Source organism: Neoarius graeffei, chromosome 16, assembly GCF_027579695.1.
Source record: "Neoarius graeffei isolate fNeoGra1 chromosome 16, fNeoGra1.pri, whole genome shotgun sequence".
NCBI lineage: Eukaryota > Metazoa > Chordata > Actinopteri > Siluriformes > Ariidae > Neoarius > Neoarius graeffei.
The window spans coordinates 38,208,727-38,269,674 of record NC_083584.1 but is presented as its reverse complement, the minus strand read 5'-3'; the positions used below and the strand labels follow the sequence as shown (position 1 = coordinate 38,269,674).

The following is a 60,948-nucleotide window of genomic DNA, read 5'->3' as shown; positions in this document are numbered from 1 at the left end:
TCATAACAACAACCAAAAAGGTGAGAATTTACATTGAAATGCACAAGATTCTTTTTTTCCCCATTTTGTTTTTTTCGTTCTCATACCAAAAAGGGCTGTAGAAGCGAGTCCACATTTACATTAGCCAAGGTTTACAAATGTACAATTATACAATTAGAAGTATGTATTCACTACTAGGGTAATTATAGGTACAGATTGGACATCAAAAACCAGAAAAAACTACAAAGTTTTTTATATATATATATATTTATATATATGCAAAGTTCTACACCAAGTATGCACTAAATATTTATAGAAGCAAGACCAAAAACGTCTCCCATGCTAAATGTCTGCACCATGTTAGCAATAGAGTGTGTTAGCATGTAATGTTTGTGTTATGAAGGTGTGTTAGAAATGGGTGTAATAGCAATAAAGTTTAAATGTGGAAGCCTCCATGATTCAAACTGGGATCAAATCAAATATTGTCATCTCATACATACATTAACAGAAGAAGAGGAACAAAGTTTTTAGTAGTAGTGGGAAAGGGACTAGGTGAATAAAGATAACAAGAACAAGCTCACAAGGACCTGGAGAGAGAGAGAGAGAGAGAGAGAGAGAGAGAGAGAGAGAGAGAGAAGAGCATTCAGCAAAACTAGAGTAGGATTTACAAATGATCCCAGACCAACAGCTCAAAACTGGGTATGGACACACTCCTCAATTCAACAAGAGGAAGGATTTACATGATGCCGTTGGGCGGAGCACAAAGTGGACCCAGGTCTACTCCATTCTTCATGTAGTACTTCTCCAGCTTGGCCAGAATGTGCTTCCCGTATGTGTACTTCCGCAGGGTTCCAATATGAGGCCGGATCTAAACAGAGACAAGCAAGCAAACATCCATACTTTAAAGCACTTCAGGCACAAAAAAAATAGAAGCTGCAAAGACAGGACATGAAACAAAGGAAGGAAATACAGCGAAAATAAATGCATATGCAAAGAAAAGTAGGTGTGTTAGACAGGGATGAGAATGAAAAATATATAAAAAGTCTGAAAAAAACCAGGGCGGGGCCCATGGCCCAGGGGGGCGGGGCCCATAGCCCAAGGGGGCAGGGCCCATGGCCCGGGGGCGGGGCTAATGATTTTTGGCTATTTTTTTTTTTTTTTTAAATCCCAAAACCATTAATTTTATCAGCAAAAAGTTGCAATGTATTTGGAAATAAATTCCCCTTCTTGGTGGACGACCAGGTGAAAATGATTAATATGGTACAAGAGACTTGTTTTTAATCAATTCACATTTGATGATTTCAAAAAAATCAATGCATCTTTTAATACAAACGAGCTCTACAGTATTATATTTCTGCATTTTTGCTATTCATGTCTTTGAATACTCTAATCCTTTACAATGAAGTGCAAACCAGAAAAAAGTTCTATCATATAATTCTCTGAAGCTTTCTTCTGATGTTATCATGGTAGCAGGAGGTCTTGCATATTAAGCAGGCAACATTCAACATCACTCATCACTTCCCTTTCAACTGTTGTGTGTACTAACTAGGTTTTATCTAGACAGGATGTTGTGTAATGTAATGCATATACCATATGGTCAATTTGAAGATCGAGATGGTGATTTTGAATTAAAGAACAGGCATGTACAATTGGCATTACATATTGGAAAATTTTTTTTAAATAAACTATAAGTTCATCTTGGCCTAAAAAAATGTGGGCAGACGCTCCCGCGCGGCACATGCCAGCAATTCCCCCCCCATGAAATGAGCAATAAGTAGGAGAGTTATACATGGTATCATACCTAAAATTATCAGAAATATAGATATGATACTATGATTCTCCCCAACATGCTACATTAGACAAGCTAACCTCATTTATAAAAAGATACACACTTATATATGACGTGTATTTGATATATATGATGTATATTCATACATTGTTACTTTACGGAAATCTTCAATAAGTTTTTTTCATGACAGCCTGTTGTAGACCTATAATGCACATGAAATGACACTCCTCACCTCAACATGTCCTTTACAATCATTTAAGCCACCATGGGCAATGCTGAAACCACTGCCACAAACAGTACATCGCGCGAAACTGTCATTATTTTCTACCCTTATTAGACAGGGAGATTCTTTTGTGTAATCTGAGCTGAAGTGGGTTTTGTACTTTCGCTTTTTGGGGCGCGCGCTCTCTCTCTGCTATGCCGGTCGGTCCTCGAGAAAAGGGATAAAAGCCCGCCCACACTGAAAGCTGATTGGCTTATTTTGCTGAGTAACCCAATCAGGATGCTCTTTGTCTGGCATACGCTACATGAACAGGCACACAGGCAGTGTTGCCACATTGGGTGGTTTTAAGTGCATTTTGGCGGGTTTTGAACATATTTTGGGGTGGAAAACGTCAGCAATATCTGGCAACACTGCACACAGTCTCCCTCGCGCGCGCGCATTCTAAGATGCGTGATGTAGACCTTAATGTTGCGCGCGCACGCTCTTGCTCGCTTCTATCAATATGCAGGAGACTCCCGGAAGTTCTGGGAGACTTGGGATGTCTGCGTTATAAGGTGACCACAGATCGTTAATCATAACACCCCCCCCCCCCCCGAAAATTTCTCAACGGATTTACATCGATCTCAAAAACGATCATTTTGGTCTGAAAAAGTCGGAAATCCGCCGATCGGATTATATGAATTCCCGTTCTGATCTTTTCCGCCGATCGGCGGAAAATTCTCATCCCTGGTTAGAATAAATTTTTACCTTGTGCATGACAATCTTGCGCTGTGTTGGCTCTGCCACGTCAATCATTTTTTGCACAACGTAGTTGGCGTACTGGTCCTTCATCATGGTGTATAAGGCACTGTGGGGCCCGTCCGCCATACTGCACACTTCATCAATCAGCATGGCCCGTTCCGCACGCAGCGAGTGTGTCACACACTTCTCCACCACATTACTAGAGAGAGGAAGGCAGCTGTAATTACAGCCCTAAAGACACGCTGTCTTGTGTCTACGACGACATGGAGTAGATCTTATGTAATATGCCACAGAGGCTTCCAATCAACAAAAATCCACCATATTGTTTGGAAAATAAACAAATAAATAGACTAGCATCACTAAAGGGGGGGCACTAACCAGTTTACAGTTTTCCTGCATATGCAGAGCCTGATTTAGTAAAAATTAATAAGCTAAGCTCACCATTAACCTCAGTTACCTTATTTCCTAAACTCATGTTCATCCAATAAGCATGGTCACTGCTAGTTTGGGGGGGGAGAAGGGTAAGACTTATTGCCACGTGTCCTTGTGTTTGTTAATTACCTGGCAAACTTGTGCTGGCTGAGTCCCAAAACATTTCCTCTGATCTCAGAGACGATCTTGCTCTTGTCTTCTGCGCGACCATGTTCCAGGACATGCTGAATTACATAGTTGCCATACTGATCCTATACACATGATCGAATGGAGAAAAAGTTTAGGGCTGCTAGAAGATATAAAACATTATTACACAGGTTTTAGCAGGAAATCAGTTACGGGGGGGCCTTACTTGAACCAGTTGCTCAGTGTGCTGGTGCAGCTCTTCCAGAATTGGCAGTGTCTGCTCAGGAAGACAGTGCTCCAAAATACGCTGGATCACTCTGCAGCCATAGGGGTGTGTGGACAGAGCAAACACCTGCACAACACATGCACAGTAAATACATACACAAATTGCCTTTCAACTTTGAGAGCCACTTCAATTACTTAAAACATCAAAGCAAAATCCATTTACACACACACTCCTCTGTGGGCTTTATGTAAACCTGACATTTAACCAGTCTGTAACCAGTTGCTATGGTGACCCACCTGTCCCTTGAAAGCATCGATGATGAACTGGAGAGCATGGGGCTGCACACACTCAATACACTTTTGTACGACATGGTTCCCGTTCTGATCCTTCACACACTTCAGCACGTGGCCGTCCAACTCCCGTACCATATCACTCTGCACCACATAACAATCAACACTTAAGCCATCCATTTAAACTTCCTCAGGATGATTAATAGGATGTTTGAGGCAGCATGACAGCGTGCACTCACAATGACTTGCTGGTCAGAGGGTATGAACTCCAGAGCTTTCTGGATCACTCTGCATCCATACATCTGCAGAGCCAGAGATAGCACGTGGCCACGAATCCGTTCAGCAAGAGCCAACTTCTGATCCAGACTGCCAAACTACACAAAAAGCACAAAATGTAATACATATACAATAAAATTTGCATTGGCACCACCCTGATTAGGGGTTGGTTGTCTGGTAATGTACCCTGTCCTCATGGAATACTGAACAATTAAAAATAAAATCCTTGATCATAGATAGCATAGAGATCAGACACAGCATCAATTATTTTCCAAAGGTAATAAATTATGAACTTTAAAAACACTGATGAGTCAGCATTTAAAATCCCCCCTCCCCATTTTCTCCCCAATTTAATTTAAGTGGTGTAACACACTTGGAGGAAACTGACATCCACCCACTTCCGCATGTATGAGCGCATAGACGCTCATGCGCTAGCGTCACTGTAACTGACAAGGAAGAGCGAGTACTCCATGCCATCCCTCCCTCCCTCCCTGAGAGCACAGGCCAATTGCGCTTTCAAGCTCTCAGCCACAGATAGCTGTGGCATCATCAGGATCTGAACTAGCAATCTCCAGATAATAGGCTGAACACTTTCTGTAGCCTCACTGCATGTCTGAAGTAATGGAGTAGTCTACAGCCAAGGCAATGGAGAGAAATTAAGCGAAGTTGGGGACTGTGCTGAAATAAGCACTTGTGGTCTGTTCATATTGTGTTCAACAAGTACAGCCCTCACTCATTCTTCATGAAAGGTATGTTTCCAAATGCGACTAAACAAGTGTTCCTCAAAATTCAGAAAAATTAACACTGATGTAAGAACAGGTCATTACTGCCATTTTACTGCTGAATACATGTATGCAATACCGGCTAGTGGCAGCGTGTCCGCCTCTCGATCGGGAGATCGGGAGTTCTATTCACGGTCGGGTCATACCAAAGACCATCATAAAAATGGTACCTACTACCATCTGGCAAGGCACGCTGCAATACAGATGCGAGTAGGGGAGTTAAACTCTCGTGGTTACCAGAGGACTGGCCCCCCACTGCAACCCTAGCTATGTAATAGGCGAGAGGCCGAGGGCTGCAGAAACGGAGATCGGCGCTGCCCGATGCGCCATATGGCACGGGAAGGACTTTAGACTTGTATGCAATACAGAGATGACGGACAAAACCAAGCAAACATGCCTTTCTAACAGCACTACTTGAGCACTGCAACAAATGGCAGTCAAAGCAATGTTCTTGTAACCAACATGCAACATTATGCTATTAATGTTTATGCATCTGGCCCCTAGAACTCAAGTTTAGAAGCTCAAAGAAATGTATAGCAGAGTGGATAAGAAAGGGTCATCTATTTAGCCTATTAAAACTGTCACAAACATGAGACAATTGCAATTAAATTTAAGGCTGCAATTACAGACCACAAAACCAAAGATATATGTTAGACCTTAGGAACAAAAGGAAGCTATGACTTACCTCAAAGAACTTCTGAATGACATAATTTCCAAAAACATCAACCATGAGTTGGTAGGCAGCCTGTAGAATCTCACTGAAGACCAGCTGACGCTCTGCCGAACTTGCTCTTTCCAACTTCAACTGAATAAATCTGAATGGACATAAGCGATACAGCTGTATTTATGAACTGTCACTCCTACAGTCAGTCAGCTTTGATCAAAACAAGCGATGGAGAAAACTTAGAGAACCATAATCAGCACAAAAGAGGACACAGCATAATGCACACCTGGAGCCATGCTGGTCCTGAGAGAACTCCATCACATGGCCTGCAATCTCACGCAGTTGGAGGTTTGGGTAACGGTTGTTGCGGAAGTCCTCGAGCAGGCGGCTGCGTCCAGATGGCATCACATCAGACATGCTGTAACGAAGTCGTGATGGGAAAAGCTGGCTGCTGGGGCTGAAGAGGGAGGAGCCAGTAGTGGCACTGCGGTACTTTGCCTCAGCTCCAGGAGCAGCAGAAATGAAGCGTCCGCTGCCATTGGTTAACCCCCCTAGAAGAAAAAGTGAAATATTTTAAAAATAAAAAAGTAAGTAAATAAATAAAAACAGCAAAAGTGTGTGAGGATGTTTAGTACACACCAAGATTGAGACTGCTGGAGGATCCATGGGTTGAAAGGGAAGGTGGAGGAGTCAGAGAATGTGAGGGAGCTTGAGTGGGAAGCGGCATGCCAACAGGGCCAGGGGAGGAGCTAAAACCAAGTCCGTTGTAGAACCCTCCATGGCCAATTGGAGTGAGGCTGCTGGGGGTACGCTTGTACAAGTCAGAACTGCCAGTCAGAGAGTCCCGGCGAGAGCCACTGGAACTCGAGTTAGCAACTGCAGACAGACACGTATATTAGGCAGGTTTCTGCTGAGCTTTCAGAATCATTTCAGGAAAGAACTATGAACAAGATCTGGTAAGCATTTCTGAGACACTGCAGGGGACATGACCCTTAAATAACTTTGTGTAGTACAATATACTTAAATTACGCAAAAAAAAAAAAGTCTGCGTGTTCATCTCCTGGATTCACACACACCTGCTGTTCCAAAACCTCCAAGCGTTGCTCCCAGTGTAGCTCCAAGGGATGAGGACGGGTTAGCATTGAATCCAAGAGAGGAGCTTCCTGGTTGGGCAGAACCCTGAGAGAACAGGGATGAGCTCTGCGAGGAGGAGCTTGGAGAGCCACTCCCATAGAAGGAACTTCCACCAAGAGCCCCAGCTCCCTGCTGACCTGGAGCCTGCTGGGAACCCAGTGCACGAAATGCCCCGTTGGCAGCACCTCCAAGGCCTGCATTAGCTCCACTGGCAGAGGCAGCAGCTGCAGCCACTGTATAAAAGGAGTCCAAAAGATCAGAAGGAAGAGAAGGAGAGAGATTGTACAGAGCAAAATGAAACTGAAGGGGTTCATCATATTTCAAGCGATGCTATAATGCATAGTAAGGCAACAGATAAATGGCTGAAGTAACTAAAAGCTGAAATGCATACCAGCGGCAGTGGGGCTGATGATGACAGAAGCAGGGGCCATGAGTCGGACAGGGCCACTGCGAGCTCCTGTATTCACCACCAGAGCTCCAGTCTGATCATAATATGCAGCTGGAGCAAGCACAGGGTAGCCTGGGACACATGTACGAGTGCACTATTAAACTACTAAGCCTACAGATTAATGAGCAAATACACATTTAATAAAATGTTGAGAGAGCAAGGAGAGGGCAAAAAGAAAAAAGGGAGGGGGGAAAAAACAAACAAACAAACAAACAAAAAAAACCCTCACCAGGAACACCGGCTGCCAAGCCTTGTCCAAACGCCAAAGCGGAGTTCACTGCTGCAGCTGCTACAAGCTGGTCTGTCTGCTGGCCCTGCTGACCCTGGCTTGGTGTCAGGGGTCGCTGGTTACCTCCAGTACGCATTACCTAAAGGGCAGGAGCAGAAAGAAGTTAGTTACGATTGGTTAGTTGAACATTTTGCACATTTAGCTTAATTTTTGAATCCACACACAGGATCGATTCTGGGGCGTTTAAAGGGATGACATCATTGTGGGTTACAACTTCCTTACAAACCACAAATCAATTGCTCAGGTTTATACACAACCCACAGTAATTCACAGTCAGGGCTGTAGAGCCCGATTTGGTTAGAAATTCTGAGCGCACCAATATTAGCCTTCTCAGACATGTTCTACGGCATCACTGTTGCCCCTTTTCCACCAAATCAGTTCCAGGGCTGGTTCGGGGCCAATGCTTAGTTTGGAACCGGGTTTTCTGTTTCCACTGACGAACTGGCTCTGGGCCAGAAAAACTGGTTCCAGAGTAGCACCAGCTCTTTGCTGGGCTAGAGGAAAGAACTGCTTATGTCAGCGGGGGGGGGGTTAAGACCAACAACAATAGCAAGACCGTGAGAGGGTGCCATTTTTAAATAAGCGACAAGATATCATGGATGCAGTAAAGCAGCAGTCATCCATTATTATTGTTGTTGCTGCCGCTTCTTCTTTGTGGTGTTGTTGCTTCGATGTTCGCGCCAAGGTTTATGCAAATGCAGCGATGTAACTGACTTATACAGTGACGTAATGACCCCTTAGCACCCCGAGCTATGGAAAAGCAAACTGGTTCTCAGCTGGTTCGCAAGTTGAACGAGTTGTGAACCAGCACCGGCCCCGAACCAGCCCTGGAACTGATTTGGTGGAAAAGGGGCATGTGAAAAAGTAGTACTACAAAGATCCATCCTAGATTTCTGGTCCAGCTAGTAAAGACCATGCACAATGCTTGAAAAACCACACGTCCGATCATCCGAGTCGACTAAAGTCTGTGCAAGGACGAGTAAAACTTTAATGATAAGTCATCCAATTGGACGACAAACGTTAGTGCTGGCAACCGCTCCATGATGCAGGTTTGAAATGTCAGTCCGGCAGTAGCATGTTTCAATTATTATGCAAAGTGAATCATGCATCGTGACATCTGACTCCTCCTCAAAACAAAGTTCACTTGTGTCTATCGAAAATCTTGTTTTCCTGGACTGGTTCCTATATAAAATTAATCCTACCAAGTGTTAGAGACACTGACTGTATGCTCACTCTGCCAAGAGAGCAGGGAACCAGTCTAAAGTAGCTTGTCTCGTTTCACGGGAAATGCATTAGAGTTTTATTCATCAACACTATATAAAAAGTACAAAATTTATTTTGAGGAAATCATCCAAATTGTCTTGTTTTTGGTTATGATTCGTCAAAATATGCATGTGTTCGAGTGTATTGGAAAAGCTCAGCTCAAAGGGGTCCACGTAACGACGTAATTATACCAATTGGCTAAGGGTGACAAGGGTCAAGGACATCGTGTGCGGTTGAAGTGGGCAGGTGTCAAACTTGGAACTTTTATATCATGATTGGAGTTAATAATAAACAATATCACTGAATAATGCTCCTTACCTCTAACCAGTGTGTATACACAACAATTTTTTTTAAATTGCTTTTGATGGTTTCATACATTTCAATATTTTCTAAATACTTATCAACATATCGCCATTGTGGCACGGGAGCCTGTGATTGGTGGACAGCCGACAAAGGGTGTCTCCCATTGGTTGTAAATAGTGACAAAAATCAAACACATACGGGACCCGCTGATCACATACTGAAGCCAAGCGGAGATGTCCGGCATCTGTTGTTGTTGTCCAAAGAAAACTACAACTAAAAAAAGCTCTACTACCAGATTACTTGGACAATCTTAGTCAGAAAGAAGTGCAGGATAGATACATGTGGAAATTAGAGAGTTTATTTACGGTATGATCCGTACAAACTTCCTCCAAATGACTGGAGTGACGGTGCAGATTTGTGGCCTAGTGTTAGCATTAGCTACATGTTGGAATATACATTCTTTTTCCCCAAAAAGTCCCGACACAGAAGAACAGTTAAAAAAAAAAAAAAACTACAGAAGCAAGAAAACCTTTGTGTAAAGACTTTTTCCCAGACATCAGCTTTTGGGAACAGAATGTTATGAAAGCCAAAGCATTTACTCTCAAAGGGCTCCGATCTAAACTGCAGGCTAGATAGTATCCCCACCCCTCCACGTCTCAGCAACCCCAAGGACATGTAGTTACACAGCTATCTGCACTGTCATTTATACAGTGATGCTTATTACTGTTAAAACAATATCTGAAGTGTTATTTGTAAAATAAGATATCTTGCTCTAGACTTTCAAACAATATTGTAAGATTTTATTTTAATTTTATCTAATAGTGGATGGTACAATAATTACAAACACTAACAATCAGCACATTCCAGTTGTAGCTGTAGTCATATAGTAACTATAATCACCCTTGTAATAATAATAATAAAATAATAATGGGGGCGGCACGGTGGTGTAGTGGTTAGCGCTGTCGCCTCACAGCAAGAAGGTCCTGGGTTCGAGCCCAGCGGCCAACAGGGGCCTTTCTGTGTGGAGTTTGCATGTTCTCCCCGTGTCCGCGTGGGTTTCCTCCGGGTGCTCCGGTTTCCCCCACAGTCCAAAGACACGCAGGTTAGGTTAACTGGTGACTCTAAATTGAGCGTAGGTGTGAATGTGTGTGTGAATGGTTGTCTGTGTCTATGTGTCAGCCCTGTGATGACCTGGCGACTTGTCCAGGGCGTACCCCGCCTTTCGCCCGTAGTCAGCGGGGATAGGCTCCAGCTTGCCTGCAACCCTGTAGGACAGGATAAGCGGCTAGAGATAAGGCCAAAAAAAAAAAAAAAAAGTGTGTTTCAGGTAACATGAAATACTAAAATACGGTCGGTAGGTAGGAAAAAGGCTTTTTTTCTTAATTTTTTTTTATTTTGTTCGAAAAAATTAACACAAGTAAACATCTTACAAAATAGTATTTTGACACAGAATCCTTTATACCACACATCATAAAATAAAAGTGTTTTAAATCTTTAAACGAATAAAAAAATATATATATATTGCAAGAGTTCGAGTTATGATCTACGGAAGCGTATTGCTGCCACACAAAAAAAAAGGCTTAGAATCAAGTAATTACATGAAAAAAGTTATCACGTTTTTACAATATATTTATCATGTAATAACATAACATCACGTAATTTCATGATACGAAATTATCACGTTATTTCATGATATTTTCATGTAATAACGTGAAAACACCTTATCAAGAAATAACGTGAAAATAACGTCCTAGGCTAGGCTACTTCCATTAAAAGCAGACAGCCTAGCCTAGCCTACTGTAGAACTTGGGTCGAGCAAAAACACCAAGCAAAAACATGGCTGAATCCTGAATGACTCCTATTTATATAAAAATGGGACTACATAGGCGGCAAAACGTGTTTTTCCCTGCCATGGAAGTGCACTTGTATACTGAAGAGGAAGCAATTTGCATTACAGCCGTGAATGAGGATTCAAAATGGCGCCTCGGCTCAGTTTTCCCTTCCTCCTTCAGTATACAAGTGCGCTTCCATGTTTATGCAGGAGGGCTGATAGAAGTGGTGAAACATTTTACTTTTTATCGTTTCTTTCACAACTTGAATGCGTTGAAACAAAAAATTATGACAAACTAACGCTGCTTACACTAAAATATCGAGGGAAATTTGTAATAAAACTTTACGGTCGGCAATTTCGACGCGGAAATTCTCGATCGGTCGGGTTACCGGAAACACACTTTTTTTTTTTTTTGCCTAATGAGATGAAAATAATAATTATTATTATTTCAATAAACAGTTAATGCTCAGTTCCCTTTTCATTAATTCTCGATTCAAAAGGCACAACTGAGTCGCACAGGTTGATCAGTGTGTCACGGACAGTAACAATTTTATCCAATATAGTTTTTCCTGTTTTAGGGGATTTATTTCCATTTCACATACATGCAGCTGTTGTCAAGTTCAGTGCATTTGTGTAGAACTCTCTTGAAATGTACGTTCATTTCTACACTCTGGTTCCACGGTGACCTTTTGCACAGAACTGTGTTCCTTTGATAACAGAAACAACGCTCCAGCATTATTATTATACTCATTCAAAACTCTACAGCTTAATATACTCTAAATTATTAATTCCTCTGCTACTAGAACTTCTTTCTTTCTGAATGTGTGTGCATATATTGGTGTTATGGTTTTGTGGATTTATCATAATTATGCTGCTTCACCCATTTTTAAAGAAAAAAAAAAAACCTGCATTCTGTCTTCTCCAAAATAAAATAAAGCTCTGGGCAAGGAAGGCGGGAGATTTTTTTTTTTTTCGAGGACTGAAGCTGCAGGCATCATAAAAACCTTTCCCCTTCATATGCCTTTGACTGGTCACAATAATAGGCTTTAAAAGACAAGGAAAGTTACGGACACTTGTAAACTCAGATGCATGTACAAGCAGGACGCTGACTGATAAGAGCGGGAAATCCAAAATCAACAAGGCCTGTGGTTTTAGTTAAAAGGTTAGGATTAGATGGCTAACTTGCTACTAATGTAGTTATTGGATTAATCCCCACAGTGGGGAACATTACTAAACAATGCACGTTACAAGATATTATGATGCCATTTATATACACACAACAGCATTTTTTTTTTTAAACCTAAGAGGGTGACCTTCTATTACCCTAGTCAGGGTAGCTGTGGTTTAAGTGACCAATTTATTTACATTTTGGGAAACAGAATCAGAGTTCATTCGAAAACATCACAGGCAAGTTAATAAACAAATCCCCCCCAAATACTACTACTAATAATAGTGGGCAGGATTGGTTAAACTTTCTGCAGAAGTGGGATTTAAAAACATTTCTGCACACAGTTCTTATACATCTCAGACTGCATTCCACACCTGCTGTTGGTTCTGCTGAGTCTGTGCTGCTGGCTGCTGATTGGCAGAGTTGGAGGGGGCAGGAGCCTGCTGCTGGAAAAGGTTGGCTGGATACACACCCCATGGAGTTACTCCATAATACTGAGGGGGCATCACTGGACCTATAGTGTGCGCACATAAGCATAAATTAACCCTATACTTTTATATTTAACCCCCCCCCCACATACACACACTTCTATATACAGGTCTTACTCACTCTCACACGTGTTATATAAAAACCCATAACACTTGCTGAGATCAGTTATCAACATTAATATGCTGGGTATTTCATTGATTATACCAAGAGTGGCGGCAGCAGCAAGGCCGGCAGCATAGGGGTCTGTGCCAGGTGGGGCCGCACTAATGATGTAAGGATTCGGCATAAATGCAGCTGGAGCCAATCCTGAAATGCACACAAGTTTTTATGAATTAAAGAAGTTCAGACATTACGGTAGCAGGCCATTTGTCTTGCACTTGCATTGTATGACTGATCATTCTAAATGTCTGATCCTGACTTACAGACATATACTCACCGATGTGTGGCTGCTGGGCTGCAGCAATGGCATACTGCTGCTGCTGTGCAGCTGTGAGCTGCTGCACAGCCAGAGCACTGGGCCTCTGAAACAGCTGAAACAGTTTAATGTAGATAATTTAACGCTTATATTTTAAAGATATTTCTGCATGCAACACTTCTCACAAAGGAAAACTTTTAAAAACAAAAAAATAAAAAATTTGTACATGTAGAGGCAAAAATGAATGAGGATAATTGACATCAAGACCAAGGCAGTACAAAACAACTCATATGCTCAAAAGTACAGCCTAATATCATAGGTTTTAAAGGGCTGATGACACGAACATGACTATGCAATTTCTTAAATAAACTATACAACAAGGCAAACATGTTAGATTTCTGTTATAATTACGTGAAAAGAAGCTGTTGTTACGCAAATATCCAACTTTTAATTGCACAGCGCAAGAAAACTGGGTCCGTGGCTCGCGGCCATGTTGTGACGTCAGCGGAAGAACACGCTGCGGTTCACTGGCTGTTCTACTCGATGGAAATGGCGCATGAAAACGCCGGTGAACTCTCTAGTGCTAGCTCTTCCTCTGAACAAAAGAACAACCAAATACTGGTACTTTAAGCAGTGATCATGATGGCATGATTTTATCTGATTTTAAATAAATGAGATTGATAATAATGTGAATGTTCACAACTAGTACATACAAACTCTGCAGCTTCTGATTCAGCAGCTGCGTCATACTCCGCAAAAACATCAGCAAGAACCTACAATATAAATGGAAATGCAATACACTAAGCTCAAATGACTTTTGGAAAGTATAATTTCTAAATTTTTTCTACATATTCTTGAAGTCGGTCATCGGGGTACTTGCTACCGTTCCCTAACAACGCATGGCAAAGGGTAAAGTGTAGTGTTGCTACGAGTACTTGCTAAAGCCTCCGGTGGAAGATCCTCGATGTGCTGATAAGACATACAGTTCTATATAACACACAAGTGTCACGATAATCACAAAACAGATGCAAATTGTTAAAATACCTAATTTTTAAGCAATCATGTGTTGATCTCTTCCGAATAGAATCTATGATAGCCTACCCTCTTTACCCTTTGCCTCTCGTTGCTAGGCGGCAGTTACATGAAAGCCGCAAGCTTTCACAAGCAAATACATGACTGATATCACGCCGACTTTATGATTATCATGTAGAATCTATAGCTCTACGTACCTTTATCTTATGTCGTTTCACAACATATGTTCTGACAGGAGGACTGTCTTTGGATCCGGCATAGCTACTACTAGACCCCCTCCGGAATACTGGCAGTGTTGCCAGATTGGGATTTTTCCCGCCCAGTTGGGCGGTTTCAAGTGCATTTTGGTGGGTTTTGAACATATTTTGGGCTGGAAAACTTCAGCAGTATCTGGCAACAGATACTGCTGACGTTTTCCAGCCCAAAATATTTTCTCGGGATCTCTGGGAAACTTGAATAAACTTACCCCATCCTTGTAGGTTTTGAAGCAAAAGCCGGCAACACAACGCGAAGGCATAATAACTATATACATACACACGTGTGTGTGTGTGTGTGTGTGTGTGTGTGTGTGTGTGTGTGTATATATATATATATATATATATATATATATATATATATATAAAAAATATAAAATGTCTAATAAAAATACTAATAATGATAAACTGAACACCTGCCGCATCAACAACAAACTGGTAAGTTAGGAGGAAGGTTCTTTTGCTGACGTCATATAGCTCCTCCTCCTCTTTCGTCTCCTGGGTGCTGCAGCCCCGTCAAATTTGCCCAAATAGCCGCGTTTATCATAACTTGTAAAATAGGCGCCTTCGTGAATTAATATATGGATCATCGGGAATTACTTATGTTATAAAACATCGCCAAAGATGTCAAAAACGTGTCATCAGCACTTTAAATGCTCAGCCCAAGTGTCTTAAGAGCCACAAAATAAAATAAATGAACAAATACATCGAGTAAACTAAACTGACTTCTTTCAGCTAAAGTAAACATGCCATCAAAGATTTACAGTTTGACTGGTTAAACCATGACAAAATGTGAGCCAGCAAGTTTTTAATTGGTGATGAACATGCGTCAAGCCACTTTCCCAAGTTAGTTTTTTTTTTAAATACATTAATGGCACAACAGTTATAATGGTCCAATTGACCTTCAGCACTGCTGCCTCCCATTTCAACAGAGTGAAAAGACAACACAGCTAAGTTTTGTCAAGGGCACAAGCACAACAGGCTTTATGGTCATTATCAGCTACTGGAAGTTAACAGACTTCATTTTGTCTGTTGAGTATTTGAGCTGTGAAATGAGCAAAATGCAAATCTCTGTAACTGGCAAACAAACATGGGTTGTCTTTCTGTGGGTGATTATGCCATGAAATGACAAATGGTGTTTGAACACCAGGGAGTTAACAGGAAGACAGCTTAAGTCACTCTTAAAAGACAGTAATTTCACTTTGAGCTTCTTTGTCCCTCTTCATGAAATGCATTTACAAAGATTAGCTATGAATGAGGCAGCAGGAAGCATGTTACACAGAAGTACAATTCAGAAAACAATTGTTAAGGCCAGCTGTCTCACCAGTATGGAAGGCCACAATTCACCAAATTCACAAGTCAATTTACAATATTGGGTTCTCAATTTGATTTTCCCACGATAATTTAGAGAAAAATTAAAATTACACACAAAAATAACCCCAAACATTTACTTTCCTATTCTTTATCAACGTAAATATTCCTTTTTTATTTTAGCTTCATTTTCTTAATAACTAACAATAATTATTTACCCACATTTGAAAAGGTTGGAATAAATCAACAGTTCACCAAAGGCAAAGTGATTATCTGAATAACAACCAAGATGAAGTCTTCGTCACACCTTTAGTGCTTTTAGGAACAACATTCTCTTTCATAATTTGTAATTCCTCCTCACTTATGGAGACAAAACGACTGGCAGCAGTTTTGCCTAGTCTCGAGGTGATTATCGAGAAATAGTCTGAATTTCTTGACCAATCAGCACGAGTTTCTATAAAATCACCTGTGTATTTATACTAAAATATAACCTATTAACTAAAACATCCCTCCTATTCAAATTTTTCAATTTTTAATAAATCTCAACATAGGCCTTTTCTTAAAAAATAATTTTTGTATAAAAAAATGAAAATATAAATTTTTAAGGTGTTTCTTTTTAATATACAATTTTAAGGCACATGTACAGCTAGAAATTGAGAGATTGGTGACAAAAGCCTTTTTACCTGCTGAGGAGAGTTGTAATCAAAAAGGCCAACAGTAGCTGCCGTGGAGTCAAGAGGCAGCTGGCTACCAGTATAATCAAATTGCAAAGTCTCCATGGAAACGGATTCCATGGGGTCAAGGGTCACGTTTTGGGGCTCAACATTTGGGAACTCTTCGGCTGGTTTTGGTCCTGTTCCTCCAGCCATTTCAGCTACACCCAACTCCACCTCAGGACCAGCAAGAGGACAGTTACCAGGAGTACGGCTGAAACAAGGGTAACAAGAAGCCTGCTTAAAAATACAGTTCTCTTCAAGGCCACAGGAATTTAGCATGAGTGGTACTACGTGAGCAATGTTCAGGTTGTACCTGAAATCTTTCACATCAACGTCAAGCCCGTTCTGACTGGGCAGTCCATTAGGGTTGTCCATAGGATCAGGCTCAGATTCCTTCAGTTCTTTTCTCTCTGGGTCAAATGTGGTTTTTGGTTTTGCTTCTGCTCTCTTTTCAGCATCATCAGCTTCAGTATCTCTTGCCCCCTAACAGAAGAGCAGAGAATGGAAAAACCAAGACTACAATCACAGAAAGCAAAAGATCTTTTTAAGAAAGAATAAATTTATTTAAAGAAGCTTGAAAGAAACAGCTAGCAGGAAAAAGTAAAAAAGTGAAGACACTCACAAAGGCTCCTTTACGTAGACAAGAGTCGAGTTTCTCAGCAGGGGACGAGCTCAGGACATATTCCACCATAGAGACACCTAGACCACCACTCTCAGAACGAGGAGAAAGCACAGACCCCGCCTCGCCAACGCCATGGAAACCCTGACCTGGTCGACGCTGCACCATGATTGGCTGGGACACTGAATGGTCTGGGGATCCCACAATCAAATAAAATGATCCATCAATATAACAAACAAATGACTTCTTAATAAATAAATAAAAATAATACATGCAAGCGCACACAGTAATTACCAGAGGCTCCCCAGGCACTGTCTCTCCACTGGTCCAGAAAGATCCCTTTTGGTCCATCTTTCCCTGAATCATCAGTTCCCCAAAATTTCTTTCCTGTGAGGAGCTGCTGCAGGAGCAACAAAGTGTTTTATATTATTATTAGTATATATTTAAAAAAAAAAAAAAAAAAAAAAACACACAAAGAAACTTAACATGATAAAGTAAGTGGGTAATGAGATATTAGTGATGTGGACTCTAACCTCTCCCATGACTCTTCCCTCCAGGGCAAGTGCCTGAAAATCATGGTTTAGCTCATCCATTGACCGCACCTGAGACATACACAGTAGCCAAGTTCATAGAACATTATAGACGAGCAATGAATAACAAATATATTCCCATTTGTCAAACACCGATATTTAAACCCCACCAACAACTCAACATTCTGCAGTCCAAACAGGTTAGATGTGTTTTAAGTGTACACAAGTGTGTTTGTTTACAGTGCCAGAGCTCTAACCTGGTTATCAGCATGGATGTTATCTCCAGTAGGCCAGCGGTGTTTGCCGTTGTTGTACCCTGGTTGATCACCATGCTGCCGCTGAAAGAAGTAATCTACCATGGCATCGTCTTGAGAACGCCCTGCCCCTTGGGTAGGGGGAGGAGCTTGTGGAGCAGGACCGGGTTGAGGGGCGTGGCCCACGGGACTCAGCACCACAGGCATATTGGGTAATGGCCTGTCAGGGGGAGGCAGTCTGAGGTGGGGGCTGAACGAATCCTGCCAGAGCACAGCTTTTCTCTTCAACACGCACGCTACGCTCATTCCACCAGAGCCTGCAATGTAGCAACAAGTTATATTATATATATAAAAAATGTTAATGTTAACAGCAATTAGCTCACTAACTTTTAGGAACAGTCTGGAATTAAAGTTGAATTAAAGCCAGAGTTCTACTATTCAGTTCAACTATTCAACAAATCTTTGGCCAATTTTTTGACCAAAACACTCGCTGAATACAGAGGATAATACAACTGTGTAAAACTAAAATTCAGACATTTTGTTTTCAGACAACTCTATAACCACAAAATCACATCCAAGATTCTTGCTAACAGTGTAAGGTCAGTATAAATGAAGCAAAATCTCACTCGTTACAGGAAATTACCTTTAATATGAAACGCCACAATCTTGCTGTCTGAAATGACAACTGCCTTTCAATAATGCAACCAGGAGGAAAATAATTTTTGCTATAAAGTACAAATATAAAAAGACTTTTCCCAACACTGTTGAACACTGATGAGCTTTTTTCTAATAATTGTTATTCAAATCTGATGTGCCATTTCATTCATAAATTCCACACATTTCTTACAATTGATAATTAAAAAATAATAAAATGAGCAGATTAGGCAAGTATTAGAGTTTGTACTGGATAAATATACTGCAGCAAAAGCAGTTGTAGGGATACTAAATGAAGACATTTGAATTATATGAAATTTTTACTATGTCTGCATTTCTCTCAAGCACCACAAATACTGAAAAACTGACAGCTTTGGAAAAAGCATATTCAGCAGATTTATAATTAATGTAAACATGAAGTCTCCTTTTTAGCAAAATTACGATAATGGTGGATAATATGGAGCACTGCTCATACTCGCATGCCGTGCCATGCAGAAGGTAGAGCAATGAATGGATTATCCCTAAATGTCAGTCAAAAACCACTATACCTGATCTGCTACTAAGAGCTTACTTTCAGCCACACCAATCTGCCATTTTTTACTAACCATGCTTTCTAATGCACTATGAAAGCTTGAATCTGAGCATGAACAAGATCAATTAAAGTCTAAACAATTCCACTAGAGCCTCATATTTTATTCACTCTCCAAATTACACAATACTACATATGTACATGAAGAAAATGCTTGATCAAGGTCAGAATTGGTGTTTGAATACTACAACAATATATTCTGCTATACTACAACAAAGAACAATTATGATGAGCTAGTGCAATATGGACATCAAGTACCCTTTTGCCCAGGCATATATAGCTTTGGTTACTAAACCCTTTCCCCAAACGCATTATACACAGAAGATAAACTGTCAACTGTTATTATGTTTTGGCATTTGCTACAATAGTAATAGAAGTAAGAGCAGAGCTTCACTGGTGTACTGAATTTTCTCATATGATATTAACAGACACTAGATACTTGGAGTAGGCCCCCTCCCCCTGGTTGTTTTACTCTTCAATACATAGTTCTACTACAAGTACGCTCCAAACTGTGAAAGGAAAAAGCACACGAGTACATGTTACCACAACCGAGCTTCTGAAATGTAATGCTATAGCCTTCTATGCATGGGCATAGAAACTAGAGTGTCAGCGACGCAGTAACTCACACGGCCATACCACGAAAAACCAGACTCGTTTATAATTAGCCAAAGTTGTTCCTCATGAGAACAAATTTGATCTTTCAAACAAAATCAGAATCAAAACTCCGGGAAGAGTAGAGATTTTCCTCAAAGTTTGTTAACCGGCCTAATAAGCAACTTGTTAATGAGAAATCATAAAAGCAAGGAGTAACTTTTGTGCAGAATGATTAGATCTTCCAAACAAAAACCAAAATCCATTCAAAACTCAGGGAGCAGTAGCAATTTTTGTGCATTGTGGACAGATGTCACATGGTGGCAATAGCTCACCAGCCTATGGCCCTGTGAGCTAATAATAATTTTAGAGTTGAAACTAAATCTGTTTACACTAAATAAACCGGAGTATACTACTCAGAAGTAACAACTTCAACAAATCTACTCAAACTCTGTCCTTACAGAGTTTAACATTTTCACAGAAAAGCCTACACAAAACATTTTTGGCCATTTTAATATGAAACAATCCATTTCTCTGAAATATCCCCACCTTGTACAATTAGGCAAGATTAGAAATAGACAAAGTAATCCACGCTTTTATTCTGGAACTGAAGTCCACAAACAGCAGTGTCTTTTGTGTCCTTATTATAAATGACTGTTCTTTATTATGGAGACAAGTTTAATAATAAAAAAAAAAAAAAAAAAGAGGAATATAGCCAAAAACCCACCACAAGACAGCACTTTACTAACTGATAACCCAATACATTTATTAAATACAGCTGCAAGCAGTGATGGCGGGACCAAGCACACCAGCAGGACATAGCTGCCATAGAAGCTTCATGTCATTTTGTAAAGGACATGACTGTATGCATTTACAGGAAGTTTCATGTCAATTGACCAAAAAAATAAATAAATAAATTTGACCAAGACTTGAGCTCAACATATTGGGTTGGGTACAGTACCTGACATGGTAAAACAGTAACACTACTAGTTGTGTACCAATGCAATACATAAGTGAAAACAGAGACTTCCTGCTTCTGTCTGTCGGTGACTGGTGTAGAAAGAAGGATTTATAAGCAGGCTAATTTTACAAAACACCTAACTTAGGTTATTTCTATAACTTTGCTATTCTTTCATTCAGGAATGAGGAATAGACTCCTAAGTAGGCTAAAGCTACATCCACACTAACTCATTTTAAAACAAAAACGATCAGAAATAATTTGTCTATACTAACGCGCCTCAAAACACATCACATGACCATTCACGTGCACTGGACATGCACATGACGGTATAAACAGCTGATGCCATTTGTTTTTTGTTTTGTTTTCTGGGAAAGGGTCACGTAATGGGAGCATGATGAATCAGGGAAGGACACGTAATGACTGAGACCCAATCAGGAAGCGAACATCTGTGTCTGCATCATTTTTGACAGTCTACACTAAAATGTTATCCTGGAGTTTGCCAACTCAAACAAGGCCAGCAGCATTTCAAAAAGTCTCTGTTTTAGGGGCTCTGTAGTGTGAATGTCAGACGTAAACGTAGCAAAGCAATGCCTTTTAAAACTAAGATGCATTAGTGTGACTGTAGCTTAAGATGACAAATGGCAGCCTTAGTGCCATCAACGTAGCAACTGGCTGCCAGTTAGCCCCGTCCAACATTAGCTCAGCTAAACTTGACAAGCGAGCTTGGCTGTAAGCTACAGTGGTGCTTGAAAGTTTGTGAACCCTTTAGAATTTTCTATATTTCTGCATAAATATGACCTAAAACATTATCAGATTGTCATACAAGTCCTAAAAGTAGATAAAAAGAGAACCCAGTTAAACAAATGAGACAAAAATATTATACTTGATCATATATTTATTGAGGAAAATGATCCAATATTACATATCTGTGAGTGGCAAAAGTACGTGAACCTCTAGGATTAGCAGTTCATTTGAAGGTGAAATTAGAGTCCAGTGTTTTTAATCAATGGGATGACAATCAGGTGTGAGTGGGCACCAATTTTATTTTAAGAACAGGGATCTATCAAAGTCTGATCTTCACAACACATTTGTGGACGTGTATCATGGCACAAACAAACAAAGGAGATTTCTGAGGACCTCAGAAAAAGCGTTGTTGATACTCATCAGGCTGGAAAAGGTTACAAAACCATCTCTAAAGAGTTTGGACTCCACCAATCCACAGTCAGATTGTGTACAAATGGAGGAAATTCAAGACCATTGTTACCCTCCCCAGGAGTGGTCGACCAACAAAGATCACTCCAAGAGCAAGGCGTGTAATAGTCGGCGAGGTCACAAAGGACCCCAGGGTAACTTCTAAGCAACTGAAGGGCCCTCTCGCATTAACATTAGCCAATGTTCATAAGTCCACCATCAGGAGAACACTGAACAACAATGGTGTACATGGCAGGGTTGCAAGGAGAAAGCCACTGCTCTCCAAAAAGAGCGTCTGCAGTTTGCTAACAATCATAAGCCAGAATGGCTATTGGAAAAATGTTTTGTGGACAGATGAGACCAAAATAGAACTTTTTGGTTTAAAATGTGAAGCGTTATGTGTGGAGAAAGGAAAACACTGCATTCCAGCATAAGAACCTTATCCCATCTGTGAAACATGGTGGTGGTAGTATCATGGTTTGGGCCTGTTTTGCTGCATCTGGGCCAGGACGGCTTGCAATCATTGATGGAACAATGAATTCTGAATTATACCAGCAAATTCTAAAGGAAAATGTCAGGACATCGGTCCATGAACTGTATCTCAAGAGAAGGTGGGTCATGCAGCAAGACAACGACCCTAAGCACACAAGTCGTTCTACCATCTCATCTCATTATCTCTAGCCGCTTTATCCTTCTACAGGGTCGCAGGCAAGCTGGAGCCTATCCCAGCTGACTACGGGCGAAAGGCGGGGCACACCCTGGACAAGTCGCCAGGTCATCACAGGGCTGACACATAGACACAGACAACCATTCACACTCACATTCACACCTATGGTCAATTTAGAGTCACCAGTTAACCTAACCTGCATGTCTTTGGACTGTGGGGGAAACCGGAGCACCCGGAGGAAACCCAAGCGGACACGGGGAGAACATGCAAACTCCACACAGAAAGGCCCTCGCCGGCCACGGGGCTCAAACCCAGGACCTTCTTGCTGTGAGGCGACAGCGCTAACCACTACACCACCGTGCCGCCCGTCGTTCTACCAAAGAATGGTTAAAGAAGAAGAAAGTTAATGTTTTGGAATGGCCAAGTCAAAGTCCTGACCTTAATCCAATTGAAATGTTGTGGAAGGACCTGAAGCAAGCAGTTCATGTGAGGAAACCCACCAACATCCCAGAGTTGAAGCTGTTCTGTACGGAGGAACGGGCTAAAATTCCTCCAAGCCGGTGTGCAGGACTGATCAACAGTTACCGGAAACGTTAAGCTACAGTTATTGCTGCACAAGGGGGTCACACCAGATACTGAAAGCAAAGGTTCACATACTTTTGCCACTCACAGATATGTAATATTGGATCACTTTCCTCAATAAATAAATGACCAAGTATAATATTTTTGTCTCGTTTGTTTAACTGGGTTCTCTTTATCTACTTTTAGGACTTGTGTGAAAATCTGGTGGTTTAGGTCATATTTATGCAGAAATATAGAAAATTCTAAAGGGTTCACAAACTTTTAAGCACCACTGTAACTATAGACAAGGTTCAGTACCCCATCACTGAAAATTTTATTTTCAAATTATTTGTGATCATCTCTGTACAAATCATAAAATGTTTTATAGGGTTAGACGTATTGCCTCAGAGCCTAATCTAGGAATTTGAAAATAGGGGACAGATCCCTCACTAGTTGTAGAAACAGGGGACAGAAAATATTAACATAGGTAAAAATATCCCTCATTTGTTCCAGTTAGTGGGGACAGAAAAATAAGTAATACATTGGTAGATATTTTCAAGAGTACATCTATAAACAGAACAGTTTTATTAATCTTTACTTTTAGAATATCATTAACATAATACTAAATTGAACCTTCAACAAGAAAAATTAAACGAATTACTCAAAAAAAAAAAAAACTAGCAATCATGTATAATGTGTAAGATTACCAGGACTACAAAAATGCAGAAAAATAGGCTTTACTTATCCAAATGCACCTGTTGGTTCATAGCCTGGGCCCGCCCATCCTAAGCGTGACGCAACACGAGGGCCTGTTGCGAGCTTAGTCTGGCCAGGCAAGCCATCTACAGCTCTTCCAAGCTCCGTAAAAATCGGGAGCCAATCAACTTTGAGCATCTCCAACGGCCCTGGGTAGAGGCGTGTTTAAGGCAGTGACGTAGTAGAACTGCGACCGGAAGCCATAGATTGTTTACAGAATCATGCTGTATTAAAAGCATTCAACGGGAAGTTCTCATTGAAAACGGAGCAAAGAGCAGCCCTGGAGGTATTTATTGAAAGGAAGGACGTTTTCGCCTTGCTCCCGACCGGCTTCAGTAAGAGTTTAATCTACCAGTTAGCCCCGCTAGTAGCCAAATCAATGGGGCTCAGCGAGAATCCTATTGTCACATCACATACGTCAGAGGAAAGAGTGATGTGATTGGTTTAAGCTTCGTCACAGCCTTTTCTGGCTTCGACCAGTAGCAAACTGAGGCATTTCAGGGAGGCGGGTCAACCACGGGCTCTGGGAAACGGTTGGGCTTAATATCTTGGCCAGACCAATAGCTCGTAGAGCTTTGAAGTCGCGTTAGCCAGACTAGTTGGTTCAAAAGTTAAAGTGCAGAGAACCTCACAGCACAACATGAAGTTACCTTAAAATATAATATAAATGCCTCAGCTTTCATGTAAGAAAAAAAAAAAAAAAAACTATTAATACTAGTACTGTGTGCAGGCAGTCTCTCCTAAAGACTAAATTAAACAATAATTATAAACTAATAAAATAAATGGCTCAGGCTTCATAGAAGAAAAAACAAAACAATTTGAACAGAATCTCACAGTATGATGCTGAAGCTGCCTAAACAATGGAAAATAAAATACCATTTTGGCAAAAATGTTGGCATGCATTAATTTCTTGTATTAAGTAAAAAATAATGTAAAGTGCACACAGTCCTTCACTGTAAACATAACACACTTTCAGTAACAGAATTTAAGCCTACATAAACACTGACTCGCACATCATGCAATGTTGCCAGATACTGCTGACGTTTTCCAGCCTAAATATGTTCAAAACCCGCCAAAATGCACTTAAAACCGGCCAATCTGGCAACACTGCGCGCATGCTGCTTCTCTTGAACGTATACACGGAAGTAAGGCGGAAGGTAGTTTGTCAATGTCACCGCAAGACAACGCCAACGATTGGATATAATAGTTCACAAAACTGTTTTACCTTCTAAATAAACCATTCGGAATACTTTGGTCCTTTCCGATATTTTCCGATTGGTGTGTAAACAACACTATATTTACCGCAGTGCTTGCTAGCAGGTGCTGACAAATTGATACGCACAAGATTCAGTAAAACGCGACTACACGCTCTCTACTTATAAATGCGCGACAAAATGAATAGATACGCGATATCACTCTCGCACCCAAAAAGTGGATGTACGACAGACAGATAAAAAACACGTATTATCACGTATTACGCGCCCTAGATTAGGCTCTGTTGCCTCCTCCCTCCACACACGACTTGAGGCATCATTTGCACAAAGCTGCAGAAGGGGATGCCACCTCTCCACTATCACTTGCCCTAAAAGCAAAACATCTCTTGCTCAGAGAGCATTGTTTCTCGACAAGTTTCAGTAATCTAACGTCAGTAGTTCATTCAGCAGTTGCTGAATCCATGGCATCTTCCTGAACTTGGCTAGATAACTCGAAGCCGTGTGGTATAGTCACTGTTAGTGTTTTACTTCACGGTTAGCACAGCCTACGGGCTGCTGGCTTAGTCTTAAAGGGCAGGCAAGAGAGTGTGAACTCAAAGGTACATTTCAAAGTACAGTGAAAAAAAAGCAGCGAAATGCAGTTAACTACCGAAATTTGTGAAACAATACCATGCCATTTCAAATGTCAAATTTACCAATAACGGTAAATTACCGGTAACTGGAGACATCTTAGAGATCACTTCCTGTTTTGCGGCTTTGCCACCAAGTTAGATAGGCTGTAACGGACAACGATTTGGGAAGGGGAAAAAAAAAACTGACAACTTTGTATCACTGTCTGAAGATCATCTGTGCCAAATTTGGTGAAGACTGGACAAAATTTGTGGCCTGGGAAGTTTTTTCTTTTTAAACATTCAATAAAATCCAGCATGGCGGGCAGATCAATTATGAGGAATTGAAAACTTGGCATGTCTCGGCCTTGGGGACTCAGACAGTAGGCAGACAAGAATTAAGCTTAAGGCAAACACGTGAAGAGTTATTAGCCAAAATGCTTTTTTTTTTAAAACCTATCGGGGCACCCCCTAAACTCAAGAGCTTTATTTTCAATATGGCCATATACAAGTATACAGTGCATTGAAATACTGTTTCTCCTCAGGCTCCACATGATTCATTTATAGAGAAAATAGATTACAAAATAAGGTTTATAAATATCATTGCAACCAAAGTAGACCTTTGCTATCTAAACATCTTGCTATCCGAGTATGATAAACCTCAATGACAAGACAAAGACAGGTAGTGGACACATGGAGGAGGGGAGAGAAAAAGAAAAAAAGTTGTGCTTTCTCAAAATGGAGACCATTTCCCAACTTCGGTTTTGACTAAGAGTGCCGAGATGTGACATTTTCTGTTTGCAGGCTTCACCATCGATTTCGATTAGCTGCGACAGATTTTTGCAAATTGAAAAGCCAACAAATAATTTTTGTGAGGCTTGGTCTGAAAATGGTTTGTGCCAAGTTTAGTGAAGATTGGACAAAATTTGTGACCCGTAAAAAATCCAAAATGGCAGAAAATTCAATAAGACAAACTGAGGTCATGGAGCACGCTGAACTTGGCTTGAGCCAAGGAATCCAATGGTACATTTTTCAAAATCAGACAGAGTTCAAAAGTTCCACGCATAATCACGCCTCCAAATTTGACCTGTTGGTGGTGCCAGAGCATTCACAGCGCAAACACGAAACTTTGAAAAGTATCAGGAGGCTGTTCCCAACCAGTGTGCCAAATTTCAAAACTTTTTACCATAAGGTTCTATGGGATACCATAAATAACCAAGTCAGAAAAAGATGAATAATAAGAAAAAGGTAGAAACAATTTTAAAAAATTATTCCAAAAAAGGCAAACTCCTAAGTAATCAATAATTTTACCACATCTATCCTTAACTCAGTCACTACGTTTACATGCACATAGAGAGAATCGAATTTCTGCCGTTGCTCGACTGAAATCGAAGTTCAAAATGCCATGTATACACCTTAATTCGGCTGAAATTGAACCGAACTTGATTTCTCGGAATCGAGCTACACGACCTAGTTTATGCGATTTCTGCCGAGCTACTTTGTGCATGTATACCCTATCGAGCTACTTGTCGAGCTACTTCCGGAAGTGACGAGTGACGAGACCACAAGCGGGAAACACAACAGCCTCGGTCGGCATGACAACGAATCATGACAACGGCATGAATCTTTTCTTTTTGTGGCATTGTTTGCACTGTTAAAATTTAGCTCACTTACTGTATCACCAAATACATCTGTACAGCTGTTGCATAGCTGTGAATTGTGTACATAAACAAGTCATTGTATTTGTGTGTGTGTGTGTGTGTGTGTATGTTTATATGTCCAACATCTGAAGAATGTCAATAAAAACAAAACAATTGAACTTTTTGTGTGTTTATTAAGACAAGTTAAATTGTAAGCAAAAAAAAATATTTTTTGTAAGCAAAAAATGGACTTTAGAAAAATATTATTGTGCAAAATAAGTTGTCTTACAAAACAGTGGTCTGCGCCGGACAGTTTGTAGCCATAGTCTAAAAAAAAAAAAAGCCTAACAGCTTGAACACGGAACTGCTAGTGTTGCCAGATTGGGGGTTTTAAGTGCATTTTAGCGGATTTGAACATGTTTTGGGCTGGAAAACGTCAGCAGTATCTGGCAACACTATAAGCTCTTCTTCATGACGACAACCGGAAGTGTACCAACACGATGGGGCGTGTAGCGCCACGTGTGGCTCGGGTGCACAATGCACCTTGCACAATAGCCCGATTTCACTTGTGCATGTAGCATTGGATTTCTCTGGCACCCCTGCTGGGACCCTTTGCTCGATTACCAACAGCAGCTCGATTTGGACGTGCATGTAAACGTACTGAGTGTGACTTGAGTAAATTGCTTTCCTCCTGATGTGGTCACTACAAACTACAGCAGCGCCCAAATGAGAACATGCACAATCAAGTCAGTAGGCGAGATCTTGTGAAAATATTTTAAACCTATGATGATGCTCCAGCCATTTGATTTAAGGCCCTAAACTGAAACATTGGTATTAATAGTAGGTGCAATACTAAGGAACTCATTCAGACTGCAAATGGAGACTACTGTACATGTTCTAGAAAAAGGCTGATTTCTGAGCAGCATAAAAAAAAAACTGAACAATTTCTCAATAATTCTGGAAATGCGTGTCAAATCTTAATTTATTATTCGCTGCATAATGTCAAAGCAACCAACACTCTTAACACGTACACGTTTAAAACAAATTGACCTTCTGAAGCCTTTTAATTGGGAAACCTGATGACCTTGATAACATTTTAGCAACATTTTTTATTCAAGAGTAAGGCTTGTAAATAAACAACTATATTATTTGAAAATGATACTTGAAAGACATTAACATACTTTAACCCTTAAAAACATTTTAGCCCAAGTCACATCAAAATGACGGGGTGTGTGTGGGATGTGTGAGAGAGATATCACACTTTTAGGCAGCATACCCTTTAAAAAAGTACACTATAACCAAAAATGACTAAATTAAAAAAAAAAAGTGAAGATTTTTTGCACAGACAGACATTTCTTTTGTATCCAAATAAAGGTTCTTTGTTGTACAACAACTTTCTAATTTGAGACAGACCATCTGTAGAGGAAAAGGTGAGGTATTCTTCTAAAGTTAGGAGTAATCATATCCAACAAGATACTTCTATATTTACTACTATAAAGTAAAAGGAGCTCATGCAACGTGTTTGGTTTCAACTCAAACTGGGGAAGATATTTTATTTATTGAACTGCAAAAATCTAACATAGTTCCAACATAGCAATCTGACATTATCACAGAGGGAAAAAAAAAAAAAAGTCTTAAAATATATTATTTGGAATTTAAAGGCATTTAAATGAGCTTTTTCCTGCTCATTTGAGAAGTTTTATAAATATACCTATTAAATTAAAGTTGCCTGCAGATTAGCACACAAAAAAAAAAATCAACCCATTACGAAAAGAAAAAAAAATGTATACACAATTTTTAATTTTTGTTGGTAGCTACAGCATTTTTTCTTCATTTTTAGTTTCCAAACAACTACACCAACCAGTACACACAATTCCAGTTTATCAACTTGATAAATTTCAGCTCTACTTTTGTTCGCAAGTTGTTAATTGTAGGGTGGAGTCCCTCTTCTCTAGGTTCACGTATGTCTAAACAATATAAATTCTGACACTTCCTCACCATAAAAAAATAACGATTTCTTTTACACAAATAGCACCTGATTTTCCCTCTCTGGTTTCAGTCATCTGTGAAAAGTAGATCAAATTTCCCAGAAAAAGATAACCAGTGTACATGTGATTCTGCTGGTTAACATAGCCAGCTTTAATTAGTAAGCAAGCTTTAAGCACATCTTTAAAAAAAAAAAAAAGTTTTCTTCACTGCTGCAACTCGCTCTGGTACACAGTTAATAACATGCTGAATTTCACCCTCAATGCTTTTGTTCAATGCTGCCATTGCATTATAATAATGCTCAAGAAAGTGCATGGTTGATTTTTTTTTAAAACACCCTTTACTATACTTACAACCCCCTCTTTGATCAAGTATGCCACATACAAACTCTGCAAAGATTTTATCTGCTTGACAGTAAATACAAAATTACATGATAAAAAGAAACTACAACCATGCTTCAGTATAGCCAGCCCTGGTCTTGCATAAATTTTTTTTTTTAAACTATAAAGAGCACTGGCTAGAGTGCTAAACGGTCCAGTGAATCACAGTGTTTACAACAGATGTGTTTACTTGGTAACTAGTTAGAAATAGTTTCTTGGCCAGATGCAGTGTTTTTTAACCTTGAATTTTACAAAGAAACCTTTTTTTGTAATGCTTTTGAGCAACAGAAATGTTTGTGCCAGAAGGTATTTTGACAGAAACATAAAAGATGAGATAAAGTGAACACTTTTGGATGCATTGTTCACATCTACTCCTGCTCATATTCTGAAAACATTTCAGAATGTTCAAGATAAACTGGTAAAAGCAGTTTATCTACCTCACTTGTAAGCTGCTTTGGATAAAATGTACCTGCCAAATGAAATAATCTAAATGCATACAATGGCTTGACATGTATGAGTAAATGGGTAAATGAGTTTAGGGTCAGGTTGTAATGATAAGCATAGACGGTACAGAATTTCACAGGAATTCCCCTTGAAAAGAAAAAGCAAGTCTGAGGGGAAATCGAGCACACAACTTGAGTTTCGTTCCACTTCACCAACCCATCATCCTGAACACACTGCATACTCATAAGGGGAAAGAAAGGGGAAAGGTCAAGTGTGACGAGTCACATGTTACCGAGAGCTCAGCACAATTACATGTCCATCATACCATTTACACACTGGAAAGACTTTCACATGAAACTGATTGATCTGGAAGGCAGCAATTTAGTCAAAATCATGGATATTGGTTGTGTTTCAGACAAAATCTAAGCTGAGAGTTTGGGAAATACAGCCCTCCTCTGCTTGTAATGTGACAGCTAAAGTACAAAGGTGTAACAACCATTATAGTGCAACACCTCACACACGCATACACAACAAACAAAATTATAAAAAGAAAAAAATCATCAATACATCTGTTGTAAACATGCCTCCAGCAACAATACAGTATAGCAACAAAGAGCCAGATGTCTCACTCTGAACACCAGAACACACACCAATCAAGTGACCTCACAGATGTAGAAGTAAATTTCAAAAGTCCAACCACAGATATTTGATATTTGTGGGTGGGTTGTTTATATTTTACATGTTTTTGTAACTGTTTCATAAGCTAATAGTGAATGTAGCCAGAGATTAATGATACAAGTGGCACCTAGTGCTAAAAAGCTGACTGTTATTGTCAATTACGGCTATGCAAATTCAACTACAAAAGCAACTAAACTGAAAATGGTGCCAAAACACTGAGCCTGATGTAATGCTGTGCAAAAGAACAATACACAATAATTGGCATGGAAGACATTATAACAATCTTTTACACACAGTGGGCCATAAGTTTCCATACATAGGGGAAATATAATAAATGAAAAACAAGCATGTTTTTTCAGATAACCTTGAAAGATGCTTGTCAAGAGAACAACAAACTGAAAAAAAAAAATCATACTGATGCCATATATTCAAATCTATTTTGACAATAATGGCAACCATATGGAATACAAGTAATACATTTTCATTAACCCCTTGGCTGCCACCCATAATTAATTGTAATGTGACAGGCATATAGGTCAAAAGTGGGATATTTTGATAATCTTTCTCTAACTTGTTCAGAACTTTATATTTTTAATATTTGTACAGAAAAATCACGAAAAAAAAACACTGCTGTAGAGTAAAAATAACTTTAGTAATCAAAAACAACTTCAAAAACATCCAAAAAAAAAACAACACCAAGACAATGGGTCTCGTCAATGAGAACCTGTCCATAAACATGAATTACTAGTACTTGAACTAGTAGTACACCAAGAGTCCATGTATTCCAAGTAACTGGGTACCATTTTTATGATGGTCTTTGGTATGACCTGACCGTGAATAGAACTCACGATCTCCCGACCGAGAGGCAGATATGCTAACCGCTAGGCCAACTCGTGATAATGTGCCATGTAAGGTACATAAAAGGAGGTGTTTATGACGAGTAACATACATCATAAGGCACAGTGGTAAAAGATTTCACGATGTACACAACTCATCCAAGGGCACTGAAGGGGTTAGTAATATTAATTCCTCCAATTTATGGAAACATATGGCCCACCTTGTATACTGTGACAATTTACGCCAATATGATTTTCGAGGACGTAGTGGATATTAACTGCACTTTTAGCCTAAAATCACTGACTGGCCCAATTTTTAGACAGTAAAACTAGCAGGATGGGGAATGAATATAAATATACTTCCCTGTCTCAGTGCTTAATTTTAGCTAACTTTCCTTTTTTTGTAGGTTGGTCTGGTTTTCTGCAAGTCTATTAGTAAACCTAAATATCGTGTGATGTACATACTGGTGTATCGTAAAACGTCTTACAGTACCGCGATACATTTCTGCCATATATCGGCCACCTTTTCAACATAAAATGACATTTTAACCACGGTTTTATGCTTGGCAAAATAAGTTTAAAACATGTGAGGGACGATATCTAGTGATATAGTAATGCAGTGTGTGTGTATATATATATGAACAAAAACAGCAAGCAGGAAAGGAAGAAAAAAAAAAAGCCCGGAAAACACCACACCGAGCCGTGAGGTCGGTTCCCCCCCCCACACGCCTCCCGGAAGTGGATACTGAAACCACAACGGGGTTAATCATTATCCATACACACCGTTGAACTTTTTAAAAAGAAAAAAAGAAACATTAATCCAATTTATTGGTGCTAAAATCTAGAAACAAACACGGCGGTACGTGAGTGTCTTTGTCAAACCGGACCTACAAACTCGACATGCTAGCATTAGCTACCAGGCAAAAACAACACGGCACATAGCAACCAGCACCGCACTCAAAAAAATAGGGGTTTTTTTAATACAAAAGGTTGTTTTTGATGAAAAGTTGATTATCAGTCAATATTTATGAAATCTTGAGAGAGAAGTTGAATCTGTGAAATAAAGGTTCGAGACGTTTTGTTGAACCTGTCTAATAACACACGGCCTGGCTGCCCCCCTTCCTCTCCACAAACGTGCTGCTTATACAGGGGGGAGAAAAAACAACGAAAGCGCGACGCAAAACGCGTCTCAAAGACACAAAACCAAATATTAAACATCCCTTAAAACGGTACCTGGACAGCCGGCTATGTGCTAAGCTACAGGTCCTCCTGCTGCTAACAAAAGGCCCGAGATGTCTGGACAGGAAGAGCGGCACAACAGTACAGGAGAGAAGCGGAGGGAGGAGGGGGGGAGCGACACCTCCAAAATATCGCGCTCCGAAATCGACCGTTTCACGTCTTCACTTCTCACAAATAACCGCACGATACGGTGCAGCAAACCTGCACGACCTTCTACCTCTACCACATTGTCTTACTCACAGGTGGAGAATGCGGATGGTGACGGATTTCAGCCCCGGTTCGCTGCGGCTCCCTAGCTTTCACACCAACAACATGGCGGCTCGCTCCAAGCAGGCGATCGCGAGGCATCATGGGTAAGAACGAAAAGGAACGTGCGCGACGAGGGAGGGGAGTGTCGCGCGCGCTCGCTCGCTCGCTCAACTCCTTTGTTATCATCAGAGAAGAAAGAAAACACACACACACACACACACACACGGTATAAAATGCTTTATAACTAAAACAACACCCATCGTTTTAACACCTTCTTCTTCGATATCGAACTGTTTATAAGTACTTAATCGTCACAAAGGTGTAGGACTCTCCTGAAACACACACACACACACCCCACCCCAGTGCTGGGCTTCCACTCTTTTGTTATGGTGGATTCTTCATAACACAGTTATGAAACCAACATCCATCTTAATGTGAACCTATATATAGGCGCAGGAACAGGGAACGGAATGTAACTCCAGTATTAACAGTTGACCAGCTGTGATTTATGTCTAATTTCAGCTGAGCATCAATGAAACATCTTACTGCCTTTATTTAGCACAGAAAGAGGAAGCGGTGTGGCCCAGCTGTTCGGTTCGACCACAATGGGAGATGGGGCTCAGGGGAACACATTCACACATTCACAGGAAGATTTCAGAGATCGTTATCATACCATCATCTGGGCTTCGATGCTGACGGCCTGATACCAAAACAAAATGAACATCAACTTTTCTCATTGTCTGTCTGATATTCTGATAATAATTACACTATAATTACACTATTACATTTAAGTCAAGTGTATTTGTACAGCACTTTTAACAATAGACACTGTCGCAAAGCAGCTTTACAGAATTTGAACGACTTAAAATATGAGCTAATTTTATCCCTAATCTATCCCCAATGAGCGAGCCTGTGGCGATGGTGGCAAGGAAAAACTCCCTCAGACGACACGAGGAAGAAACCTCGAGAGGAACCAGACCCAAAAGGGAACCCATCCTCATTTGGGCAACAACAGACAACATGACTATAACATTAACAGTCCTAACATAAAGTCAGCTTCATTGATGCTACCCCCCCTCCCCCCCCGACAGACACCCAAGCGCAAAACCGTTCACGACAACTGCAGTCCCAAAGTCAGCCAGTCAACTGCAACCCTAAAGTCAGTAAGTCAACTGCAGCCCTAAAGTCAGCAAGTCAACTGCAGCCCTAAAGTCAGCAAGTCAACTGCAGTCTTAAAATCAGCAAGTCAACTGCAGTCCTAAAGTATAAATGGTATAATCCACTTATCTATTTACTAGATATGTGGATTATACCATTTTGTGTTTTTGCACACCTTAACTGTACAGCTCATAAACTCAAATTATGCACTGCAAAAAATGACATCAAGTGATATCCAGGCTTGTAGTACTCGAGTCCAGGATTTGGACTCAAGTCCGACTAATTTTAAGGACTCGTGACTTGGCTTGGACTTGAGCACTGATGACTCGGACTTGGACTCGGACTCGTGCATTGACTCCATTCAGACTTGTAAATTGGAGACAAGAACTCAGATTTTTTTCTTTCTTTCTTTTTTTGTAACGTGCCAGAATAATTTGTCATAAAATATTTATATCTACATTAATTTTTGTATGAATTTCGTGCAATAGTGTCACACCTGTGCGCCTTGGTGCATGCATCAGAAAGACTCTCGGGGCCGCTCTGGACAGTGCATGTGCCATAAATGGTTTCACATAAAGGCAAACCCGTCAAATGGTGTGGTTGGAGTCTTGTTATCGGACTCGACTCGAAATTTTCTTTAATGACTTGGACTTGAGGGGCGGCACGGTGGTGTAGTGGTTACACTTCACTGTCGCCTCACAGGAAGAAGGTCCTGGGTTCGAGCCCAGCGGCCGGCAAGGGCCTGTCTGTGTGGAGTTTGTGTATTCTCCCCGTGTCTGCATGGGTTTCCTCCGGGTGCTCCGGTTTCCCCCACAGTCCAAAGACATGCAGGTTAGGTTAATTGGTGGCTCTAAATTGACTGTTGCATGGTTGTGTGTCTCTATGTCAGCCCTGCAATAACCTGGTGACTTGGCCAGGGTGTACCCCACCTCTCGCCCATAGTCACCTGGGATAGGCTCCAGCTTGCCTGTGACCCTGTAGAGCAGGATAAGTGGCTACAGATAATGGATGGATGGATGGAGGGACTTGGACTTGACTTAGACTTGAACACTGGGGACTCAAGACTGGACTCGGACTTAAGGTGTAGTGACTCAACTACAACACTGGTGGTATCTTGAATATGGGCAAATTCTCACCAATATTACATTAAATATTACATTTAAACCTTCAGATACACTTTATTTGCACGAGTTGGACATATGTATGATTTTGCACAATGATTTGCATATATATATATATATATATATATATATATATATATATATATATATATATATATATATATATATATTAGTTTCATTTTAAAAAATACCTGAAAAAACCTGAGTATCTTGCAGAACCAGCCTTGGTTGTTCTGGAGATTTTGACTGTCACACTTGCTTCTTATTTTTGCAGCAAACCCCTGCAGCCTTTGTTTTTTGGTCTGTTTTTATCTTATTTCTATTATATAAGTGGTCTTTTTACTGACATACAAACTTTTTTTTTGGTAACATTTTAATTTTGAGCTGGAAAACTCTCATTCTCTCTCTCATTATCTCTAGCCACTTTATTCTGTTCTACAGGGTCGCAGGCAAGCTGGAGCCTATCCCAGCTGACTACGGGCGAAAGGTGGGGTACACCCTGGACAAGTCGCCAGGTCATCACAGGGCTGACACATAGACACAGACAACCATTCACACTCACATTCACACCTACGGTCAATTTAGAGTCACCAGTTAACCTAACCTGCATGTCTTTGGACTGTGGGGGAAACCAGAGCACCCGGAGGAAACCCATGCGGACACGGGGAGAACATGCAAACTCCGCACAGAAAGGCCCTTGCCGGCCACGGGGCTCGAACCCGGACCTTCTTGCTGTGAGGCGACAGCGCTAACCACTACACCACCGTGCCGCCCCGAGCTGGAAAACTAATGTTTGGAAATCTTAAAAGTTTTTGTACTGACTTGATAATGTAGAAACCATAAAATAAAAATCTATAGGTTTGTACTAATAGGCTGCTGAAGATTTTTGCTCAGGACTGTATATACACTGCCTGGGCAAAAAAAAAGTCGCACACTCTAACATTTCATTGGAACACCTTTAGTTTTGATTACGGTGCGCATTCGCCATGGCATTGTTTCAACGTCACAAAATTTATTTCCATCCAGAGTTGCAGTAATTTTTCACAGACATCATGTGTTGACGATGAGAGAGTGGAACCACTGTGTAAAGTCTTCTCCAGCACATCCCAAAGACTTTCAATGGGGTTCAGGTCAGGAATCTGTGGCGGTTAATTCATCAAAATGATTCCTCATGCTTCCTGAACCACTCTTCACAATTTGAGTTCTAATTTTACACCCGTGCCATCAGGGAAGAAAAAATCCATTGATGGGATAACCTGTGTGGAAATGCTCTTTCACTATTAAACATAGCCGTGAGTTCTACTGTTGATTTTTTATGATTCAACTTCACCAAGTGTTTTAGTGATCTCCGATCATGATCAGTCAGGATCTTTTTCTTCCATGAAGTTGACGGTTCACCAGAAAGAAAAGAAAGAAAGCACAACTTTATTCATCACACACTTGTGAAATTTCCTCTCTGCATTTAACCCATCTGAAGCAGTGAACACACACATGCACAATGAGCACGCGCACACACACCCAGAGCAGTGGGCAGCCATGCTAACAGCACCCAGGAAGCAGTCAGGAGCCTCGCTCAAGGGCACCTCAGCCCAAGGCCGTTCCCATATTAACCTGACCGCATGTCTTTGCACTGTGGGGGAAACCAGAGCACCTGGAGGAAACCTACACAGACATGGGGAGAACATGCAAACTTCACACAGAAAGGCCCTTGCCGGCCGCTGGGTTCGAACCCAGAACCTTCTTGCTGTGAGGCGACCGTGCTAACCACTACACCACCGTGCCACCCAGAATTATGTGAAAGGGGAGAGCATGAATGCAGTCCCCCACTACCAGAAATTATGCAGTTGAGATTCCTGCATTTGAGGAATTCACAAAGGCCGGGCCTCACTTTGGGCAAACCACCTTCTTGATCATGGTGTTGTCCCTGCCAGGTACTGTCCTTCCAGGTTTTGATAATGCGTTGGACAGTTCATAGCCCAATTCCAGTCATTTCAGCAACCTTCTTAGTTGTTTTCTTTGCTTGATGCAGGTCAATAATTTGACTTTCTGAAACACAGTAACATCTTTTCCATGACCACAGGATATGTCTTCTGACCTGATTAAGAAATGAGAAGCTACTCACTGCATCAGTTAGGGTTAACAGAATTGTTGCCAGCTGAAACACATTAATCACTGCAGTAACTATCCAGTCAAAGAAATCCAAACGGCAACTTTTTTTGGCAAGGCTGTGTGTGTGTGTGTGTGTGTGTGTGTGTGTGTGTGTGTGTGTGTGTGTGCGCGCGTAAAACTCTTAATTTTCTCTTTATCTCCTTATTATATCCTACCGTTGTCTTAAACATTTATTCAGGAATCACAAACTGAAGCAGGGACTTATAAAATTTACAGTAATCTCTTTAATGGCTGTTAAATGTACAATCTGGAGGTGATAAAACTGATCTCTATCTCTGAATCCCTGTGGAGGAGCTCCACAACATGGTTAAAGAAATTTGCATGTGAATTTAGTGGGCCTGTATTCACTGTTCCCTTCTTTCTTGTTTATATAGATGTCTATTATGGCCCAGGATCACATCTTTCATTATGTCTCTAAACCCACGTGGAGGAAGCATGCTCCAAATGCAATATATTGAAAATGTCATAATTTTAAAAAAAGCACACAGAGCAAAAGTACTGAGAAATTACTGGCCCCTGGGGTGAACAAAATTCAGTCTGAAGTTAAATTTAAAACTTGTTTTCAGTGGTCATCGTTTTATACTAAATCCTTCTGATTAATTCACATATAAGGACAATGCTTTAAATGCACTGTGAAGTTTGTTGAAGAAAAAGTTGCCATATGATGCAGTTAGCTTTGGAGTCGTTGGCAAATACAGTGAGAGCTTTAACTAGTAAAGGTGTTTGTTGTTCTCTAACAAATTTTGACCAAGTTTACATTTTTCTCCCCAGTGTTTCTCTATAAGAAAAAAATGACACGAAGAAGAAAAATCCTGTACAGCACAATATCGAAGACTTTGTAAAAAATTAAGTGTTTGGCTATATTATACTTGAGACTTTTATTTCAGAGAATGTAATTTTTGTAATGGTTAGCTGGAGTCCCGTTTTGTTTTTGGTATTTACAGGATGTTTCCTCAACTCAAACACAGTGAAACGTTTTAAACCGACACACCAGTTATCAGTCATATTCACTGGGTGCATGTTGTCAACTTACTGGTTGTGACTGTGAACACATCGAGAGCCCTGGTATCTGAGTCAATATTTACGCAAACAGAACCACGAAGATGTTTCAGTTTTTTTCTTTTAAATAAATACCTAGAAATATGGGATATTCTAAAAAGAGTTTATTCATTTCAACAACTTCTGCACCCTCACATTCTCATTATTCCCATCCTCAGCCATGTATGTGAATATATATATATATATACAGTATATATATATATATATATTCATTGTAAAGTGGTTTACAAATAAACAATCATAGTTACTCACATTCATCCTAGAGTGGACCAGAACATACTTTTAGTCCACTCAAACATACACACTAATGTACAGCCTCTCTACAATCTTTCTGATATTTACATGCAGAAAATCCTACGACATTCCCCAACTACACAACTAGCCAATCTAAAATTTTCACCTAAAACATTACACTGTATTGGCTTAAGTCATAGTATAAAGAAAAATGTTCTCACACACACACACACACACACACACACACACACAGAGGAGCTGAAGGAGCAGCTCAGAAAAGAGTTCAAAGGTTACCTGGGTCAAATGTTATCCTCCCCGCAAATAATACTAAACATACACACAAATGCACACATGGCAAAAGGATCGGAGTCCTCACATCTTCCCCCACAATGCCTAGGCAAATAGGCAAAACAATGGTATTGTCAGTTACTGGTTTGCCTGCCTTTTCTCCCTCCCCCACAGGCCATGGGCATATGTACATTGTCTTCTGATGACAGACAATATTGTACGTAATTAACACACACAAAAAAAATGTCAGTATAAGGACTTGAAAAAAATGGATTCTAACCATATAGTGGAAGCACACCATAATCAGAGCAGTCCACTGCAATGCTCTATGGCTCTGAAATTGAACTGCATTCTGTGGAATAAATCATAGCTATGAATTTCAAATTTGCTAAATAGTTTGTGCACTTTAAATTCCTAAGTACACAGAGACATAAACTACTTCGTGTGGCAGTACAAGCTTTCACCCACAGCCTTTCTCTCACAGTGACTCACTGAATGCACAGTGTCTGTGCTGCAGTTTAGTTTTCTGCCAGCAGAGGGAGACAGTTTCTGAAACACAGACAATTTTGTAGAACTATATACTGTAACCCACAATGCACAAGACAGCTTCTCTGAAGAGTTCTGCTTTGGGAGCGTCCGTGTCTTCCTACCCAGCCCTGCACACACAAATTCAAAGAAATCATAAGAAATTAGACATGAACAACTTTTCACCTGTTGTTTCTAAACTAAAGCACGTTTATATAAAACAGAGGACTTCACGCTGATCAAGACGGTGTCAGTTTTGCTGTGGGTTTTAATTCCAGCCAAATAGGAGCCCCACCTAAAGGTCTTTAAATGACCAAATAGAATATATGATTGAACAAGTCAAGTCAGAAGTGGAAACTTTTCATAAGGCAAGAAAATACGCAGCTATCCCAGACCTCTAAAAAGCTTTAAAGTGCATATCACAGGTAAATTCAGGAGCAAGATCAATATAATTCTCCTATTTTATATTAAACTTTGGTCAAATATCTGTCACATTTTGCATTTTGTGCAATTTTTTTACCTTGCGCAATACCAGAAAAATTCAGTTGAAATCAAGCCATTTGAGGCGAATTGGTCCGCCTCTGAAAAAACTTGGCATTTGGATTTCCCGGCAAACATTGATTTTCATGACGTCACGTGCGGGACGTCTCCTTCTGAATCCTACGTCAGCGCTGGTTTGTTTATGAGAAAACGACCGTATTATTTACATCCCCGGTGTTGTCTCCGTCGCCTTCACTACTTGAATCATCATCAAATCCAAACAGATGAAGCCCCAATTCTGACATCTCATTATATTCTTCATCCAAAGGTGAAGTAACATTGCGCTCAGGTGACAATTCCATATTTCAATGCAAAATCGGGACATACTTTCATATATATATAAAAAACTAAATTGGTCCAGGATATGCACTTTAAGGAAGGGGTTTTTTTAATGTAAAATGTTAGGTACAGCTAGTAGTGTGTGTAACATCAATACAGTCAATTCAGCTTAGACTTTTCATGGCCTGTGCCAATATAAATGTAGTTTTATAAATCTTTCGCAATTCTTTAATATCTCATAATTTCTAAAGCAAGAGTCCAGATAAATTAATGAAAGAAAGAATTAATTAAGAAATATACAGTATTTTTAAGAAATCCTGCAGCTACGTCATCTCTTTGGTTCTAAAATACAGTTTTAAAGAAACAAACTGACATAGAAATAAGACTTCTAACAGAAAATGAACATCTAGACATATATAAAGACAATTAAAGCAAATAAAACAACTAACACAGTTAATGTAAGTTTCACAAGCCCATATCACAATGTTGCCAACAAAAACTAAGGTATTGTAATAGTGTCGCATGGCTCAGCAGTGAACTAGGGTGAACATCCAATGCACTTTCACTAACAAAAACTGGTGCACTCAGGAGCCACCACTGGGCTTCTCGTTCTCGTTAAATTTCCACCAATTTGAGAGATTACTATAAAAGTAACTGCCTCTGTGTGCAGTCCAACATGGAGGAAGTTGTGAATTAACAGTATATGACTGATTAGCAGCTTGGTAAACCAGCTTATATTAGATACAATGAAAATCTTGTTGTGAAAGGAGTTCAAATTGCTAACGCAACAGTGACAATTATGAAAATATGACTAAAGGAAAATTTGTAGAAGATTAACTGGAAAAAAAGCATTTCTCTTCACATATATTGTGCTTGTGCCATTTACTTTTCCTGACTTTCTCCCAATTTTAGTGATCTGCCATCCGCTAGCTAGTTCTTCCCCATCGTACAACTCCTACCAACCAGTGACGGTGAAAGCTGTGATATATGACAAGTCAACCTCCGCATCTTTTCTAACGGCTTCCCATGCAACATGACAGGGCAATCAAATATCCATCCATCAATCCATCCATCCATTATCTGTAGCCGCTTATCCTGTTCTACAGGGTCACAGGCAAGCTGGAGCCTATCCCAGCTGACTATGGGCGAGAGGCGGGGTACACCCTGGACAAGTCACCAGGTTATCGCAGGGCTGACAGGCAATCAAGCATACTAGGAGGAAATCATGCAATATACTTTTTCATATACATAGACTCACAGATGCCCATGATTGGCTAGTGTTGCTCTGATTGACAGGGGAGAGATTAACACCATCCCTCCCACCGAGAGAGCACGTTATCTTGGACTCATGGCTATGAATGGCTGTAGCATCAAAGATTGGGCAAATGTATTTTCTGTTGCATCACTTGAGACCACACAAGCCACTCAGTGCGTTTACATGCACATCCAAATCAAGCTACTGTCGGTAATTGAGCTAAGGGTCCCAGCAGGGGTGCCAGAGAAATCCAATCCTACATACACACAAGGAAATCGAGCTATTGTGTGAGGTACATTGTGCACCCGAGCCACAGGTGGCGCTACACGCCCCATCGTGTTGGTACACTTCCGGTTGTCGTCATGAAGAAGAGCTATTCAAGCGTATAAACAAAGTTATCAGTTCCGTGTTCACAAGAAGAACGACGATGAGGACAGCAACATCGAGAGAGAGAAGATGGACAACAACGTTGTCATGCCGACCGAGGCTGTTGTGTTTCCCGCTTGTGGTCTCGTCACTCGTCACTTCCGGAAGGGGCAGTGCTGAAGTAAGTAGCTCGACTACGTAGCTCGATAGGGTTTACATGCACTAAGTAGCTCGGCTACAATCGCATAATCTAGGTCGCGTAGCTCGATTACGAGAAATCCAGTTCGGTTCGATTTCAGCCGAGCTAAGGTGTTTCCATGGCATTTAGAACTTCGATTTCAGTCGAGCTACGGCAGAAATTCGATTTTCTCTATGTGCATGTAAACGCACTGAGTGTTTTTTCTTAGGAGCTTAAATGGCAAAAATATTACTAGGTTGATTTGATGATTTCATCATTACTATGATTTTTATTTATTTTTTGCTTGTTTGACTTGTATTTCTTTTAGTTTTAGTACGTTCTTTTATTCTGTCTTTAAATGAGTGATGGGTGTCACAGTATTCCTCATCAATTGGCAATGAACAGTGCTGTTAGCCTCACTTCCAAAACAATGGGTACTGAATTGGTAGCAAAAATATGGAACAGAAAAAACTCAGTTCCTGTTTTTGGGTACTGAAAATTCTGGTACTTTCTGCATGCTACTATTAATTTGTTGTATTTGTCAAGAATTAATTAGGGTTTGGCTAAGCACTCCCTGCTAAGCTTTAGACAAATCATTTAAACAGGGCAGCTATTTACATGCAGAGACGATTTAATCCCCTAGGAATTGTGTTCCATTTGACACCAATTTGCATCTTGCTTCTTTTCTCCTGTTCATATGAGACTCACTCATAACACTTATTTTAAGGACACAAACATGCCTCACATTTTATTATTACAAAAACCTCTGATACAAAATGTGAAGTCTAACCAGCGCCCGAGTAACGAAGCATCACACAAAGTAAATGTGCATTTATCTTCATTGGTGATGTTAACATCAGGAGACAATTTTAATGCTTTTGAGACTCTGTTGTTTTACGTTGCTTTTATTTCTCTCTCAAACTCAACACGGGGTTATTAGGATTTCATTTTGGAGGAAAATGGATAAAAGCTGCTAAAGCAGATGGATAAAAACTGCTAGAGTATTCTCTTGTGCTTATTAAGGATACAAAAAAACTAATGAAATATTTAGGAAAAAAAGTCAACTAACTACTTGAAAAATTTTCCTGAGGCTGATGATGGCTACACTGTTTATCATACTGCATATGAACTTAAATTTCCCAAATATCCCATATATATTCAGCATAATTAAAAATGAGATTACCTACGTGTAAAGAGGCTGCAGCTGGAGGTGGGAACTCTTTTGCGGTGGCTGATACCCATACGAGTCAAACCCACCAATGAAATCAACTGTGACACACACACACACACACACACACACACACACACACACACACACACACACACACACACACACACACAGAGTCAAAAAAATGACAAAAACTGTTATGGGCAAGATGTTAAGAAAGTGCATCTATAACAATAGTAATACACTGTTAAACAGATAATACTTACAGCTGTCCTCATCATCCAGGAAGACTTTACTAACATAGCAGGCGTATACAAAGCCAAAAAGCTAGGATAAAAACAGAATTGAGTCAAAGAAGTTGCGTTTAATGCAGTATGGGCATTGGGTATTCAAGAGACATTACCTCGTTTATTTCAAAAATATTATAAAAGTGTATTTCAAAGTATTGTACAGATTTAGTGACATGAATATATATATATATATATATATATATATATATATATATATATATATATATATATATATATATATATATATCTTTAATGAGCTAATGAAAAAGGAAAATGACAAAAAAAAAATCAACAACAAAAAAACAAACATCACTCACTGCGAGGAACACTTGCAGGGCAGAGCTGACCACCTCTATGTACTGGTAGTCCAGCAGGCAGCCACTGACCGTGATCACATGATGGTCTTGTGGAGCCAATGGGGAGTCAGGCACTGTTGTAACTAAGCAACCAGGCCCATTCTCCATCCACCAGGAGCGATGTAAAGAGGTATTAAATGTCATCAGGAAATCCCGATCCTATACATATATGTGGGAAAAAAACCCATATGTACTGTGCATTGCTAAACAAATATATCTGCCATAGAGAAATAATGTATATTGGTTAAAACTGTCTCTGATCAGTACAAAAATGCTACAAAACTAAATCACAGAGTCAGTTAAACTGATACGCAAAATTTAATCATATATATTTCAGTATCAATCACAGAAATGTTTAAAATGTTGTCACTCATTTCACCTCCTGTTCTGTGAAAGTGTATGGCCTTCATTTCCCCAATCAGCTTCATGAGAATCTGTTTTTGTAAAGTATATCCTGTTGTGCAGGTATGTGCAGTTGGATCAAAGGTAGACTGTCAAACCCTGTAGAATAGGGTGTAGACTCCCCTCGGTTTTTAGACATTGTTTCTGGTCATTTTCCAATGTTGGATATATGCCTCGTTTATAATAAACCAAAAAGCGTCACTTGAAATTCAGGCATTTGAATGAGGCCTCACAACTAATGGATATTTCAAGAGAACTAAAAACCAAATGATGACAATATTATGCATTTATTTAAAGGAGTGATTCATCCACAGCCATCTGTGGCCAGGAGCCAAGAAAACAAAACTGCCCATGCACTCTGGGTGGGAGGGATGGCATACTCTTCCCTGTCCCCTGTCAATCACAGTGACATGAGATATTTGCGTGCATCTGTGAGCTCATGTGTGCTGAGGAGGGCAGATAATGCATTTCTCCTGTGATGCAACATGAGCAACTATTTGAAGAAATGTGGTGACTAGTTTCAAGGGTATTTGAGGAAGCTTGTATTTAGTCTTCACCCATTCAGTAGTTGTACAAAAGGAGTGAGTGTGCATCAGGATTGAGATATACTGTATATAAACAGTTATTCCACGAAATCGAGTTGCACATGAGCTGACAGCCGAAGAGGCATGTAGCGGTGAGTTGGCTATAATCCAAGTATGACGAGATTGAGTGGAATAACTGTTTTATTCCATCCACGTTCACTGGATTTTGTGAAACGGAGCATTTTTTTTTTTGCAACTTTGATAAATGAAAACTTTATACAAAACATCCGACAAAATCATTTCCGCATAGAATGTAAACAAACTAGCAAAATGACAGTAGCAATTTGTGAAAAATGCTATAATAATAATTCTTGAAAACTAAAAAAAAAAAAAGTCCTTACCATCATATATTTTCATTCCATGTTTTGTTGTTTTTTTTTTTTTTTGTATTATTTGGGGTTTTGTTTTCGATTAGAGTTTTTATTTCATCCTCGGTTGGTTCAGTAACACGGTCCGCCATTTTCTTCTTCTTCTTTAGGGTTTTTCTGGCAGTTGGCAAACCAACTTAAAGGTGCGTTACCTCCACCGACTGGGCTGGAGTGTGGGACAGGAAATATTGGGGGGGAAATAAACTATATTCTTGTAGCTATTTCTGTTTCTTTTAAATACTTGGTAACAAAGTGATATATCTGACTTGATGCGTGCCGCCATTTTGTTTATCTCTACTCACGGTATATGAGCTGATAACCTAGTAGAGTAGCCAATCAGAGCGCGCGATTGCTCATATCCAGTGAATGTGGATATAAACACATGAAGTAGGGCTACAACTGTTAGTACTTCCTATAATAATTCCTACAAATGTAAGGTATAGACGTGAATATGGATCAGGACAATAGCATTCTCTTAAAATATGAGATATGCAAAATCCTCACTATCAAGCTGGTCACCTTATACCTGTTATTAATACTTAATAGCATTATACAGAACTCAGAAGTAAGTAGTAGTGATTCTCAGTATTCTGACATCCACTTTCTTTTTCTCTCTCTTTTTTCATTCAGATTTTGTGGCCCCCAGTGGACATGTTCTGGTTACATTCCTGTATGATGGCAGACGTTTATTCACATGCCTGTACCCAAATGTCTCATGTGTTTTCAGATGGACACAGAAGAATATAACAGGATTTCACGTTGTATTTTTCAGGATGTCTGTGCTTACTGGCACATCATTTCAAAGTTAGTGAATTTTCAGGTTTAAAGTTCTAGATGGCTGAAGTCAAATTCCCTCTTCATATTCCTGCATGCTTTCAAGTGAACTGGGAAATTTTATTTCTGTTCATCCCGACAGCATCTAGCCTGGGTAAAAAGCCAAAATGGTGCATTTGAATCTGTTTGATTAGCGTTTACATTATTTGCTTTTATTATATTTAATAGTGGGCTTGTGTGATTAAAACAATCCCAAACAGAACAAGCACAAAACATGAATACTTCACGCAAATAATAAGCCATAATAAACGACCTAGTTGTTTTTCTCTTATTTACCTGAGACAGGTGGCCCACCTCCAGGTAGAAGCAGATAATGAAAGCATTCCAACCAACCCAGACCACGAGCCACACTGCATACTGAAAACACGCACACACACACACACACGCACACACACAGAGTAAATGCACATTAGTTAATGCAAACCACAGAACACTAGACACATTTAGCAGAGAAGCAATTCAAAACAGATTCAGAAAAGTACAAGTCAAACAGCTATGATGCTGCTACAGTAGATGCTTTGAATGATTTCAGTTGCACACTCGACTCAGTCAACACATGCAGGTGTGCACTTACCAGTATAAGATATCGTGAGCGGACCTGCACTGTCCCAAACACTCCCAGAATAACCGCCAGGATGTGAAGAAAGTTTGCCAAAATGGGAGCCCATTGATAGCCCAGGAAATCAAACACCTGCCTCTGCAGCACAGCCAACTACAAAGACACATATGCACACATGCATAAAGTTAATGTACACTCACCTGTGGCTATAAAAAAGCACTATATGAAGGTATAGAGTACTGCACTAATAACAAGCATTGACCTGTCAAGTAGCAATTTAAATCTGTATTGCAAAAATCTGTATTAGGATTGTAAATTGGGGATGCAAATTTTTGCATTCAAGTGTACTAGTTCTAATTATATACATCCATCAAAATGTGGAATAATGATGTTCGAAAGCTGTTGACTAGGACATCTGTGAATGAATAATTAATAAGCCTGATATTCTAGCCTCCCGCCGGTGAATACTTTGGATTGTTCAATCTTGAAAATAGATAAGCTATGGTGTGGCCAAGTTGCCTTATTTTCCTGTGCCTCACGTACACACAAATAGTGTAACCTCTCCTTCCTGGCTCCTTTAAGCAGCCTCAATGGCAGACTGTTGTAGCACAGACCTGGCCTACATAGGAGACCCAGCATTCTGCCCAGAACGGGACGTCTGGTATTGTTGGCTCTCATTAATAGGAGAAGCTCAAACAAGCTACAGGCATCCAAGAAACAAACATGCTGCTTGGCACAAGTCTTGTGGATCAGCCAGGCAAAAAGGGAAGGGGCACAGAGCAACTGTACATAGAGTGGCAGGGACACTAGCCACAGTGTGCCACAGTGTGAGCTGCAAATACAAGACTGCTTAATCGAAACAACAGTCAATACAACTAGCATCATTTCCCAGCTGCTCAAGTGACATGTTTTTTTATAACTATATATATAAAACTATTATATGGGTGATGTATGATATCATGATTGTAATTCAGTGTTCACACTGGTAGTCAGTCACGCATCTGTTCTTACCATAACCAGTCAAGTATCTGTGGACTGCACAGCCAAAATGAGCCGTAAAAAGCCAATAAAACACGGTCATCCATTTAGGCCGGGGGCAGATAAATGCACTGGGCCCTTCACACACACACACACACACACACACACACACACACACACACACACACACACACACACACACACACACACAATCTCACAGCACTATGCTGCAGCTGTTTCCATGGAAACTGCCTGGAGCCCCAGCCCATAGCCCTGTGAGAAAAGAGCCCCTACCTCAGGAGATCCCTCTTTGCCACATACACACACTCACAAAAACACACAATGATCTGGAGCATTAAAAGTTTCCATGAAATCCACTCTGGTGACGCAATGATTGTTATGTGACTGATATCAACACTGAGTATTGGCCGATACCCGACACTGATCCAATACTAACGTCCTCCAGGCTTGTGTTGCTGATTGATGTGAAACATGACAGGCCTGACCCTGGTGTGTGCTAACCCCTTCAAAATCTCAGGGACTTCTCAGTGGATCCAGTCTTACTTTTGGAACTGCATTCCTTTACATTTTCTGTCACTGTACAACTACTAAACAACCCATACCATAGTAGCTGCTAAAAAATATGCCAGGAAAATCTGTGTTATGGTCGTCATAATCCATTTCCACAGCATAATATAGACCGGTTGGATGAGATCAGCATTTCAATATCTTCCTTTCATTTAACTCATTCGGCTGATGCAAGGAGACTTAAAATTGAGACGCGATATCGCTGAGCAGGTGAGAGTGAAGAGGGAGACCCCGGTGGCAGCTTGGCGGAGCTGGGATTTGAACTCACACCCTTCTGATGAGTACCCCAATACCTTTTGCAGGGATCAGGCTACACAAATTCAGCTCAGTTTTAACACGATTTTGTCATGGCTGACAGGTTTCCAGGACCGGGGCCGACTATGAACATCGGGAATGACAAATGGGCCTTGAACTGTGATATAATCAAAGAACAGTGATGTGGCATCCAGGACGAAAATCTAGCATGTCAGAGGTTTTTTTTTGGTCAACTCCTACGACATGTTAGCCATGAGTGAATTTCTCGACCCTCCTGCCTGACGACACACAAGGACGTGAATGATGATTGGTCGGGTCAAACTTGTAGCGTTGCCAGTCTCCTGACCAAGACACAGCAAGAATTTCTGGCACAATGACGAGCTAATCTGACACGGTGACCATTGTGAAAGACAAAAATATGGCGTGGTCTGATGACTGTCGCAAGTATTAATCAGCATGTGCAGAACTATTAAGCAGGGGAGGTTCACAAAGCCTGCTCTTCATGTATGTCCAACCACAGGGGTGCAGATCTGATGTCAGGATTGGGGGGGGGACACAGAAGTGATTTATTTATTTTTTTTGCCTGTATGCAACTCATACCATGCAACCATAAATCACAACTTCGTAGAGGCTCGCCACATCATTCAAAAAGTACTGCGCAGGGAATCATTTGCCTGAAAATACATTTGGAATAATTTAGGGGATTTTTATTGGGGGGGGGGACAATTCATGTTTTTCAGAAAAGGGGGGGGAGGGGGGTGTCATGTCCCCTCCGTCCCCTCCGGGATCTGCACCCATGTCCAACCATGGACACAAGTGAACATGATGTGAGGATGAAATCATGTGAGTGTGTAGTAAGGGAGCAGAGCAGAGCAGAGCACAAGGCGTTCACCTACCAGCTGTAAGGAGCAGATGACCACCAGTGTGCACCTCCCGTCACAGCGGCCCATGCTCTCGCGCTTCATGCACGGTTTGGGCCCCGCGAGGCGCCGCGAGAACGACGGATCTCCGTTGAGGTCCAGCGTGGCGGCTGGATTGCCGGTATTTATCCACCCAAAACCGTCAGGGAGCCCAGCGGGCTGCAGCCGCGGTTCCGTGCGTTAATACTTCAGCGCTGTTGAAGATCATAACCGCGTCTCCGGGTCACTTTGTTCTCCCGCACGGTGCCCGAGCGCAGCGGGTCAGCCACGCCTTCACCGTTCCGCCGTTCCGCGAGCAACGGGGAACCAAGAAAGCACAAAGAAGAGCACGCACGCGCACACAGGACAGAAAGAAGGAACATGTTTAACTTGCACAAATGAGCATCATATGATATGCAATCACACGGACACCGAATGGGGAGGAGGAGGAGGAGGAGGATAAAAAAAATACTGCAAATGAAATCTGTGTGTGGCACAAAGCACGCCTTTGTCACTTACCGTGCGCGCTGCGCTCTTTCTCCGCCGGCTCTTTCTCTCTCCTCAGGAAAAGCAGGCCGATTTCACACACACCGACTGAACCGAGACTGGACCTCCCTGATCAGCATCCCTCTGTCCCGCTCGGCTCTTTGTCAACACCGACAGGAGGGCGAGAGAAAGGGATTATGGGTGGAAACCAAACCCTCGTGCAAGTTTAGCAGCAGTCCGCGCGGGGGAGTGCGCCTCCTTCTCCTCCTCCTCCTCCTCCTTCCTCTTCTCCTCCTCCAGCCAGGCGAATGAACACAAAGGAAAAGAGCATGGCTCCATCTCTCATAGCACCCTACCCCCTATCTCACTGAAGGCTGCGCATGAAAGAATGGCCTCAAATGGACTGAGCGCATTATCTGCGCAAAGGGTAGAATTCAGCCTGAAAAAGAGCTTCAGGTCCTAAAAAGGATGGACAGGCTACAAAGATGAACTTTTCACAGAAGACAAAAATAGTCTTAAAGTTTTCATGCACAGATAGTTGTTTGATAGCTCTACCCTTTTATTAACTTGAATAGCTTATGGCATTGTTCATTCTCAGTATGGATGATCAAGATGAGTATTAAAGAAGCTGTTAAGAAACTTTTTTTTTTTTTAATGAGTGAGGATGCTTTTTCATACACTACCGTTCAAAAGTTTGGGGTCACTTTGAAATGTCCTTATTTTTGAAAGAAAAGCACTGTTCTTTTCAATGAAGATCACTTTAAACTCATCAGAAATCCACTCTATACATTGCTAATGTGGTAAATGACTATTCTAGCTGCAAATGTGTGGTTTTTGGTGCAATATCTCCATAGGTGTATAGAGGCCCATTTCCAGCAACTCTCACTCCAGTGTTCTAATGGTACAATGTGTTTGCTCATTGCCTCAGAAGGCTAATGGATGATTAGAAAACCCTCATGTTAGCACAGCTGAAAACAGTTGAGCTCTTTAGAGAAGCTATAAAACTGACCTTCCTTTGAGCAGATTGAGTTTCTGGAGCATCACATTTGTGGGGTCGATTAAATGCTCAAAATGGCCAGAAAAATGTCTTGACTATATTTTCTATTCATTTTACAACTTATGGTGGTAAATAAAAGTGTGACTTTTCATGGAAAACACAAAATTGTCTGGGTGACCCCAAACTTTTGAACGGTAGTGTATTTGTTATACTTACAGGACTAATTTCAGTTTTACCTCTCTACCTAGCACAGATGCTTCTGTTCTTAGGGGCATCTTATTTTCTTCTTAATTACATTTTTTCATGTTTTTCCTCCACAGTCATCACATTGTTTGTCACCAACTACCCTGACTTGATTTTGGGGAAATTCCAAATCAAGAAAGAGTTTGGGAAAACCTGGAGCTTTTCGGCTTCAGATTACATGAAATATGCCTTGCGATTTCTCCTGCAGTAGCTGGTATAGATGGGTTAGCAAGCCTATGCATAGGTTGACGTGGGGCGGCCTTGGGCTGAGGTGCCCTTGAGCAAGGTACCTAACCCCTGACTGCTCCCCAGGCGCTCTGGTGTGGCTGCCCACTGCTCTGTGTGTGTGTGTGTGTGTGTGTGTGTGTGTGTGTGTGTGTGTGTGTGTGTGTGTGTGTGTTCACTGCTTCAGATGGGTTAAATGCAGAGGATGAATTTCACTGTGCTTGAAGTGTGCATGTGACAAATAAAGGTTTCTTTATTCTTCTATCCCCCCTCAAAAAGACATACAAAGACCTCAATATAAGGTTTCATTTTCAGCATCCACATCAGATTATTTGGTGTTAACAAATGACTTTATGCCTTTTGCTGGGAATTCAGCCTGATTTTGACACAATTTTGGCCAACTAATTCCCAGAATTGGACCTGAACATGAAACATCGGGGACAGTGAACAGGCCTTGTAGGGTGACAACTGAAGAACAGCAATGTGACGTCTGGGACCCTCCATGACACCCCAATGAAAAGTCTAGCATGTCAGAATTTCTTGTATTTTCTCAGCTAGTTTGACAACTCCTACAAAGTGTTCCCTGATGTTCTTTCTGTAGCCATGATTGACAATTTCTTGACCCGCATCCACAATGCAAGAACGTGATTGATGATTGGTCTGGGTCAAACTTGTAGTGCTGCTAGTCTCCCAAACAATACATAGCAAGAATTTATGGCACTGTGATTACCTAATCTGACATGGTGACCATCAATGAAAAACAAAAATATCATGTAGTCTGATCCCAGCATTAAGGCAGATTTTTGTGAAACCAAGCACCACCAGTGGTAATAAATAAAATACACAGAATGGTATGAAGAAGCAATACTGGGGCTGATTCTTTCTAACCCAACTGCAGCCTGTCAGGTAAATACACTGAGTGAAATGCTGCCAAGAGTTAATCCCTTTTTGGACTGATCTTTTTCATCCCATGTCACTGTACTACATCTGTAACACTTCATCAGCAGTGATCGAAACTGTAATGAACAAGAACAGTTTAGATTATTTATTGTCTTTTCCCCTCAAAATACCTTTTGAGTAGAAACTATATGTTGATGCGCGTGCACACACACACACACACACACACACACACACATTGTTCACTTAATTTACAAATTACATAAAAGGGCAGGTGACAGAACCATAATGTAAGTGCTTTTTGGTTTGAAGGGTTACAACATTTTTGTTTGCCATTTTTGTTATTTGGTGGAAACTCAATAGGCCATTGCAAACCTAAAATAATTTTTTTTGTGTGCATGTGTGTGTAATAGTTTACCCAACATCATTTTTATTATGCCCTTGATGAGACCTTGTGATATAATTGATTGCTCAACCCTAATAGTTTCATTGTCAAGCTGTTGATAGGTATTAGATTTTATTTTAGTCCTTCCATACAACATCAACCAGCAATCACTGCTTTTCTCCATATTTATTTTTTAGAAATAAAAATTGCAATAAACAGAATTGCAAGTTTGTCAATTATGCTCCATAAAAATTAGTTGAAAGGCTTCAAATAGTGAGTAATTTAGCACCATTTATAATCATGTAATAAAGAAAGGATATTATCTGAACTAGAAATCGGTCCACAATATTAATGTGGAGGTAAAAATATAATATTGGCTTCCAGTTCTAAGTCTTCTAACATAAAATAATAAAATTCTGTCGGCTAATCTCCACATAAATAACACTGCTGAGTGATAATTGTGAGCTCACCCATGTCATTGTTAAGATTGGAAGCAAATGGCTAAGCTCAATCCATGATCAGGATTTAACTCAAAGATTTGATTCCATATTTTGCAACAAATTTTCAGTCTAACTTAACTTAATGGAAGGTTAAAGGCAAACAAAACCCAAAAAATAAACTCCTTTACACTGACAGATAATATCCATACAAGACATGTTCGAGCGTTCATTAGTTCATATTTGTACTTGCGTACTATATAAAGATTTTTTCTTTTAAAATAAAATGTCCCTTGGCATGACCATCTTACTCTCTCTAAGGTTAAAATATTGCACGCTGAGTACAAATTACGCAAGGAATCTGAGATGGTTACGCAACTTACACGACTTACCGAGGCTGAGATCTAGTGGATACATAGCTTCTAATTGCTGTAAACAACCCTAAAGATGCCTGAACATCAAGTGTTTGGGTGTAATAGTAAGCCAGATCATTGAAGCAATGAACACACACACAAGCAAACAGTAAGCAGGCACATACCCAGCCTTTGGGGGCCTTTAGCTGCCTATAAATGCTCCATTGCTGGCTACTTGTAGTGTTTCTTTCTTCAAAGAATTACATTTTCCTTGTATTTTTATGTGACATGATTTTGTTTGTTTTTATTCACTGAGAAAAGTGATCTTTTTAGATGTCAAGAATCACGTTGCTGTGACTGTTGCTTACCGGTATCTGTGTCAGTACTGCATATGCGTTATCTAGCTGTGTGAGATTTAAACTTCATAAAAGTGAAGTCTGTTGATTTACGTATTTTGTTAGCAGTAAAAAAAAATCACACGATTACAGAAAATTTCTGCTTAGAGTTTTAGAATTGGAAGCCTTTATTTGTCACACATACATGAGAGCACAGTGAAATTCTTTCTCTGTATTCAACCCATTTGAAGCAGTGAAAACACGTGCGCACGCACACGCATGAGAGCAGTGAGATGAAGGTATTTGAAGACTTTGTTTAATGGCTCGGTGTTACTAAGGGAAATGGCATGCTAGTGAACTGGTTACGTCACAAGTGGATATCTGGTTTCATTGCAAATTGCTGCACCCAGGTAAGCCTATTTTTAGTAACATCATAACTTTTAAAACGGATAAAATGGTTAAAAAGTTTTATTTTAATTTAAACATGCGTGAGGAGGCACATCAGGGCATGTGCCGTAAACAGCAAATGGTGTTTATTTTTTGGGTTTTGTTTGCCTTTAAATAACTGATTTCCTCCCATCTATGTGCAGTATAGTTCAAAGTCTGTTTCTTGGAGAAAGAGTGAGTTTTGTCTGCAGTCTTTGATGACCTCTCCCATGAGCCCAAACCTGCCCCACTGACTCAGCACTGAGATGCTTATAGACATCATCAGTGGCAGTGTGGGCTGAGAGTCACCCTAATGAGAAAGTGTGACAGTATTATTGTGGCATGTGTAGTTCTACACAACACTGACATTATACAACGAGAGAGACACTCTGACATACCGAACCATGAACCAAAGGTAGAATACCCACAACTTCCTGCCCACAGAGAATGAAGAGTTATCACAGACACCATCTACAATATACTCCTCTCAACATGCCATTCTGTTTCAAATAAAGGCTAAAGACTAAAACTTAATTTCCATCTTTTTATGATATGGCAATATTGCTGCTTTCTACTTTATTTTACAGACTGTTTACAGCATGCACTGGGCCCACCATACAAGACCTCGCTTCATATAAGTGATAGTGTTTAAGTGTTTTTGCACAATTTTATTTTTTTGCTATTTAGGTATCTGTGTCTTGGGGTGGGAACGCCTTCCATAAATATCTACTATTAGATCAATAGTCTATTATGCAAAGTCTACCTGATATGTTTTTGTATTCATCTTTCTTTTCTTTTTTTTCGCCAAAATGTGTTTCTTACCTCCAGGCTTTCGTCCATCCCCAAAGTATGAAAATGAAGGAATGGCAGCATAAATGAAAAACGCCCTGACAACAATTTAGTCAAAATGTTAAATCAGCAAGATAAATGGCTTAAGAACATCATTACTATAATTACAGTTATTAACTGTCTGCAGCTTGCTGCCATTTATTTATTCAAAAAGAAAAATAGACTATGTCGGTAGTTTTTGTTTGAAAACACAGACGGTGCCTACTGTGTTACTAGAAAAATATGACACATGATTTTCTTCATTGCAGGTTATAATTGATGATTGAGCTCAACTGATTATGGCTTTTAAAGTTCACTGTGAAAGTGCACTATCCTTCCTTCAGACAAGCCAGGGTTATCTTATTGTAATGTACCCGTACGTTTTTCAATTTGAGATTGGGTTTGGCTTCTATAAACTTTTTGCCTGGAAGTGTTTCTGACAGAGATATACAACCCCAGTTCCAAAAAAGTTGGGAAGCTATGTCAAACATAAATAAAAATACAATGCAATGATTTACAAATCATGAAAACCCTATATTTCATTGAAAATAGTTCAACATATCAAATGTTGAAACTGAGAAATTTTGTTTTTTGAAAAATATATGCTCATTTTGAATTTGATGTCAGCAACCCGTTTCAAAAAAGTTGGGACAGGGCATGTTTACTACTGTGTTGCATCATCTCTACTTTTAACAGCACTCTGTAAACGTTTGGGAACTGAGGAGACCAATTGCTGTAGTTTTGAAAAGAGAAATGTTGTCCCATTCTTGCCTGATCTACAATTTCAGTTGCTCAACAGTTTGGGGTCTCTTTTGTTATATTTTGCACTTCATAATGCACCAAATGTTTTAAATGGGAGACATATCTGGACTACAGGCAGGCCAGTTTAGCACCTGGACTCTTATTACAGAGCCATGTAATTTTAATATGTGCAGAAAGTGGTTTGGCATTATCTTCCTGAAAGAAGGAAGGCCTTCCCTGACAAAGTTTTGTCTGGACGGCAGCGCATTGCTCTGAAATATGTATAGATCATTCAGCATTAATGATGCCTTCCCAGATGTACAAGCTACCTATGTCATGTGCATTAATGCACCCTCATACCATCACATATGCTGGCTTATGAACTGTGCACTGATAAACTGGATGGTCTCTCTCCTTTTTAGCCTGGAGGACATTGTATCCATGAGTTCCAAAAATAATTTCTAATTTTAATTTGTCAGACCACAGGACAACTTTCCACTTCGCCTCAGTCCATCGTAAAAGAGCTTGGGCCCAGAGAACGTAGCGGCATTTCTGATGTTTATATCTGGTTTTAACTTGCGTTTGTGGATGCAGTGATAAACTGTTTTCACAGACAATGGTTTTGGGAAGTGTCCCTGAGCCCATACAGTGAGATCCACTACAGACACATGTTTATTTTTAAAGCAGTGTTGCCTGAGGGCCTGAAGATCACAGGCATCCAATGTCAGTTTTCAGCCTTGTTCCTTGTGTAGAGATTTCTCCAGATTTTCTGAATCTTTTAACATTATGTACCATAAAATGCGATCCCCAAATTCTTTGCAATTTTACATTGAGGAACGTTATCCTTTGTTGCACTGTTTGCCCACGCAGTCTTTCACAGAGCGGTGAACCCCTCCCCATCTTTACTTCTGAGAGACTCAGCCTCTCTGGGATGCTCTTTTTATACCCAATCATGTTACTAATAACCTAATTAGATTTTTTTTTTTTTTTTTTTTTAAGCTGGCACTAAATTCAAATGAACATATATTTAAAAAACACCCCTAATTTCTCAGGTTCAACATTTGATATGTTGTCTTTGTATAGTTTCCAAAGAAATATAGGGTTTCCATGATTCGCAAATCACCATGTTTTTAATTTACGTCTTACACAGCATCCCAACTTTTTTGAAATTAGGGCTGTATGTTCAGAAAAATGGGCACACAATCTAGCACAGGTTAGAAATAACGTGCACAAGAGTAGGCGAACAGACCCAAAGTCTGTTTGGAGAACATGGAGGAGGTTGGAGGCAGTTAAAGAGGCAAACAATGGATACCTAAGGTATTGGAGGATATTTATTTCACACTCAAAGAAATATGCAAATGAACCAATATAATTTTGTTTCCCATTAGTAATACCCAAACATGAAAAAAGGCCCAATTTATTACTCAAATAATGAAGGAACATCTGTGAAACCCACTTAATGTCTTGTTGCTTTCTTCTTCTTGAAATGTAAACCTACACTTACAGTCTCTATACAGTGCTCTCTAAAACACTGGACAAACTGAAAATAGAAACAGTAATCCAAACAGCTGGATAAATATTAATAGAAATCATATAGTGGAGTGGACGTAAATACTGCATGCCTGGAGATGACTGGCTCGAGTTCACACCAAGACTGTCTAACAAATGTAGTTCCATTGTCGCAACTGTTAAATAGTCTGACAAGGTCTTTTTGTAATTGAAAAAGATTCCAGTATATCCACCTGACCAGGACAGCTACGAGAAGTTGATACTGATCAAAAAAAAAAAAAAAAAAAAAAAAACACCAAAATTCATTTATCAAAAAAAAAAGTTTATTAAAAGCATAGAAAAGGAGTCCAACATTTTATCCACCGCCAAGGATTGTTTCAAAATGTAATTGTTTTTCAAGATCATGAATCCCCACCCCTACCTCCAAACTCTCTCACTCGCTCTCTCTCACACAGACACACACACAGACTACTGAATTTCCCCTACGTAGAGCCGCTTATCACTGGATCCAGACAGAACTGTGGAAGAAAAAACATCCATCATTAAACAGAAAAAAAACAAGCAGACAGTAAACACAAACTTTTCAGTCACAGTATAAATTTCCTCTGTGTTAAAGATAAAAGGGCAAAACCAACTGAAGGCGCATTTACCGATAGGTTCCTCTGGATGGAAGGCCACCTCGTTGACTGATCCTGCATGACCAGGAAGCTTATAAAGGATTCTACGAGAGGTTGTATCCCAGATGTACACAAACCTAAAAAGCAAACATGCAGAATTATTCTCCAGGCATTAATCCGAATGCTCATATACGCCTGTATGCACACATTGTCTTACCTGTCGGCGGAGCCTGCTGCTATCTTACTGCCATCTGGTGACCAAGAGCAGCGCAGAAGATTCTTTGGACAAAAGAAATTCATAAAACATTCAGTACATGCATCAGTTTGCACAACCACAACAGTACAATGTGCAGTCGGTTATTAGGACAGGTGATCGCAAAAGACTAGATAATACAAATGGTAGAGTGAGTGAGAAGAGAGATGGAACACTATCTAATAAACGCAGTTGACGCATATCCAGGTGCTGCTCACAGCTAGTCAAGACTAAGGCTACATCCACACGACAACGGCAACGAGATTTTATTAAAAATAATTTAAAATAAAATAAAATAAATAATAATAATAATAATAATAATAACAATAATATCGCGTCCACATGGGCAATGGATCAGTAAAATATCAGGTACATATGGCAACGCAACGCTCGCTGAAAACGATGCAATACACATGCCACACCTCTACGTGCGCTGTAAGACGGTCCTATCGGAGACACCAGAACAATAGAAGAAGTAGGACGCATGCGCATAAACCCCTTCTTCTACCCGGCGTGAAGCACTCACAGGAACAAACACACAACAACAAGAAGATGGCTGCGACTACGCGAGGAAATCGTGCCTTCTGTGTGTACAAATTAGTTTTATTAGTGTGCATAGTTTTATATAACTTAATTTTCTTATTGTGTGTGAACATTTTGAAAAGCAGTCTTATCCAATAAAAAAAGAAATTCAAGAAATGGTTCAGTTACTTGTTTATTTAAAAGAAAAGCTGTATACAAAAGTGAATGCAATGCAGTGGTTCATACAAAACAGCGAGAGTGCTGCTTGTTCTAGTCATGTGGTTGTGACGTCATCGTAAACAAACCCGTTCTACTCCTCCAGACGACTTCGCAACGGTGCCGTTGCCAGATTTTTCCACTCTGGAACCCGTTCTCGTTTTGGGGCACCCAAAACGCCGGTGCCGTGTGGACGCCAGGCCGAAACGACAAACAATTTTATCAGATTCACCTGAATCCGTTGCCGTGTGGACAGCCTCTAAACGAGTGTGTAAATTTTCCTACCCTTAATGCTCTACTCGGCTGTTTTTTCTGTACATGTGACAGATCTTTAAATGACAATGTGGTAGAAAATGGTTGAAATGGTTTTCTACAATAACTGATAAAGCAAAATGATACACACATACAGAATGTTTTTGTTCTTACCTAGTACTAACCGTATACTAGTTTTATGATGCACTATTGGTGGGTTACTAACTACCTATGAGTAACCAATGACACCTTTTGCCCCATTAAACAGTTTAAAAAAAGTGCTAACAGATTTGCATTTAAAAGAGAAATTTGCTCCAAATGCAAATAGTGAAGCACCCACAACAAAATTCATCTCTGAATAGGTAGTTTTTACTTAAAACAGTTTTTTGGGGTTTTTTTTTAAATGTATTCTTTCCACAAAAGTCAATTTCACTAAAAACTTCAGAGAAATAGAAAGGAGCTCTCCTTATTTCTGAATCCTAAGAAAAGCCTCCTGGGAGATTCACCCTCATGAAGCTAGTTTTGTTTAATTAACCAACTGACTGGCCACTGTGTAATTCCATACGTTATTCATCATCATCATCATCATCATTTTAAAAATAGTATAGGAGTCTCATCTCATCTCATTATCTCTAGCCGCTTTATCCTTCTACAGGGTCGCAGGCAAGCTGGAGCCTATCCCAGCTGACTATGGGCGAAAGGCGGGGTACACCCTGGACAAGTCGCCAGGTCATCACAGGGCTGACACATAGACACAGACAACCATTCACACTCACATTCACACCTACGGTCAATTTAGAGTCACCAGTTAACCTAACCTGCATGTCTTTGGACTGTGGGGGAAACCGGAGCACCCGGAGGAAACCCACGCGGACACGGGGAGAACATGCAAACTCCACACAGAAAGGCCCTCGCCGGCCACGGGGCTCGAACCCAGGACCTTCTTGCTGTGAGGCGACAGCGCTAACCACTACACCACCGTGCCGCCTAGTATAGGAGTTGTACAAATAAATAAAACCTTCTATAAGCAGGTGTCCCCAGATGTTTGACACATACAATATATTACTGGCTGCTTATCAAAAATGAACACATGCAAATCCCTCATTATGCATCAAAAGATTCTATTGAATTTTGCATTTAAACAGTTTAATGTTGCTTTACACACACACACAAAAAAAAATAAATAAATAAATAAATAAAAAATAAACAAAAACCCACACCCAACCCACTTATTTGTAACGGTTTGTTCTCTCCGTTTTACCCAAATTTACAAATTAGAGAACACACATCCAACCACCCCATGTAACACTAAACTGTTATTTGTGGGGGGAAAAAAAAAAAACCAAGAGATTATTATACAACACAAACACCATTACTGCACTTTTTCATACTGCACGATTTACCTTTTCAAAATTGTGGACATTTCCCTGGAAAATCTTCACACATCTCTCTTTCGGGGCAAAAGGACGGATATCCCAAACGCGCACTAAATCACAGCGGAGAGGTCATTTTAGAAGAGTTAACATGCAGCATTTTAGTCTCGCGCACTAATCCTGCATTTCCTTCCTGCACATGCCAAAAGCAGCCACTCACCACTGTTGTCCATGGAGTTGGACAGTAAGTAGGATCCCTCGGAGCTGAGACAGAGTCCTGTCACCGAGTCTCCGTGTCCCTGCATGCTGTAAATCAGCTTATTCTGTCTCAGGTCCCATACCTGCAGCACGCGCGCGCACACACATACAGTAAACGCCCTGAGAAACACAAAGCGAAGCGGTGTGTGAACATGTCTGTGACACACACTGTGATGCTATACCTTGATGTCATTGTCGATGCCTCCTGAGATGATCTGGTCACTGGTGTCGTTGAAGGTAACACTTAGAACCTGGTATGTGTTTTGAAACGTATGAACAGACGCCTTCTTCCTGATGTCCCACAGCTGAAAACC

The 60,948-nt window shown here is 40.3% G+C and overlaps 3 protein-coding genes and 1 pseudogene across 6 annotated transcripts in view; all 4 read right to left on the bottom strand.

Moving 5' to 3' along the window:
* Positions 1 to 519: 519 nt before the first annotated feature.
* pum1 (pumilio RNA-binding family member 1) lies at positions 520 to 32,932 on the bottom strand. 3 transcript variants are annotated; one of them, XM_060942916.1, is made up of 22 exons: positions 32,820 to 32,932; positions 17,588 to 17,901; positions 17,334 to 17,402; positions 17,095 to 17,197; positions 16,804 to 16,991; positions 16,495 to 16,664; positions 16,149 to 16,392; positions 12,890 to 12,983; positions 12,658 to 12,759; positions 12,339 to 12,478; positions 7,340 to 7,478; positions 7,054 to 7,182; positions 6,605 to 6,895; positions 6,168 to 6,404; positions 5,815 to 6,079; positions 5,550 to 5,679; positions 4,046 to 4,180; positions 3,813 to 3,950; positions 3,517 to 3,642; positions 3,294 to 3,415; positions 2,739 to 2,931; positions 520 to 847 (listed from the first exon to the last, which is right to left on the bottom strand). In XM_060942916.1, the coding sequence occupies exons 2-22, from the start codon at positions 17,888 to 17,890 to the stop codon at positions 716 to 718; spliced, it is 3,450 nt and encodes a 1,149-aa protein (XP_060798899.1). In that variant the 5' UTR covers positions 17,891 to 17,901; positions 32,820 to 32,932; the 3' UTR covers positions 520 to 715. The 3 variants fall into 3 exon arrangements, with proteins under 3 accessions (XP_060798899.1, XP_060798897.1, XP_060798898.1); XM_060942914.1 differs by having other exon boundaries at positions 17,095 to 17,200; positions 32,820 to 32,931; XM_060942915.1 differs by lacking the exon at positions 32,820 to 32,932 and adding an exon at positions 32,574 to 32,784 and having other exon boundaries at positions 17,095 to 17,200.
* A 3,973-nt stretch (positions 32,933 to 36,905) lies between these two features.
* Positions 36,906 to 37,045, bottom strand: LOC132901043 (U1 spliceosomal RNA; annotated as a pseudogene).
* A 1,378-nt stretch (positions 37,046 to 38,423) lies between these two features.
* Positions 38,424 to 50,055, bottom strand: nkain1 (sodium/potassium transporting ATPase interacting 1). Of its 2 annotated transcripts, none has more exons than XM_060942092.1 (8): positions 49,801 to 50,055; positions 49,279 to 49,573; positions 46,577 to 46,714; positions 46,279 to 46,359; positions 43,776 to 43,973; positions 43,435 to 43,495; positions 43,184 to 43,269; positions 38,424 to 39,513 (listed from the first exon to the last, which is right to left on the bottom strand). In XM_060942092.1, the coding sequence occupies exons 2-7, from the start codon at positions 49,345 to 49,347 to the stop codon at positions 43,184 to 43,186; spliced, it is 633 nt and encodes a 210-aa protein (XP_060798075.1). In that variant the 5' UTR covers positions 49,348 to 49,573; positions 49,801 to 50,055; the 3' UTR covers positions 38,424 to 39,513. The 2 variants fall into 2 exon arrangements, with proteins under 2 accessions (XP_060798075.1, XP_060798074.1); XM_060942091.1 differs by having other exon boundaries at positions 38,425 to 39,513; positions 43,188 to 43,269.
* Positions 50,056 to 57,444: 7,389 nt separating this feature from the next.
* The window catches only part of snrnp40 (small nuclear ribonucleoprotein 40 (U5)), a 15,080-nt gene continuing 11,576 nt past the window's right edge, over positions 57,445 to 60,948 (bottom strand). The window contains exons 5-10 of the mRNA XM_060942913.1: positions 60,817 to 60,939; positions 60,597 to 60,717; positions 60,407 to 60,489; positions 57,978 to 58,039; positions 57,794 to 57,897; positions 57,445 to 57,661 (exon numbers count right to left, since the gene is read on the bottom strand). Coding sequence (XP_060798896.1) covers positions 57,612 to 57,661; positions 57,794 to 57,897; positions 57,978 to 58,039; positions 60,407 to 60,489; positions 60,597 to 60,717; positions 60,817 to 60,939 — 543 coding nt within the window. The 3' untranslated portion in view covers positions 57,445 to 57,611. The remainder of the gene's footprint in view (positions 57,662 to 57,793; positions 57,898 to 57,977; positions 58,040 to 60,406; positions 60,490 to 60,596; positions 60,718 to 60,816; positions 60,940 to 60,948) is intronic.

Bases quoted from the DNA above. Each gene is read 5' to 3' on its own strand.
- pum1 (XM_060942914.1), bottom strand. From the start codon at position 17,890: ATGAGCGTAGCGTGCGTGTTGAAGAGAAAAGCTGTGCTCTGGCAGGAT. The intron at 12,984-16,148 runs GTAAAAAGGCTT...AAACTGTTTCAG, and splicing joins ATTACAACTCTCCTCAGCAG to CTGTTTCAGAGGCCCAGTGC. The intron at 6,405-6,604 runs GTGTGTGTGAAT...GTCTGTCTGCAG, and splicing joins TGGAGGTTTTGGAACAGCAG to TTGCTAACTCGAGTTCCAGT.
- nkain1 (XM_060942091.1), bottom strand. From the start codon at position 49,347: ATGAAGCGCGAGAGCATGGGCCGCTGTGACGGGAGGTGCACACTGGTG. The intron at 46,715-49,278 runs GTAGGTGAACGC...GTGTCTTTGTAG, and splicing joins TCATCTGCTCCTTACAGCTG to TTGGCTGTGCTGCAGAGGCA. The intron at 43,496-43,775 runs GTGAGTGATGTT...TTTTTATCCTAG, and splicing joins CCCTGCAAGTGTTCCTCGCA to CTTTTTGGCTTTGTATACGC.